Raw genomic sequence first — 60,948 nt, 5'->3', positions numbered from 1 at the left:
CGGGACTGTCTTCCCGCAATACTTGGCCCAACAAAGGGCATAGCAACAATACACATCTGGACCAGCCGGCTACACGTAGCCAGGTCGAGACCATGATCCGGCCACCAGCCGACTCCTCCGACTAGGAAGCCTGGTCGGAAAGAGCCAGTCAGGGGTGGGACCACAGTCCGACCTAGAATGAGTTCTCCTGACTGAGCTCTCCCGACCGGGTACTCCCGACTGAGTCCTCCTAGCTGGGGATACACCGTACCACCCATACCACCCATACCGCTCCCCTCGACCAACTCGGTCGGGGCCAACTAGGACAACCGACCGGGGACGCCCGCTCAGTGTGGACCCAGGGAGCAGGTGGGACGGATAACGAGGAAGCACCCGAGTCAGCTGGCCGTATGCAGAACCGTACCGTGCCACGCCCTGCGTATGCCTGTACAGTACCGCCGTAAACCTACTTGCTATGACGGAGTGGCCTGACGAGGAGAACAGGGACCGAGGATGGAGGCTATACCACACCAGACGACGTGGGCTTCGACAAGACTAGGCAGCGCCTGTACACTCACTCTTTTATCCTTTCCGACCTGTAAGGCCGTTCCCTTGCACTCTTACATTCTTACACTCTTACGCTTTCACACTCTCACACACTTAGCGCACGTCTGAGCTCCTGCCACTCTCTTCCACTGAGATGAGAACAAGGCCAGGACTCAGGCACCCCCTCTCATCCTCCTCTCGTTTGTACCCCCACTGCAAACTTTGAGCACCTGAGCTCAGGAATAAAGTTGTCCCACTGACCCCGACTGGACGTAGGGCACGTTGCCCGAACCAGTATACATCCTGTGTCATTGTGTGCTAGGTCATATCCGATCTAACGCACGGCAAAACAAAAAATATTTACTTGTCGGCCAGATTTCGCACCGCCACGTAGTCTTTTACATGCACTTAGATATATATTATGTTTAGATACGTAGCAAAAGTTATGTATTTAGAAAAACAATTTAGGACGGAGTGAGTACGTAATTTACAATTTTATCATCACAGCCAAGCTAATTAATTATTACTCCTAGCTCCGTAGAAGAAGGTAGTTTTACACAGATGCCATTACAGCGGTAAATAGTGCTTTTATGTAAGTTCATTACAAGCAACAAAATTTTCTGAACTACACGTCTATATTAGTGGTAGATTATCTCTCTGCCTCTTCTTCATTTTACTTCATCCTTTAACTACACCGGCTACGGAGTTCCAGCTTCCAAGTGCTGCAAAATAAAAGTTGAGAAGTGGTAAAAGGATTGAGTGTGTACGTACTACGGAGTACAAACATGGACTATCAATGATGGCAGAACAAAGTCGTCAGAGGGTGCATAGCCCAAAGTACAAGGACAGTAGTTGCTCAAGGATACCATACGAAGGAGCACGTAGTGGTGGCGACTCACGCACCCATGACCATGTTCACGTCAGGGGAGGGACGAGACGATGGAGTGCATAACTGACTCTTGTCTATCACAATACGAGACAACTCTATATTGTCCACATATATGCAAGCGTTAATAATAACGTATTACAATCTTATAGATACATAATTATAAAGTTTAGACATAAACTTATATTAAATAAAAGTTGACTTAAAGCTAGGACTTTATACGACACGACGCTCTAAGAGTTTGAACCACACTTTTAAACACACATACACTGTACACACGACACAAACACATCCATGGCACCATCAACACATTTTGTCTATAAACTGGAAATTGCTTCACATCCGACTGATTTGTTGGACCCATGTACGACCACTGTGTGCATGTGAATTGTACTGGTGGGGCCTAAATGTTTGCTTTGTCTATTGCCAGATGTTTTTATTTTTTAAAAAGTCCTATGATTTTTGTGATTTTTCCCTTATATGTTTGGATCATTTTGCATTTAAGTGTGAATTGCATTGTTTCCATGATATTTTGGTAAGCTAAACTACATAGTAAGATATAATTAAATTACCCATTTTTTACCATGTACAGAATACATGTGCAACTAAAACACCACCAGAAGTGTGGAATATACTCAAATAAGTAGATAAACTGAGATGATGATAGAACTAATACTTCAATATTTCATAAAGAGAACTCAAATGTCAATGCCAAATTGCACCGAAGTTCAGGATGTATAGGAAGAAATTACACATGTAAACAAAGTTCAGGTTGATGGAGAAAGAAATAACAAAGCCAAACTTATACATCGTAATAGCAATCCCATATATACACAAAAAAAATTGTAGCCCCACCACCTCTGATGTGACTCACATTACCACCTTTGCAAAGACATTGAGAGTTATAAGTTCCAAATCTGACTATTCTCCATTTGTATTCCAATACAAGCACCAGACTGCTTTCGATGCCGGTGCCCTACAAGATGGGAATTTAGAAAGGCAGGCTAGTCCATCTGCACCTCTTGATGTCATCTGTTTGATGTATGTTGTGGTAGTCTCTCCGGCCAATTCGGAAAGCAACTAGTAGTCTCCCCCGCGCAGTAGCTCATGATTGCATTTCATTCCCTTGTAAGTTATTTCTTTGAAGAACATTGTTGCTTCAACAATGGCAATGAAGTCCTGACCATGTAGCAGCACAATTTCTCCATGTAATTACCAAACAAGGAAACATGCTGATGGAACAGAACTGTTAGCTGGAGACATGTGGATAAGAGGATGCTTCTGCAGCATCCAGCCATCCACACCGAGTAGATGCGAGAGCAACATTGCATTCAGGGGTATTCAGGGGGTGTGAATTCTCTGCAACCTGCAAAATTTTAACGGACAGAGTAGTTGCAGAAATTCAATTGAAAATTAATTCCCAAAGAGAAACAGTCCCTCATTTTCATATATCACCCGATCAGTTAGTGACGCTTTGTAAAATTAGAGAAATAGACTTTGAAGTTAATCATGCCCCCAAGGCCCCAACCCACTCTTAAAAGATAAAAAAGAAATAAATAAAGAAAGAAAAAAATGGCAACCTTCTGAACGTACAAGATGAATTGATGAACATCGTATTCTTGCAGATTCATTAAATTCATGTAATTCGTAATTCATGTTTACATTGTAGAAATTTACCACATAATATGTGAGGTGGGTAGAGATGAAATAACATAAACAATACAATGAAGCACAAATCTGCAATACAATCATCCTGTTTCAAAATAATAAATAGAAAGACAATCAAGGGACGTTTAGGTGCCGTTGATACCTAATCCATTACTTTGTCTAGTTCAGCATGAAAATATGCTGGATTCAATTGGGACTCCAGATTCCAGATGGAAGCTTTACCCCCAGCACAAGGACCCCATCTTTGAGATTTTTCCTTGAGAGTGATGATAGGAGATGACAGCCCACATGAGAGAATCCTAGCCATGCCATTTATAGGCTACCAATGAACAGCATTGTAATAATGGCCCAAATAGTTTCAAAGACAAGCAAATATAGGAAGCAAAATTTTTACACAAAGAGGAATATGTGCAGCTTATTGCCTTATTTGTGTAGATTTTAGCAAATGGACCGTGATGTCTGGTTATTCCTATGGCTAAATGCTAGTCATATTTAACAGCAGATGAAAATTCTTTAGATCGTAAGTTTTTTCAACCACTGACAAATAATGCATGTGAGTAGGACGAGAAACATATTAGAACAATATATACCTTGAACAAGACAGAAGAATTGAGAACTCTTGGAACAAATCAATACAAATATTATTATGAACGTAAATAATTACATTGTGATACTAATCTGCACAGGTTTGTCCAGATTCCATCTATAAGAAACATCTTAAAAGAACTGAGCAGCAAATCTGCAACTAATACTGAAGCATCTTGAGCCTAGGTCGGGACTTAACAATCTCCTATAAGAAAGAATATGTCGGAATAACTTACGATGTTGCCAATCCTTAGAAACCAAGTAGATTGCAAAGAAAAGTTGCTTCTGCTGCTGCCATCTTCTAAAACACATGGCATGGTCTGACATTCTACTTCAGCTGCTCACATGAAACCGAAAAGCCCTCTTGCAAACAAGCGTGAGCTTCTCCTTCTCCCCTTGTTTGCAGTTCTCGTGCTTCTCATTGGTGTCAGATAAAATCGCAGCATCCCGTTGTCCAAGTTCCCAGGCGATGTATAATGCACGCTCCTGCTTCTGCCAATCTTGCTATTCTTAAGCCAATCGGTCCGGAAATTCTGTACATCCCCATTGGATGCAGCCTGTGAGCTTCGACTTGCGCCTTGGCTTGCTCTGCCCGACACATGGCCATTGCGTCCAGAATGAAATTCACCACTAATATCTGCTGATTCCGCATTTTTACCCCTCCTGATTTCCTTCCTCGACTCGGAGAGGGACCGCTCAAGAACATGCTCCCCCTTCCTCACGAATTCCTTGAGTGGGCTCGTTATGCTGCGATCCCACACCCTGCTCCACCTGTTGGACCTCCGTCTTCCAACGCCAGAGACAGCCATCTCCATCCCAGTGTCACCAGAACCCCTTCCCCTTAAACGCCGCCCATCGCCACCTGCATCAACTGAGTGCCCCCCATTCCTGCTCTCTGCAACCACGGCTCGGGTCTCCGCAGCGCCTTCCTCAGCATTGCTCCTCCTTACCCTCCTCGCCGCATCCGGTGGCTCCTCTAAGCAGGCAAAGGAGCACGCGAAGGCCCTACCCACCATCGACCCGTCCCACGAGTGGCGTGGTGGCTCCAGGGAGCCCCTGCTCGGGTCCCGGCACGCCATCCACTCGCACGAGCGGCGGAAGCTCGGCTTCCGCTCCACCTGCGCATCGCCGCCGCCACCGTTGATGGCGCTCGGATCCGCCGCCTCCCCCCTTGGCGGCGGCGGCGGCGAGGGATCCTTCACAGAGCCCCCACTCCTCCTCCACCGCATCCCTCTCGTCGGCAAAATGGACCTGAGCCACGACCCGGGCCCCTTCCGCTTGCCCCCTCGATCTCCCCCTCCAGAGCCGAACTGAAACTCCGCTGGTTGGGGGTCCTTCCCTTGCGACGGATTCGCGGCACCGCTGCCGGAGTCGTCCAGCTGGAAGAGCAGCATGAGCGTCTTCCGCAGCTTGCCCTGGTCCGCGGCGCCGGAGCCCTCGGCGGGCTCCGCGGCGCCGACCTCGACGATCTCGGCCTCGGGCTGGTCGCGCACGGAGGAGAGGCGCTCCATGAGGCAGGAGGAGCAGATGCCGGTGAGGAGCTGGGATGGGTGCCTCCCGCACCGGGGCGGCTCCGGCTCCGGCTCAGGCTCCTTCTCCTTGTTTCCCTCCTGCGGCGGTGGCGGTGGCGGCGGCGGCGGCGGCTCGACCTGCGCCGCCTGCTCGCCTTCCTCCATTGGGTTGGGACTCGGAAGCTGGCTATGGCAGGCCGCCGCAGCAGCCAGCAGCCCAGCAGGCGAGTGAATCGAGTCAGGCGGGGACAAGCGGGTACGACATGGCCAGAAAATTGCAAAAACAAATAACCCTAGCGAGACACCCGAAAAGCGACTTTTGGGTTCGGGGGCAGAGCGGTCGGGGCCGGAGCGCGTGGGGAAGGGAAACGGGAGGAAAAGGTTCGTGGGCTTTGGGGCGGGGCGGGGGCGGGGGCGGGCGGCGGATGGGATCGAGACGAGGATGAATCGGTGGAGGGGGCAGCGGCCGGCAGAGGGCCTGGCGGGTGAGGGGTTTCTGCTCGGGGGACAAACAGAAACCCCTGTATCGCCGAGCCCGACGCGGCCTGCGGCCAGGCGCCGCCCGCACGCTCGCTGCTCCGGCCCGCGCGGCGTCCGGGAGTGGGAGCGCGGTGGGCGCGGCGCGCGTTCTAGCCTGTGCTGCTGTGCGGCGCGGGGCGGATGGTAACGCCCTGCGCGTGGGGCTCGCTCGCTCCACGGCTCCAGTCAGGTGGGTCACAGGACTCACGGCGCCGGATTAACTGCGGGGGTGGCGGTTGCCGCGCGGCTGGGTTGGCCGACGCGGCTCCGGCACGGGCACCGGCCGGGCGTTGATACCTGATAGGGCGGTTCGGGCCTGTTTGGATGCATAATTTGCCTGGCCGGAAGGTTGCCTGGAAGCTGCCGGGTCACTGTTTGGATGGAGTCCTGCCAATCTGCTTGACGCAGTTGTCCAAAAACGACTGCCGCTTCAACAGCTCAGGTTGCCCCCTCTAATAATATATTAAAAGCTTTTCTATTGCTTGTTGCTACTTAATTAAGTCCAACGTTTGTAACAGTGAGCTGAAGTATGAATTTTTTTTTCCTTTTCCATGGACGCATTTACAGTATATTAAGTGTAAAATGTTGGACACAAAAAATATTTGAAATTTTTCAAACATGTTTTTAAAATTCTTATTATAAAAAAGAATAATGTTAATCATAGTATGATTATAGGTACTTTAACACATTAATGGTATTAGTATTCTCAGGCACAGACTTCCAACCAAACAGACTATCGATCAACTTGCCAGGCAAATCTAAAAAAAAATTTAGCAACTCTCATGCAGCACTATTCACCGGGCTCACCAGGCACGTTGCTCAGACCTCCGACCAAAAAAGTCCTTCGTGCCTGCCGTGCCGTCGTCCTGCGGCGAGATCATGGCGGTAAACGCCGTGACCTGGTGAAAGGTAAAATGCCGAGCCAGTCACAGTCAGTTACCGATGCGCATGAGCAGCAGCATCTATTGCTGGCTCCAGCAGCTCATGATTTCGCAAACGGACAGTCCCAGCTGACGCGGTACGTAACGAACTGACGCCCATTAAATACGGTGCTTTGGACTATGCTCTTGAAGTTACTTCTACCACGGGAGGACGTCCATTTCAAATTTCTTTGTTTTCTACTACTACTGACAGTGAGTGTAGCACTCTCCTGACTGGGAAGAACCACCTGAGGCCTAGCTGAGCCAGTTCTGTTTCTCGGACGATTTGCTATCTGAACAAGGAATACCTCTGAACAAACCTAGCAACTCGTGGTGCAGGCACGCTAGTGGAAGTGGACAGATGCCGAGAGCCGCATTCGATCTCTACGAAGACAGAAGACCCGTGCACACACCAAATCCAGGACGAAGAAGTCACAACCTACGGAATGGATCCAGCACAGGCCTTTCGTTTCTGCAATTGTTCGTGTACCGCTTCGGCTCGCTGCCAATTTGTTTGTTCCTGGTGGCCTACTGGGGGTGTACTGGCCTGTAGGCTGTAGCCCTGTACATTATTTCCTCACACTTGATGGGCCTTATCGCTGGAGCAAAACAGTTCGGCAGCCCTTGTACCAAATATAGCCCTTTACTCCTAGAAGAAAAAAACAAAAGTGGCACCGCGTAGTACGTTGCTAGGCGCAATTGCCCATGTGCATTCGTGCAGTAGAAGATTGCACACTCTATCAATCATGGAGAAATTTGTATTCGTTGCTAGTAGCAATTTACATGGTCCCTGGCTGTGAGACTATATATGGCGTTTGGATAATAAAGGCTAAACTTTAGCCCTATCACATCGGATGTTCGAATACTAATTAGGAGGACTAAACATAAGCTAATTATAAAATTAATTGCAGAACTTCTAGGCTTAATCACGAGATGAATCTATTAAGCCTAATTAATCCATCATTAGCGAATGGTTAATGTAGCACCACATTGTCAAATCATGGACTAATTAGGCTTAATAGATTCGTCTTGCGATTTAGCCTAGAGGTTGTGTAATTAGTTTTGTAATTAGTCTACGTTTAATACTCCTAATTAGTATCCAAACATTCGATGTGGCGGGAGCTAAATTTAACCCCCTCCTCCCAAACACCCCTACAGTAGATGAGAAGGAGAAACACGCAACAAGTGGCCGAGTTCTTGGAGCCAGAAGTTTTGCTGAGGCTGAGCTCTACAAACATAGCGCCTCCAAAAGCTGGAGCTGGAACACGAGTATCGATGAACGATCAAGAGCTTTAGGGTCTAATCAGACCTAATTTTACCAGCGGGAAACGCATGTACAACTACCATCCTCCCTTCCTTTTGCGGCCTTGTTTAGTTACTCCAAAATCCCAACTTTGATACTATGAAAAAGAAGATTCCCCATCACATCAAATTTACGGTACATGCATGGAGTACTGAATGTAGATGAAATCAAAAACTAATTGCACAGTTTGGTTGTACTTTGCGAGACGAATCTTTTAAGCCTAATTAGTCAATACTTGACAATAATTTACAAATACAAACGAAACGCTGCAATATGCTACAGTTCTGACACAGTGATTTTGAACAACCAAAATTGGGCAACTAAACAGGCCCTGCATCAAGTTCGGTCGGCCAGCCCACGCCTACCTGACAGACACTTTCCGTCCCGGCTCCTACGAACATTCTGCAATGAAAGTGACCTCACGTCGTCCATCCGACCTGGGACGTACGAGTGCACCGCAATTACGCGTTGCTGCAAGGAACAGCAAACTCATTCCGTGGAACTGGCTACTTGCTAGCGACGGATTTATGCCGGAGACGACCACTTGTCCTGGATCACCACCGCCAAGCCGTCTCGCTCCGCCTTGTTTCCGGGCGAAAACGCGTGTGCAGTGTGCCAACTGCCACCCGCGCTCGGCGGCGTCGTCCGGCCGCCATGGTCACCCGCGCGCGCTGGCGGTGAGGGGGACACGGAACTTTCGTGCGGTTTCTGCTGCTCGGGCACGGAACGAATTTCCGGTGCCGCGACCGAGTAATTCAGCGAGAGAGAGCGAGGCCTTTCGTTTGTTTCCTTTGCAGTCGCAGTTCGTGCCCAAGCACAAAATGGAGAGGAAAAAGATCGCCTGCCGACCTGCTGTTGACCACTTGCTCACCGGTCGCTGGTTCTCGCCTTCGGCACAACTTGAGGTACTCCAGAGAGGCAGCATTGAATGCCTCCACCTACGCTAGCCTCCTTTCTATCTCGACCATGAGTCCGGCCCACTCGCCATTGAGCGGAACGGGCTCTCCTCGGCTGTGTGTCGCATGTAGGTGCTCCGTGGGCAATCAAGCCAATAGATTGACTTTGACTCCACTCCGACATTTCCAATTCCACACGGCTGGGTCCCACTGGAGTGACGTGGTACAGGTGCGGCACTACTAGTGTCCCATCATTGTTCACCCAAATGACAAAAGTAATCAGGCTACTAAAATAGCACAGCACTAGCCGTAGCCGGGCATGCACTTGAAGATAAAAAGAGTAAAAATAAAAATAAAGGAGTTCTAGCAGTAGGGGTACAAGTTTACATTGCCTCTCCACTGCAATACATCGTGCGTGCCACAAAATTGCAATCCTTTTTCGTACGAAGTGGCTGTCAACATTTTTACCAAAGGAAGTGCTACTAGTAACCATTTCTTCCCCGAGAGAAAAATCTATAATTCCTCTGCCGTTTCAAAGATCCGGGTCCCTTCTCTCCCTGAGCAAGTGTTATTGGTAGTATAAAATCTTGTTTGGAACCCACGGACTAAATTTAGCTGAAGCTAAACTAAACAGCTAAATTTTAGCTGGTCAGATCCAAACAGCCAACAGGGCCTAAATTGCCCACCTCCACTGTTCCTCCGTTCAATCATCATTTTTTCTAATTTGCAGGAAATATAAGAGATAGACCGGTAAAGAAACAAAATGAAGAGGTAAAGGTTAAGACTGCAATGGCTTTAAAAATTAAGAGAACCTTTGTTTTGACAATGTTTCACTAACAATCACTGAACAAAAAATAGAGCACTTTCGGTGAAAGAACATTGCGGGCTGGGCCTACGTGCAGCGTAAAAGTCTGGTCCGGATCCGAACCAGTCCAACTTGACGCGCCGAAAAAGAGCGCAAAACCCTCCGACCCTTCTCGCTCCCGGCTCCTTCCTCCAACCCCGTGTCGTCATCAACCCGCAGCTTTCCAATTCCAAGCCATCAAGGCAGCGAGGGACACCTCCTCCCTTTCCTCTCCGCAGTCCGCACGCGCCGCAGCCTCGCTAGCTCGTGCAGTGCCGACCCGAGGGCCAAGATGAGGAGCGCCAGCGGGGGTGCATCGCCCTGGAGGCGGAGCGACCCCGGCGGCAGCGGCGAGCTGTCCCGCGTCTCCGTCGCAACCACGGCATCCTCCGCCCCCGAGGGTTCCGTGAGCGGTGGCGGGCGCGGGCTCTCCTTCCTCGACGCCTTCCGCTCCTGCTTCGTGCCCCCGGAGGCGCGCTCGCCGGAGACCTCCATGTCCGACGACTTCCACCCCTCCCACCAACGTACGTACGCAAACGCCCTTTTCTGTACCCATTTTCCACTGCTTTTGTACTTTCAGTTTCAGGTGCCCTTTTCAATCCAAGATGATATTTTTGGCAGGAAAGCTAGCCCTTTTTATGCTCTTTTCTGGAGATTATTGCGCAATAATTCTGGGAAAAATGCCCTGGTGCAACGAGCAATTTTCGAGACATTTTCTTCAAGTGGTGCTTAATTAGTACATCCTACTTTTTTTTTGCAGAACGATTTAGTCTTATCTTACCTTTCGTTACATGCATTTTGTAGCATGTCTCCTGCAACAATAATCAATCTCTCCGACTGAACTTTACAACTTTATTCGGACGTGTGCGACACTTCACCTTGTAGTTTACAGTTTTTATTTGTTTGCTGTCCACCTGTCGCCATTTGATCATGGCCCCAGACTCATATTGGTCAACTTTTTTAATATCGGTTACCAAATTAGTATATGCAAACCCTTGCCACAAGGTAGCATTTGTTAATTTGCTCTATGATTGAAGAAGAATTCCAGAGCATGTAAAGAATGGTGAACCGTGCCCTTTCCCGTCTAGTCCAAACTCTTGGCGAAATTAAATATCTTAGTGATGCAGACATAAGTTATCCTTGAATGCTCGCTGTTGAATTCTTTCAGCAATACACGTAAATGCTTTTGACTATTTTTGCAGCACGTGCTGGCGATTATGTTTTCTGCCATGTTCAGGTGCTTACCTTATCTATGTTAAATTTGCAGTTTCACAGTCGGTGAGCTCACAAGGTTCTAACAGTGGGAGCACTTTTGGGAGCAAGCGATCAATTAAAGGAATGTATAGTCCCATGCACAGGAATTCTTTAGAAAGGGAGATGCCTGGCAGCACAAAATTCTCCTTGGCGCAGATCCAGAAAGCAACCAAGAACTTCTCACCAAACTTGAAGATTGGGCAGGGTGGTTCTGGGACTGTATACAAGGGCCAGCTTGCTGATGGTACTCTCGTCGCCGTCAAACGGGCCAAAAAGGTTTGTGCTTATTTTCTTATGACCTGTTTATGTAAGCTAGTTCTTGCTACAAGGCTATATGAGTTTCCGTTCTTTCCAGAATGTTTATGACAAGCATATGGGTCGTGAGTTCTGGAACGAGATTGAGACATTGCAACGCATTGAGCACCTGAATTTGGTTAGGTTTCATGGGTACCTAGAGTTTGGTGGCGAGCAGTTGATAATTGTGGAGTATGTTCCCAATGGGAATCTTCGAGAGCACCTTGACTGTAAGAATGTCGTGGTCCAGTCAATTTCTCTTCTGCAGTACTAGTGCAATGGCTTGTTCTAACTGTCTTACATGAGGTTAGCTATTTGCAGGTGTAAATGGTAAAGTATTAGAATTCTCAATGAGATTGGAAATTGCAATTGATGTGGCTCATGCTATTACATATCTTCATACATACTCAGGTAAATCTTCTTTCAGCTGCATTTTGTTTCTTAAGTTACCATATTAATTGTTCTTGTTGTTCTGGGGTGTAATGTTTCAGCAATAATCCTTGACGTTCTAGTATTTACCTGTGATTTGAGAAAATATCTCTAAAAGTTGCATAATCCATGATTCATCTATTTTACTTCAGAAATGATATAATAGCATTCGTAGTTAAATCAAGTTATCGTCTGCTATGCTTGCCTACTTTTGCTGTAATTAACAGAGTTGATACAACTGAAACCAATATTAGATATCGCTGGAACAGCTGTGCCAAGAATAATCAACACCTCAAAATACAAACATTCAAAATTTATAATTTATAATTTATAATCCTTGTGGGAAAGCAGCCAATATTTAACTGAGATTACTGCAATACACTTCCTACAATGTATGAACCTGTATACACTTCTCTTTCTTATTTTTGTAAGACCTATGCCACACCCACAAGTTATAACAGTAATGTTTGTACTATATCGATTATTTTACATGCTATGAACCCATAATTCTTGTGTATAAAGAATATCTGATGAGGGATCCTCTAGTGAATGACACTGGAAGGCTCGTCTCCACAAATTTATGACTAGCCTTGACCCAGGCCACTAATTACAAGAGACCATCTAAGCTTAATTTCAGGTTTCCATTTGATGCAAGTTTCTATGCTACATGTCCTGAAGCAAAATTTGGATACAATGAACTTGCTTGAACATTGTTGGGCTTGATTGGCAGATGGTAGACTGAAGACTTCTTCTGTCGCATAGCTTTACTTTCATATAAAGAACTGAACTCGAAACAAATCATCTGTGAACATCTAACCACTGGATCATTAGCAATTAAATGCCGTCTCATTTGTTCCATCAACGCAGATCATCCAGTCATCCACAGGGACATCAAATCCTCAAACATTCTTCTAATGAACAATTTTCGAGCAAAGGTTGCTGACTTTGGGTTTGCCAAACTGGCTCCAACTGACTCTAGCCATGTCTCTACTCAAGTCAAAGGTACAGCAGGCTATCTTGATCCAGAATATCTCAGAACATACCAGCTCAATGAGAAGAGTGATGTCTACTCCTTTGGAGTCCTACTGGTGGAGTTGGTTACTGGAAGGCGCCCTATAGAGCCAAAGAGGTCAATCATTGAGCGTGTTACCGCAAAATGGGTTAGTTTCTGTTACTCTAGACATCATACTTATTTGCATCACCATTTGTTTCCATTACCTGATGAAACAGCGCGAACACAGTTATGCAGTACTATACCGTAGCAACCAGTCTACATTGGTCTTAATGTGCTTCCTCCACGTGGTACTATACTGGTTTTCACAGGCAATGGAGAAATTTGTGGAGGGCAATGCTATTCAAACACTGGATTCGAATCTGGAAGCAAACAACGCGATCAATCTGGCAGTCGAGAAGATGTTCGAGCTCGCTCTGCAATGCTTAGCTCCAACAAAGAGGAACCGACCGAGCATGAGGCGATGCGCGGAGATTCTATGGAGCATACGTAAAGATTACAGGGAGTTAGTTGTACCCACCTCGGCCATGCACTGAAGTAGCTCATCTGGAGCAATCAAGTGAACAAAAGATGCGTTCCAGTTTGCTTTGCAGGGATTCTTTCAGTTACCGCGAGTAGTTGTGAACGGGACTGATGGCCTTCCTGGATGTTGTGTCTGTCTACTACTAGTAGCTAGCAAACAGAAAATCCCTTACAAGTCTTCCTACACAGTGTGATAATGTTGCTGAGCAAAGATGTAAGAATACAAGTATATAATGGTGTGTATATCTTGTAGACTTTCTCATAAGGTGGATGCATGAAGAATCTTGTTTTCCCGACTAAGCAAATGCATTGTGTATGATAGAGCAGTTTTGAGAAACTTTAGTTTTTCTTCCCGTCGCGGCGGAGGTGCAGAACTCAGCGTTGTAATTTTGGAACTGGATCGAGACCGAGAGCTTTCCTGACAAGCAGCACAGTATCGGAGTATCTTTTATCTAAGGTCAGTCTTGTTGGAGGTTTCATTAAAAGTTTCATGACCATTAAATAACATATCACATCAGCAATTTTACTGACATGGCAAGGCAAGATCATTTACGAGGAAAGAGGAGAGGGAATGTCATCATATGTACGAGAGTCTTAGTAACTGTTCCATATGAAACTGTTCCTGACGGTTTTTTTAAAAAGCTCGTCAACGAAAAAGTGCTGGAAAGAGAAGCGCAAAGCAAGGCCACATTGTCAGACAGACAGAGACCCCTTGCGCGCACAAGCCGAAGGGTGCTGTGCTCGTCTTCCATCCGTCGATGCCAATGTGAAGTTTCCTCCAACAGGCATAATTAGACCCATTTATTTCTTATCACTGGAAGCCCAAGGGTCAACAGTGCATGAGAAGATGGCAAATAGCTACTGTCTCCGTACCAAAATATAGCTATTTAAATTTTTTAAGTCAAACTTTTTTAACTTTAACCAATAATATCTCTAAAAATAATTTATTTCAAATGAAAAAAATATATATTATAATAGTTGGTTTTATGATAAATCTACTAACATAATCTTTATGTTATTAGTCTTTAGAGTTATTGTAGTCAAAATTGGAAAAGTTTAACTTTGAAAAAATCTGGACGTAGTTATATCTGGGACGGAGGGGGTAGATAAAAACTTTATATAACACTAGAAAAGTTTGTCCCCCAATAAGCATCAGAATTATCTTTCGGTTAGTCCTTTTGGCAACTTCCGTTAAATGAGATGTGTGTTGCACACTTTTTTCAAAGCAAATGTTTTTGAATGGAAGTTTGGGTCATCAGAATTTGTTCCATGTTTAAGCTTTTTAAGTGTTGGATTGTTACGCATGCATAGGAAGTGAACGGTCATCCCGTTAGCGATTTAGAAGGCAAATTGCGAATTAAAAATGACATAGGATGTGGTTTTAACTTTTACGGCCCTAGTGATCATATCTGAAGACAAGTCTCTGCTTGCTTGTACGGGTGCATGGGGTTGCCGGGTTGCTTCAAAGAGATAGCCGTCTATAAAATGCTCCAAAGCCCATGGGAGTACGGGATGTGCTGCAATAGTCTTCAACAAATGTCCACGTTTCTTTAACTAGAAGCAATTTATTATTGTATATCATTTATTTTTTCTCAAAAACACCTGTCATGACCAATAAACACACCATCACTATCATACGGTACGTGGTGCGTGGCAATTTTTGCTTCACACTTGCATGTGAAATGTTTCAGATGGTAAGCGTGATTCAAAAGCATAAGAAATTAAAAATGACTTTTACTATCGTTCTTTCACACGGTCCAACTACTTTTGCCTACAATTAACCCCTAATCACCCTAGGAGCTATCGAGACCCTTTTATTCCTAATAGTCTTGAATGTACATATAACTCTTATATTTTTTTCTTCATTTATAAAGGATTTTTCATATATGTTCGGTCAAAAAATCGCAGGCGCAAACCAAAACACGAACAATGAGAACACGGAACAGATCATATATACGATGAAGAGAGGGGGGGCGGGGGCGAAAAAGACAGCTAGGAAAAAAATAAATTAGGCATGCAGACACGCCACCCACATTCCGTTTCTTCATTTCTTCTTCTTCCTACGCACCGCTTCAGTTCAGCTGCCCTAGTACAGATCCGATCGGACCTCGCTCCACCACTCGCCCCCACTCCGCCGCTCACCGACGACCCGATCCGCCATGCGGATCCGAAGGAATCCTTTGAAGATGCTAGGCTTGTCCTTCTGCGCCAATGCTCCACTGCAGCCTAAGGCGCTGAGGTGCCCGTGCTCCCACCACCCGCGCCCGTGCCTGCACCGCCGGCTTCACACGTCGACACCCACACCGCCCTGGTCCTGCCAGCAGCCGTGCCTACAGAGGTCTACTTGCTGAGCTGTGCATGAACTCTACACCCCACATGCTTAATCCTAAGGTCAGCCTCCGCACCCCTACTCCCCCTCCCTTCCCCGCTTGTGCTATCTCCAATGCGGTTTCTAGGTTTTTGCTGCTAGTTGGGATCTACTCGCGTATCTCCTACTACTGAAAAACTAAGCATTGGTCCTAACCTTTAGTACCGGTTGGTTTTTGACCTGACCTGCTACTAATATGAGCATTAGTACCGGGTCTAACGGCTAGTTCCCCAGAAGCCCCCCGTGACCCCCTTTAGTATCGGTTGGGGACCCATTAGTATCGGGTGGAGCCTCCACCCGGTACTAATGTGCCTGAGGGCCTTTAGTACCAGGTGGAGACTCCACCCGGTACTTATCGCACCTCGGTTCCACTCCCCTCCCCCTCCGTCTCTCCCTCTGCCACAGTCGTATCCTCCCTCACGCATCTCTCTCCCTTGACCACTGCCTCTCCCACCGGCCCTCTTCTCTCCCCCACCTCTCCCACTCTTGCCAGCCCTCTTCTCTCGCCGCCCTGCCCTCTTCTCTCCGCCGCCCCTTACTTCGGCCCTCCTTTCTCTCCGCTAGCCCTCCCTCAGCTTCCCCTCCTCTCCCTCTTCGCTCACTCCTCACTCGCGCGCAGCAGTGAGGAGCGGCGGTAAGGCGAGAGCAGTGGCAGCGCATGGGCGAGAGGAGCTGGATCCGGCGACGGTGGCTACGGGTGAGGAAGGTGGTGGGCGGCAGCGCAACGACAACGGTGACAACAGTGGCTCCGCGAGTACGCCGCCTCCCTCCCTCCCTCCCTGCCTCCCTCTCTCTCCCTCTCTCTCTCTCTCTCTCTCCGGGTCACGGCAGGGCTACGGCGGCGCGTGGCCGGGGCCTGCAGCGGAGGCCGACGGGTTGTGGGGGAGGCGCGGCAGCGGGATGCGGTTGGTATAAATAACTGGTACTAAAAGTCCCCCTTAGTACTGGTTATTTGACCTCTAGTACCGGGGTACCGAAGGCGCTTTCCCCAGCCCACGTCCGTTCCTTTTTTCTTTGCCATTTCGGTTTGGGCTGCCGTCGTGCCCGCGCATGTGCGTACGTGTAGGGTTCCGTTTGCCCATTCGACAGTGCTAGCTCTCACTGCAAAAGTCGCGTTCGAGGCCGGTGGTCGTGGTGTGCTCGGCTGGGGGAGGTAAGGAAATTTTTCTGTGCTTGATCATCTTCTGGCTGTTGGTTTGCTATATATGCATGCAGGAACTGAAGGATGGTCTCGTTGGCGACGCCTGGAGGGAACCCCGCGAGAACCCTGGGTTGGGTTCCAAGAACGTGAAGTTCGTGTTGCATCAGGAGGAGGTAGAGACTGAGGCTGAGGTGGAGGAGGAGGAGGAGATTTTCCTTTTGAAGAAGAAGAAAGTGGAGGACAATATTACGGAGCAGAAGCAGCAGCAGGTTAACCAGAAGCTGAAGCGAGATGGAAGTCAGCAGAAGAAGGGTTGTTCCAACAAGAATATGATAGCGAAGGTGATCAAGAAGGAGGTGGTCACTGCTCATAATAAGCCATTGAAGTGCAAGAAGACCGACGGCAGGAAATGGAGATGTGGCGAGGACGCCGCTGTGCCCCACACACTATGTGAGAAGCACTTGCACCAGAGCCGCTCGTGCTACAACTCCAGAAAGGAAGCGCATGGGGTCAGCTCTAATTCAGCTTCGCAGAAGGCGTCGGCCAGTTCCGACGAAGCAGATCCCTGGAAGGCCTCGTCTAGCTCCAAACGAGCTCGGACAAGTGCGCCGTCGTCCATCACCGGAGCAGCGTTGGCGAGTGATGCGCCGGCGAGCTCAAAAGCAGCGCCGCCGCCATCGCCCACGGGTGCGCGGCCAAGCTCCAAGCAGCCACGAAAGAGGAAGGTAGACGATTACTCGGGCGGAGCGTTCTACTACCCTGAACCGTTCGGCCCCTTCCGTGGAAAGCAACGTGGAAATTACAGCAGTTCCAACCGTGTGGAAGCTTCTATTGCCAGCGGCGTTGAAGATCCACACAAACACAAGTAGGTGGCAGCACATACAGGAGCTCCAGAGGAAGGTGGCTTCGCTTTCCTTAAGCAAACATGGGCTCGAAGGTGGCGACTGGCGAGGAAGCGCTTGAGAATATGGACACACTCGAGTCGTTGCATGCCCTAGTTGCCTTCGTCTTCCATGCGTTCGAGCACCGCGATTCTTCGCTAAAAAGACAGTCGTAAGTGACTTCCGTGTGCTTAGATTGTTAATCATTTTGTGCTTATCTTGCTTCGTAGCACATGCCTGTCGTCGGTTGTGTCGCGGTGTAGTCGTGTTATCCTTTGTATCTGTTGGAGTGGAGACATGCATCCGTTGTATTGTTTTGGATAAAGTTTTAATGTATACTACTATTCTTAGTCGAGCTGTGGGCATTTAGATCATACATCTTCTATTCTATGGATGTTTGGCCGGCCGGGAACCAGATAGCAGGTTGCATTGGTATTGACACGGGATCCTTTCAAATCTTAATAGTGTCCATATGCGAGCTATATGATGTGTACGCGCGTGATATATACAAGCTATTGCCAGGTGCATGTATTTGTGTGTAGTCCATATGCACGATAGTTGTATATATGGCCAACACTTTTACGCGGTCCAACCACTTTTACCTACAATTAACCCCTAATGACCCGAGGGTTATTGGATCCTTCAGTTCCTAATAGTCTTGCATGTACATACAACTCTTTTTTTTCTTTATTTATTAAGGATTTCTCTTATATGTTCGGTCAAAAAATCCAGAACACATAACATATCTTGTATACGGTGAGAAGAGAAAGAGAGGCAAAAAGAACAGCTAGTGGAAAAATCCTAGCCTAGATCTGCTCGGACCCCTCTCCAGCGCTCATTGGCTACCATAATCTACCATGTGGATCCGGAGTAATCTTTCGAGGATGCTGGGTTTGTGCTTTTGCGCCACCGCACAGACATAGCCTAAGGCACCACCGTAAGAGGCGCTTCTGCTCCCATCACCCACGCCTGCGCTGCCGTCTTCGCACATCAACGTCTCCACTGCCCACATCCTCCCAGCGGCCACGCCTTCGGAGGCCTGCTTGTAGAGCTATATGTGGACTCTACACCCCCATATGCTTAATCATGAGATCATCCTCCGCTCCTACTCCTCCTCCCTTCCCACTCTGCCTGTACTACCTCTGCCATGGTTACTGCAAGTTAGGAGATACCCGTATCTTTGGTGACTTGTGTTGTATCATTTTGGAGAAAGTTTTAATGCATATTACAATTTTTTAGTGAGATGTTTGCATTTCGGTTTATATGCCTTATATGGATGTTTGGAACCAGATAGCGGGTCGGTTTTGACATGGGATTCTTCCGTATGTTGTTAGTGTCCATACCATGTGCGAGTCCGTTTAGCGTCAAAATGTCGACGAACAAGCGGCACTAGCAGGTGTATGTGTTCATGTGCGTAGTCCATATACACGCAACAATTGTGTGCATGGAGAACACATATAAGTATTGCTAAAAAATAAACATCCGATTGTGTTGTATAGGCCGATAGTTTAGGGCTTCCAATTTAAAAAGTTCTTTGGCTCTTTTTATATATATGTTATCAAATTCAATCACTATTTGGTCATTTTATGGACGTCGAAGAGACGGCGGATACAATGAACCTGAATCCGCAGCGGTCAGATCAATTTTAACTAAGGCGCCACGTGCTAAGGAGCTGCTTCGTCATGTTCGCTTTAGGTTTCTCATCACGTACACTACCCGATATACGTAGGCACCAGGGCGTGGCCATCAACCACCGGCAAGCGCCGCCGCGCGCGGGGATACCGGCGGTGTGCGCCGGGAAGCGGGTGCTGCAGACGCCGATAGCTGTCTGAGGCACGCTAGGAGCCTGGGACGTGGGACGAGGGGGCATCGGCAAAGCAGAGCAAGTTGCTCGCTCTGCTCCGTGTTCTGCGTCGCGGCCGGCCGGGCAGTCGGTGCATATCGTCGACCGACTCCGTGGCCGCATGGCACTTGCGAAGTCCACGCGTGATCCGCCACATTCATCGAGCGACATGGAGAATGTTAGGGTCCCTTCCTCTGAACTGTACAAGAGCCAAACTGCGTCTCACGGAAGGAGGGTGATAGAGAGAAAAGGAGACCGGGTTTGAGCGAGGCGGCTGTGCAGGACGGATTATTCTCGTAATAAATTAAAAGATGAATGGGAGTAGTATATTTAACTGCAGATATCACACTCTAACTAGACATAGCCACAACTGGGACTCTCTAATCAGCACGCGCTAGGATGACCAAACTTAACATTTTAAAAAAAAATCCCGCAATTTTCCTTTTTGAACATTGTAAATTATATACATAACTTTAATCTTTAATGTATAACTTTGTACTAACAATTTTTATGAGATATAACGCATCTTTGATGGTATACAGAACTTATACGTACAACTTCTAAAAGGATAACATCAAACTTTCATTTTTAGTAATTTACATACAATTTATTCATATAACTTTTTTCTAACAATAAATCAACACTTATGTACAACTTATAAAAGAACATCATCGAACTTTCATTTTTAGTAATTTATAACTTATTATGCACACAATTTATATATATAGTTTTTTGCTAACAACAAGTCAAAAACTTATGTGATAATTTGCAGTACAACTTTCATGATACACAGAACTTATATAAATAACGCTTGCCACAACTTTGAAAATATTGTTGAACAATTTCATGCACAAAACTTACATGCAAACGATATTTACTTAAATACAAATGATATGAAAAAATTGAATAGGAAAAAATGGAAAATAAAAAAAATAACGACACACCCACGTGCGCAGCGTTGCGGTCCGCGCGTGGGGCAGCTGCAGCACCAGCGCCGCAGCGCCTGGGCGATGAGCCCCCGGCCGCTCGCTGCCTCGCCTCGCGCGCGAAGGCAGAATCAGCTTCGCGCAATCGCCATCCACCGAATAACTTGGAATCGAATTTTGGCAAACATTCTACCCATCCATCACGAGGTCTCAAGTATTAGGACCCAGTTCAAGGATACATGCAGAGAACGAAGCAAATAGACTGAAGCGTCACAAAAGATTGGAGGCAGAAAAGCTTGGACCAAAAATCATTGTCCTCAGCTGCAGATCCCAAAGAGCTGATAATCTTTTCAGCATTCTATCCTCAAGTACACAAGTCTGATAGGATTGAATTAAGAAAAAAACAGAGTGGGTTTCTCACGCAAAAACCTTCCTCTTCTTGTCGAAGACCCAATAAAGCAACATATTCATCATTGGCAACCATCACCATGATACTTGAAAAAATAAGTAGCTGTATCCACTTCAGTCATGAAGTTTAACTATGAACCAACTACACACTGGTATAGTCGCTACTCGCTAGTTGCTACTGTATTCACTTCAGTCATGAAATTAACTAGAGCCATCAGGATTTGAAGGCAAAAGTCATTTTAACCTAATACTGCTACCTAAAAACACAGTCATCGTTTATTTTGCGGATGTTTAACAAAGAAGCATACGGGCCAATAAGCATCCCATCTAGCTATTTCAACAACTCATTGCTTGAAATCCTGTATAAGAAGCCAAATGAAGAAGAAGCAACAGCAGATGTACCTTGCAAGCAGGAAATGTCACCCATAGTCCAAAAGTGTCAACTTTCTTTAGCTTGACAGACTTTTTTTTGGTAAAAAATGAAAGATTCAAAACCTTTTTCTTGCCAAAGAACAGCTGCACTTATGTACTGCTATGGCTCAACCATAGTTTTTGCTTTTGCAATCTAGTAGAAATCTATCAATGTGTTTAAAAAAAAAGAAATCTATCAATGCACTAAACTATTACATGTAATTATCTATCTGTAAAAAGTGGGATTGGTCACTAAAATCATACAGGATGCTCCTGACTATTCTATTCATAACACTACAGTATTTATGTTTGAGAACAAGTTCTTATTGTTTCCCTTTCAACGAACAAATTTGCTAGCTTGATAGTGGTTCAGGTAGCAAGAGCATAAAAGCAAATCCGAGTTAGCATGCATATCAGGTAAAAACCATAGCACCAGAGTTCAAAACTTAGTATCTTCTGCAATTTCTGAACTGATAATGTCACATAATCTATAGTGCTTCATCAATAGTTAGGTTGAAATCAACCCAAAAAAATATTTACGGTCCATGCATTCTTCTTGGAAAGCATATAAGCAGCACTCCAAAAATAGAAAGATGTGATATTTATTTTCATGGAGCTCGCATTGAAAATGGACATATCACATTACTTAATGTTTGAGCAGCTCTAAAGTTCATCAGGCATCCAGAAAAAGCAATGGCTTTGTGATTTAGCTTCATTTATATAACCACATGGTACAAAGTTGCAAACAACATCACAAATTTAAGGATATGAGATTGCATCTCCTAAGAGTATAAAGATGATGAGTTGAATGTAGCAGAAATCGTTTATATATATGACAGGTTGAGCAATCAAAATAGACTAACCTCAGATTGTACGTTGTACTTTGGTGCAAACATGTTAACCCAACTACCCAAGTAAATAAATAAGCATGGAATACTATGCTGAAACAAAATCATAAAAAATAAAAAAATAGCTTCTCATTTACAGCTCTAGGTCTCAAGATTCGATACAGCGCTGGTTGTAACCAGTGCGAATATTATCAACTAGCCTCCACAAATGTACACAGATAGTTTGAGATACTCAGGTTTCTAAGCTAAAGATTTTAGCATTTTCCTCAACAAAGAAACGACCAATCCCACTGTAAGTTGTCAGAACAGTTGCGCGAAGATCTCCTAGCAAATGAATAAAGACATCTACAGTAGCAAGCACAAACTTCACTACTATCCTAATTCTGTAGTATCAAGCAAGCTTTTACCTCTGAGGTTTGCACCTCCTCCTGTGCCGGGTGAAGTCTGAAACAAACTTATATATTTTGTTGCACCCAGGAGTCGTGCATTTATAAGGCTTCACCCCAGCATGGACCTTGAAATGCTCAGTCCGATCCCATGACCACTTGAAAGCCATACCACAACCATCCCATGGGCACTTGTAAGGCATATCATCATTGTGAACACTCTGGTGGCGTCTCAGGTACCTGTGGGATCTGAACTGTCTGCTGCATGACTTGACAGTGCACATGTTCTTCTTGTGAACAGAAAGCTCAGTTTTTGTCTTGAATGTCATCTGGCAATAATCAATATTACATTCAAATCTGTTTTTCTTCGTCTTTTTAACCTTGCTTGCAGCTGAATCATCCATAAGTTCCTTCTTTATGTCGGCAAGTTTAACATCTACGGATCCAGCATTGGACAAGACACTCTCACAGCGACCAGTTCTCTCCAGTGTCCCTTCCTCGCATACAACACCGTCTTCCAATTCAATATTTTCCATCTTTACCTTCAGCAACTCCAGCTTCCTCTTACCTCTCCGCCTAGCATAACAAATAATATCTGTTCTGCCTGAAGTACCGATGCTTCGAGCCACTATGTCAAATACATATGAAACTCTGGGTGTAACAGATCTATCATTTGGCATTCCTCCCTCAACAGTTGGACCTTTGGCTCCAACTGGACCATTGCTTGTGGAATTCACAGAACTGCCAACTTTTGCAGCATCACATCCAGAAGGTTGCACTGCACTTGCAACAGTCTCTCCAGCATTTCCAAGCTGCACGTTGCCTATGTTTGGATTACAACTATGCAGCTGTGACTTATCTAAAGCAGCAGTAGCATCTACATTGGAAGAAGCTCTGCTGGAATCTTCAGGTTCTGCAGCAGGTTTGCTAGCAATATAATCCTCCCCTGCAGATTCCAGTTTAGTGGTTTCATGCATGATAGAAGCTGCCCCTGTAACTTCTGGTCCATCGGCACCTTCAGTACTTAGGGAACCTGTCCTGAGCATGGTGACTGTAACTCCTGGATCAGTAACAGCTTTGCGAGAAGGCATCCCTGCAACTTCTGGTGCAATGCTTGTAACAGTGGCAGCTTTAGTCTCAGTAGAAACTTTATCTGTGACTTCTGGATCATGGACCGCTTCATTAGCAAATGGGGCATCCTTCAAAACGTCTAATTCAGTGGTCGATCCATTCACGAGAGAATCTCCCCCTGTAACCTCTGGCTTGGCGGCATCACTCATAAGAGAAAATTTACATTTAACTTCCTGTCCAATAGCAGCATCATTTACAACCAAAGGTCCAGGCTTGACTGCAGGCTCAGCACCAGCTTCACTAACCCCAGAAAAGCCCCTTGGTGCTCGCAGCCCCACAGAAGTTTTATTTACATTGCGTCCATGATCAGTCTTGCATTTCTTAACTGCAATAATTCGTGAAACACCAAAAAGAACACAAATTTGTGCGTTAGCAGTTGCCATGGTGTAAACCCCGCAAACACAGATGATACTTAGAAGGGAAATACATTGCAAACCTTCCGGAGAAGTCAGGTGTTGAGCTTGGCGGACGCGCCCATCGCCCCTGACATCGGATTCCGGCACCCAGCCGGCAATGTGCCCTTTGTGCTTGATGGCGTCCGGACCCTCCTGCGATTCCACCGGACACCCCCCCACTGTTACAACCCCCGCACGAAAGCAAAACAACCCCCTTCACGGCGAAGCGGCCCGAATAATGCAGCGATAGGGAACGGGGGAGAGGAGGGGGGATCGGCTTACCTGCGGGCCGGAGCGGTTGAGGTCGCAGAAGGCGCAGCAGTCGTCGGCGGCGGCGTGGAGCCATGACGCGGCAGGCGGCGGCGGCGGCGAGGAGGGGGCGGCGGTGGTGGCGCCGCCCGTGGAGGAGGAGGAGAGGAGGCGCGCGGCGTAGCGGCGGATGCGCATGGCGCTGGCCCGCCGCGCCGCAGGGGGGGAAGACGGCGGAGACGGTGGTCGGTGGTGGCGCGGTGGGGTAGGGAAGGCAGGCGCACGCGGAAGCGGACGCTGCGCGGAGGGGTTGGGGAATTTCGGCCGGGAGCTCTCGCCTCCTGGCCCTGTGTTGTGCCCTGGCCTGGCCCCTTGGGGGGAATTTTCTGGTAGCGAGGTGGCGTGGTGTGGCTTTCACCTCCCTTTTGTGCGGCTGCGTTCCCTGTGTTCTCCTTCGCTTCGGCTTCTCTTTACGCTCTCTAGCCAGCCTGTGTGTTGTGTTTAGACTAGTGTTAGGGCTTTCCTTTCTCGCATAATTCACTTTGGCATGGCAAAGCAGTGAAAAAATGTTACTAATCATGAAACAACTTACCTTTTCTTTACGAAAAATAGCAAGACAGTGAAAAAATGTTACTTACCTAATAATCATGAAACACTTAATTTTTTTCTTTGATTATCATGTGTCTAGATACCTTTGGAGAATAGTGCATATTTCTTTTGGCCTAGTACAGTCCGTGGTTGAATGGGATTGACAACAAGCACAAAAGACAACTTTTTGGTAGGCAGGTGCTTTTTGTTTGGACAGTATGGCTTAATGTTGTCTTTGATAAGAAAAATGTGTACTATGTTAGTATGTTATGCATGTACTCTGGATTAGATTTTAGGCTATTTTGCAACGAGGGCAGGAACATAGTCTGTTCATCTGTTGCACGTGTTGAGCATTGCAACAACATGGCAATCAAATAAGAGGATTCGCGCCTCCTAAGACTTGTCTCCCTTTTTATTATTTGGCTATAGTGGCAGAGGGCAATGTGTGCTAGCTGTTAAACTAGTGTGTAAGGAAAAGTTGAAATGATGGACGGCCATTTGCATCTAAAAAAAGCTATGCGATTGCACCTGGATCGCAAACCGAGCACTTCTTTCCTCTCCAAACTGGTTGTCCCGATCTTCATGGAAATAAATCTTTTTTTGAAACTTAAACATGGAAATAAATCTTAACCATTATATCCTGGAGTATATGGATCATAAATTGAATTCCACGGTGATCGCTGCAAATCAAGTTTATTCATGAACTCGCCATGGTTATTCAGCACGCGAAAACGCTAGTTATTTTCCCTTCATAGAACAATGGTCTATTTCTTGATCATTTATCACACTCGCTCATACAAGGAGGTAATGAAATACGATGGAAAAATGAGTGCAGAAAAAATCAATAAGAAAATAGCAGATTCTATGCTAATTGCCAGCCTATAGTACATGGATTAGCTGTAAAGGTCATCCTCGGCGTCAGCGTCGGCCGTCGCAGCAGCCTCCGCAGCCTGGGGCTGCTTGGAGAAGCGGAACTCGCTACCGAATCCCCGCGACTGTTGCAACGTCTGCGCGAACGCCTGGTACTTGCGGACGTCCGCATCGCTGACGCTCCTCCGCGCGAACCTCATCGACTCCTCAAAGTGGACGGCCTTGATCTGCGCCGGCTCCTCGTCCTCGGCGCCGTCCACCGCCATGTCCTCCGGCCTGGCCTGCCTCTCCCGCTCGATCTCCTTCTCGATGTCCTCGCGGATGGCGTACTTGCACGCCCTCTGGCAAATCTCCGTGATGTCGGCGCCGCTGAAGCCCGCCGTGAACTTGGCCAGCGCGCCGAGGTCGACGTCCTTGGCGACGGGGGACTTCCTCAGGCACGCCTTGAATATCTGGTGCCGCGATGCCTCGTCCGGCAGCGGGATGTAGATGAGCTGGTCGAGGCGGCCGGGGCGGAGCAGCGCCGGGTCGATGATGTCCGGCCGGTTGGTGGCGCCGATGACGAACACCGTCTTCTTGGCGTTCATGCCGTCCATCTCCGTGAGCATCTGGTTGAGGACCCTGTCCCCGGCGCCGCCGGCGTCGCCCACGCTGCCGCCCCTCTGTGTCGCTATCGAGTCGAGCTCGTCGAAGAAGAGGACGCACGGCGCGGACTGGCGCGCCTTGTCGAAGATCTCGCGCACGTTGGCCTCGCTCTCGCCGAACCACTTGGTCAGCAGCTCGGGGCCCTTGACGCTGATGAAGTTGGCCTGGCACTCGTTGGCGATCGCCTTGGCCAGCAGCGTCTTGCCGCAGCCGGGGGGCCCGTAGAAGAGCACGCCCTTGGAAGGGGACATGCCGAACATCTCGAACTTGTCCGGGTGCTCCACGGGGTACTGCACGGTCTCTTGAAGCTCCCGCTTGACGCCCTCGAGGCCGCCAATGTCCGCCCAGCTGACGTTGGGCACCTCGACCATGGTCTCGCGTAGAGCCGACGGGTTGGTGCCGGCGAGGGCAGTCTTGAGGTGGTCGTTGGTGATGGCCATCGAATTGAGAATCTCCGCGTCGATCGTCTCGTCGTCGAGGTCGATCACGTCCATCTTCTCCCTGATGCACTGCAGGGCGGCCTCGGTGCACAGGGCGGCGAGGTCGGCGCCGACGTAGCCGTGCGTGTCCTTGGCGACGACCTCGAGGTCGACGTTCTCGGTGAGCTTCATGTTCCTGGTGTGGATGCGCAGCACCTCAAGGCGGCCGACCTCGTCCGGCACGCCGATGTCGATCTCGCGGTCGAACCTGCCGAACCGCCTGAGGGCGGGGTCGATGCTGTTGGGGCGGTTGGTGGCGCCCATGACGATGACGTGCGCCCGCGCCTTGAGGCCGTCCATGAGCGTCAGCAGCTGGGAGACGATGCGTCTCTCGACCTCGCCGTGGGTCTTGTCCCTGTTGGGCGCGATGGAGTCGATCTCGTCGATGAAGACGATGGACGGAGCGTTCTTCTCGGCCTCCTCGAACGCCTTCCTGAGGTTGCTCTCGCTCTCGCCGGCCATCTTGGACATGATCTCGGGACCGTTTATGCAGAAGAAGAAGGCCCCGGTCTCGTTCGCCACCACACGGGCGATCAAGGTCTTGCCGGAGCCGGGCGGGCCGTAGAGAAGGATGCCCTTGGGAGGCTTGACGCCGATCGACTTGAACAGCTGCGGGTGACGAAGTGGCAGCTCGACCAGCTCCCTGATCTGCGCCAGCTGCTTCCGCATCCCGCCGACGTCATCGTAGCCGACGTCGTCGAGCCTCTCCTCGTCCTCGCGCTTGACGGGCTCGCCCTCGCAGACGATCTCGGTGTTGTTCGCGACGATGCAGTACTCGGCGGCGGGCTTGATGTCGACGACCTTAAAGTCGACGCTCCTCATGCCGCCGCGCACGAGGAAGAGGTCGCCCTTGCGGACGGGGCGGTACGCGTCGTCGAAGTAGGGCTTGAGGTAGGCCTGGACGAGGTCCCCCGTGATGCCCTCGACGGTATCGTCGAGGGGGAGGACGTGGACGGCCGCCCCGTACCTGGCGTCATGGCACTGGTGCACGGACACGACGTCGGCGAGGCGCACCCGGAGGTTGGAGCGGACCACCTTGTTGATCCTAATCTTGTTCTCGCCGCACTCCTCGTCCGGCACGGCCATGCAGATCGTGTCGCGGCGGCGCTTCCCCTTGAGCAGGATGATGTCGCCGGAGAAGATGGAGAGCTCCTCCATGGTTGCAGGGTGGAGGTTGCAGACGGAGTTTTCGTCGGTGGTGGCCTCCTCTACCACCAGCCGGTTCGCGGCTCTCTTCTTCGTAGCGGTAGGAGTAGGACAGGACGACGCGGCGGCTGCGTCGTCGGCCATGGTGTTGTGTTAGCGAGACAGGCTTTTGTTTCTCGACGCTGCACGCTCTCTTTTGTCAAGCGCGCGCCTCTCGAATCCTTCGATTCTGGCTGCGTTTGGTAGGGAGGGCTGGGGGCTCGGGGCTTTTTATTGCGGCTGGGCCTCCGTTGGCAAGCCGACTCGGAAAGGAAGAGAGAGTAGTAGATCGGGAGACGGCTGGACCGGAGGAGAGGAGATCAAAGACGTTCTCGGACACGGCTGGGCCTCCGTTATGCAATGGAATCTCCGACTGCGTCGGCGTCACACATCGCCCGCGGGCCCCGGGCCAGACTGGCCGATTATTTCCAGGAGAGCCCCACCGCCGAGCCTGACCCGCTCGAGAGCGAACCACACCCCCCCCCCCCCACCCGGGCGTCGCCATCGACCCCGCGGCCAGCCAATGGAGCGCCTCAGATTCTCTTCTGTATATTTCTTCGTGTACGTAATTTAGATTTCTTTTTTTCCTTATTAGATTCATTTTCGTTCTCTATTTCCTTTTCTATTTTTACTTTTCTCTTTTATTTTTTTAAAATATTATATATATTTTTCTCAGTATGTACATTCAAGATCATTACTTAGCTTGGAGTGTAAAATTATGTGTTTAATAGACTCATTCATTCGTGACACCGACTCATTTATTCCCTTTTTATGATTGAACTGGTCATCCATATAGACTCGTGGATTAAAATAGTGTTATATGTCCATAATGTATTTATCCCAAGTGTACAAATTTATATTTGGTAAGTCCATATAATTTATTCTAGGTGTATATATACTTGCTCTATGAGTTCTGGCAATTTGTTCGAGGTATATAGATCTTTTGTTCTGTGAATTCATATAATATTTCAATGTTTACTACTATTTTAGTTCGTATAATTTGTTTCGGGTGTATTTATTTTTGTTCCATGAGATTATATAAATTGTTTGATTCGTATAAAATTTTAGTTCGTATAATTTGTTCTAGCTGTATGATTTTAAAAGAATCTTCTAACTTGACATTCATATTCTACTATCACAGGTCCTAAATGATCTAGTGTTAAGAAACCAAAGTGCATTCATAAGAAAGAAAAGCATGCATGACAACTTCTTGTACACCCAAAACCTGATCAGAGAGCTACACAAACAAAGAAGGCTGACTTTGTTCCTAAAGCTTGACATTGCAAAGGCTTTTGACATAGTAAAATGGGATTATCCGATGGAGTTTATGGAACAGATGGGGTTTGGGAGCAGATGGAGGGAATGGGCCTCTATCCTACTGCATACAGCAACTTCAACTGTGCTAGTAAATGGGTCTTAAACTAGAAAATTCAGGCATCGAACAGGCCTTCGGCAGGGAGATCCATTGTCTCCTATGTTGTTTATCCTAGCATTACAGCCACGGCAAAGGCTGTTAACAATTCCTGAAAATGAGTCCACCTTGTCACCAATCCAAGGAAGAACAGCAAAACTCAGAATAAGCTTATATGCAGATGATGCAGTTGTGTTTGTCAACCCAGTTACAGAGGAAATTGAGATGATAAGAATAATCTTTGATGCATTTGGTAGAGTATCAAGACTGAAAATAAATTTGGACAAAAGTGCTACACATCCCATCAAATGTGAGGGACTTGAGATCAGCTCTATTATGGAAAGGATGCCATGCCAAATTAAAACCTTCCCATGCAAATACCTGGATTTGCCTCCGAGCCTCAGAAAATTAACAAGGATTGAAATTCAACCACTCATTGATAAAGTAGCAGCAAAACTCTCTTGCATGGAAGGGAAAGTGCCTTAAAAAAGCTGGCAGGCTCACACTGGTCAGGTCTGTGCTAACTTCAATGCCAATCTATTTCATCACAACTTTTGCACTAAAGAAATGGATATTGAAGAAAATAGATAAAATCATAAGAAATTTCTTATGGAAAGGGTCAGAGCAAGCAAGTGAAGGACATTGTTTAGTAAAATGGCAGAAAACTACAATGCCAAAGAACCTAGGTGGATTGGGCATCCTTGAACTTGGAGCATTCGGTAGAGCCCTTCGGCTTAGATGGTTGTGGTTTGAGTGGACTGATATTGATAGCCTTGGGTAGGATTTAAAACTTCATGTGATGAAGTGGACAAGCAGCTATTTAGAGCAAGCACGGTGGTTAATGGTAACAAGGCTAGGTTCTAGCAATGCTCCTGGATTAATGGTAGGGCTCCTCGAGATATAGCTCCACCATTATACAAACTGGCATGGCGAAAGAACAGAACAGTTCGGGATGATATGATTGATCATAATTGGACTAGAGGTTTATGAAGAATGCAAATAATGGAGGAAATGGCAGAATTCATAACCCTTTGGGAGTTGGTGCATGACGTGCAATTCAATGAGGACGAGGACCAAATCGAATGGAAATGGATGGCAAGTGGCTCATACACTTTAAAATCTGCTTATGAGGCACAATTCAGAGGATCGTTTACTACTTTTGAAGCAAGCGACATTTGGAGGGCCTACACTGAAGCTAAGCACAAGTTCTTTGCATAGCTGCTAATTCAGAGCAAGACCCTAATAGCTGATAAGATGATAGCTAGAAACTGGGACTGTCACATAATTTTCCCTTTGTGTGATCAGGAAAATGAAACAGCTGTCCACCTATGTCTGAAATGCTGTTATGCCAAAGAAACCTGGGTGCTAGTAAGCATCTAGTCGGGAGGAACTATCTGCATGCCTGCAATTGATGAGGATGAAATGGAAACATGGTGGACACGATCACTAGAGCCTTTCAGCAAGAAGCAAAGAAGATCAGTGGCTGCATACTTGATCATGACAAACATGAAATATATGGAAGGAACGTAATCGTCAAGTTTTTGAAGGAAAATCTCTAAGGCCAATACAAGTGTTTGACTTGATTCAAGAGGAGGTGACAATGCATCAGTGAGCGCGTGGTTCCCCCGAGTTGGGGTAGTGTATCTTATTTTCTTATGAGTTATCTTAGAGAACTTATCCATTTATGTAATATCGAACTACATGTGACTTTGAACTTTTATCTCCTTAAATGAAGTAGCAGTGCTCTTGCTTTGTTTCAAAAAAAATTCTACTACCTTATCTTACACAATCAAATTTTCAATCTTTTATTTACTATACATCTATTTTATTTGTATCATGCAATCTTCATGATGTTTAGTATTTCATTCGCTGTTTATAATCATTTGTTCACCCTGTTAACTTTTTTTCATATTAGACAATTATTTGTTCTGGTTATTCAAGTATTTGTTCGCTGTAATCAAATTTAATATTTCATATTTAAAAAATATATTTTTAAAAAATCATCCAAATATAGTCAGAGTGTGATCTTGTTTTAAAGATCTTATCGTAAAAAATAGTGGTGCAATCGAAATTTAATTTCGATGCTCAGTTTATGATTTATTATTTTTTAAATTTCAAAACTGCACGCATGTGGATGATATTATCAATATTGTCTTTGTTCGCATGCATACAAAATCTTTTCTTTTTTGCCATAGGTGCATATGCGCTCTATTCTTGAAGGGACAAGTGGCGAATTCGCCTTCGAGTAGCCACACCAAAGAGAGGGATCGGAGGGAGACGCGAACGGAAGAAGTCCGATCGGGGATAGGGGAGACGGGAGAGGAGAGATCGGAGACGGCTTGGTGGAAGCGGTTATGCATCGCAAAAAAAAAAAAAAAATCGGAAGCGACCAAGCGGTCATACACGGCTTGGTGGGTTGGTTGGTTTGCTGGGAGGGTCGAAAAGAAACAATAACGGCCCAGCAACAGTCCACACGAGCTCATACGTTGTGTGATGAGACTATTGGGCTCAAGATTATACAGCCCATTGTGTGCTGGGGCCTTGCAGAAGTACGGTTTGTCAGACCATACAAACGCAACTTGCCCGTAGTATGTTTTTTTCTCTCTCGAAATTTACAGCACAACAGTATCTCCCTATTTATCTGGCGCGAACCACTGCAGGCTGCCAGAGATGGCGCGAAAGCAGTCACATCGCCTCGTCGGACTGCACTGTTGACTCCACTCTCATCGACGGCGAAGCTTGGCATCTGGCGTCGGCAAGCAGTCGACACGAATACACGAGTGAACTGCTGTGTTGTTAACTGCCGACGTGCATGCCTAATAGTCAGCCTATGGTGACAGCAATGATATCCAAGTCCACCGTCTCTTGACTCATAAGGCAACGGTGTTCCTCGGAGGGAACAGAATAATGAAATCAATAGGATATGACGTGTGCAAGACTAGTGAATCCCATTATAACATCTCCAGAATTCAGAGATATGAATTGCTCGAATCTGAATGCTCAGAATGCTCGCACCAACATGGCTCATCAGCAGAATTTAGCATGCACATACTGTACCAGGATGAGAAATTAGAATTTAGCATGTAGAAACTATACCAGGATGAGAAATTGGAGTTGCTGAACATAAATGTTAGCCAGATCAAAATATTTAGGATATTCAAAGGCAGTTTTTCCTGAATGCAACTTGAGATGATGGACGTCAAAGCACATGTGGAGATTCTTTTCTTCACAAGGAGTAATGTCTAAGTTCCTGGAATTTCAACTAATTCATTTGTATCCCATGGAAGTGAGAATATAATTACATGTCACACACGTGACACACCCCAACGATTGAACAATTCATATTGGTAAAGCATCATGTTAATTGTGTAAAATCTGGATAACTGTGTGCATGGTGGGAGAAAATACAGTCTGATAATGCAAATAATATCGCCTAGTATACCAGACAGAATCTAGGACATGAGAGGTACTTCAGAGGAGAAGGCCAACACAACCCTATTCTTAGATGAATACAAAATTGTTGCGATCAGATGGAGTGCATTGTCTTAGAAGAAACAGTTTCACCATACTTTCATACCCCAGAGGCTTAAGCTATTAAGCTAACAAAACCTGAAGAACTTCAGAATAAACCCTGAGAGACCAAAATGTTATAGCATCCTGGAACATAATTGCTAGGAGATCTTGCTACTGATACAACAGTTTTTAACCTTTGACAAACGGTATGGTTCTTCCAGCATATTACAATTGACTAAGCCAGTTTATCATTGCTTTGAATATCCACCTGTCTTCAATGCAGAACATTGTCATTGCCAGTCCACCATTTAACAAGCAGAGACTATCAACGGTAACCTTATACTTTTACCCTGGTCCTCGTCTTATTGACCTTTCCATCCGATCTCACCCCCTTGCTCTTCTTATCTTCTAGTCCATCCACAAGGACTTCACCATCATCTCCTCCACACATCACGCTCTTCTTTTTCTTCTTCCCCTCCTCAATCTTACCCTTCTTGCTCTTCTTAATGTCTATACTTGCTTCTTCCATCTCACTTTCAAAGTCACGCTTGCCCTTCACTTTACCCTTCCTGCCAACCTTCCGCCCCTCATCAACAGGAATGACAATACTCTTCCTCCTCTTTTTCTTGATCTCTGCCTGGACTTCTTCCTGCATCACAATCTGCTCCTTCTTGTTCCTCTTCCTCTTGCCACTCTCCTCACTGGCAACTCCTGCTCCATCATTGGCATCAGCATACCTCAATGTCCTTTTCTTCTTGTCAATCTTCTTCCCAAGAGTCTCCACTTCTGCAGCATCAATGACCTCACCAGAACCAAGTTCCCCCTCCAATCTCGCTACAGGCACCTCAATCTTCATACCCAACTCCGGCACAATCTGGTAAATTGGCAGCGCAACTGAATCCACAGCCTTCAGATGCAGTGCCCTTACGTTGGCCCACATCTTTGGCACCCTTTCCACAGCCGCCACCACTGCGGCCATCACATTCTCCACGATCTCCTCTTCCTCCATGTCCAGCCTCCCCACCTTGATCCCCGAGCAGGTCCCTGACCGCAGGTACAGAAAAGCGGAGCCGAGCACCTTGCGGACCTGCTCCGGCCACCCGACGCGGGTGAAATCGACTCCGATCGGAGCCTTCTTGGTGGAGTAGAAAGCCTTCCCGAGAACGCGCGGCAGCAGCGGGAGGATGGCGCGGTCGGCGATGAAGAGGTCGTGGGAGGCCGCGAGGCGGCGCCGCGACTCGTACGGGCGGTAATCTGTGCGGAGCGTGGAGAGCGGGATGACCTCTGAGACGGGGAGGCGGTGGAGCGACTTGGACGCATCGAGGAGGCCGGAGGCGGACGGGGACCGCGAGTTGGGGCGGTCGTCGGATATGAAGCAGACGGAGGCGCCGTCGTGCGCGACGACGGGGTGCGGCAGCGGGAGCAGGCGTGGCCTGGTCGTGGGCGACGCGGGGACGCGGCGGAGGGAGAGCTGGAGGACGACGAGGTCGTCGCGCTCGTCGGCGAGGAGATTCGGGGTTCCCTCCGCGGCGCGCTTCTTCATCCACTTGGTCAGGGAGGCGACGGCGCCGGCCACCGTCTCGCGGGGCACCGGGTGTGGCAGCTGCGGCGGCGGCGGCGACATGGTGGCGGCGCGAGAAGTGAGAAAAGGGATTTAGGGCTTTGATGATGCGCGATGGGAAGTGGGCCCTTCAAAACGTGGTAAGGGATTGCTCCCGATATTTAACTATTTGCTATTCTTACCAGCGTCACTTCTCTAATTACATATTTACCATTCGACCGTATATGAACGAAGCAACGTAATTGTCACTTTCGCTGATGTGGCGAGCCAAGTCATCAAGCCAGCGTGGATGAGCGATGCCAATGACCACGGTGTCCCTGCCTTTATCTGCGCAGCACTGGTTTCCCCTTCTCATCCCCTCTCCTCGTCTCCCTGACAGTGGGACCCACCTGTCATCTACCTCCAGCCACAAAGACTAGTCCCAACCCCAACAGCAAAACTCCCCCATTCGCTCAATCCCCATGTCGGTTCTCGTCGGTGAGGTAGGGAGATCACCGGCGCCGGAGACCTTACGGCGCCAGACTCCGAGGCAACCTCGGCCATGGTGTGGAGCGTCACGCTGGCCTCGCAGTTGAGGACAGTAAGTCCCGCGAGCAGGGCTGAGAGCCGCCAGCAGAAAACTCAAGGCAGCCGCCTAATGCAAGCTGTGGATGTTGATGCCGTCGGCGTGCTCCTACACGATGTACTGCTGCTAGCATCTTCTACGGATTTGGCCATGTTCTTGTAATTTATTCAGCTTGCTTTGGATGAATATGCGTCCGTCCAATCAAAAGTTGCAGGGGAAGAAAAAAAAATGGACCCAAGATCCACTCGCGTGCGGTTGAGAACCGAGGCCGGCAGCGGGAGGAGCGAGGCCTGCAGGTGGGCGGCGGGCAGTGGAGACAGCGCGCGGGGGGCCAGGCTGGAGGGCGGTGACGGCAGCGGACGCGGACGCGCGGGGGCCGACCGGAGCGCGGCGGGCGAGGATGCGTGGGGCTGGCCGGAGCGCAGCGGGTGAGGGCGCGCGGGGGCCGTGCTGGAGCGCAGCAGCGGCGGACGCACGTGAGGCTGTAGAGAGAGGTTGAAGATAACCCGCACGACAGTGGCAGGAGAGATGTAAAGGGATAGCTAATGTGAGCAAAAGCAGGGGTATCACAGTCATTTAGCATGCTTAATCCACGCTGGCTCGATGCGTTGTCTTGCCACGTGGGGCAAAAGTGGCATTTTTTGCATCGTTCGTAGAAGGATGAAAAACATGTAGGTGCCATTCTATGGATCGGCAAGGATGGCAATGCATTTGGGCCAAATTGGACTTCCGCCGCAAAAAATCGAGTAAACTCCAAGTCTTCAAGAGGCCCATGAACTTGGAAGGCTCAGCCCACACAGATACTCCTCGCCATCACTCCCAAGTCCCAAGTCCCAACCCCTTCTCCTCCCTCCTCACGGTGGCAGCAAGTACCGAGCGCGAGCGGCGACGGCCGACGGCGTCGAGGCGTGGCGGGCGGCTTTGGCGTAGCGCATCAGCCCTCGCGCTCAGCTACGCGTGGGCGTGACGGCGCGGGAGTCTCTCGAAGCTGGGCGAGCTTCGTCCTCCCCGACCTGCGTGCGGAGTCCCTACTCCCTACTGCCTCGCCGCCGCGCATTCTCACGGGCCACAGGCGCTGCCGTGAGGTCTTGTTCTGTTCTCAATTTCTCAAAGATCGTAGATTAGGCTTCTTCCCAGTTTAGGATCGATTTGAAATAGAAACAATTTCTTGTCGATTTGTGAATATTAGACCAATATCATATGAAGCTTCGAATTAGTTGTATTGAACCTGTATGCTTAATTTTGAATCTGTTATATGGGTAACAATTGGTTTGCCTAAGATTTATCTTCGCATTCAGCTTCCGAACAAGGCAACCCAGCTGCCAAAGGGAGTGGGGTTGCCATAACCATAATGCAAGCGTACTGTACATCATAATAGTTGATTCCTATTTGCTAGATTACAGAACTCGTTCACCCACACTATTAGTTTTCTGGATCCACAGCTGGATGCATATGTATGTCCTGATCTCTTGCTACTCTGAAGTTTGGTCCAATCTCCATGGTTAGTTTAAGTGCTTAACACTCTTATTTAAATGCATCTTCAGAGCTTCATGCATCCGGTGATGGTTGTTTGTTGTGCAGCTTGCAGATTATTTCAGTACGAAATACATGTACTGGATATTCATTTTTTTTAGCCTAGGTATTGGGTTTTTATGGTTTTGACCTGTGGTTCAATATTTTTATAACGAAGGAAAGGTTTCCTATCATCCGACAATTTGTATTAACTGTCGGATTTAGTGACCGGCGGTCCACCTAGGGGTACCCAGATGGTTGATTTGTAGGCAGAGAGGATTGCAAGACCATGAACTTGATGGTAACGCAAGGCACAAGACACAGAGATTTATACAGATTCGGGCCGCCAGTGTAGCATAATACCCTACGTCCTGTTTTGGGGGATTGTATTGCACCCTGCGTTCGGGTGTTGGTTGTTGTGTTGAGGGATTGAATCGGTTCCCCTCCTAGGGTACTCCTACCTCCTCTTATATACTCCGAGGGGTAGAGTTACATGGCAGGATCCCTAGTCGGTTACTATAGATGAGATCTAGTCGAATTACAATACGTGGGGAGCCCTAACTGGACTCTATCTTCTGCCTTCTTCATCAAGTCAGGCTGGCCCATTAGTGGTCGGCTGGGCCCTCCGTGAGGGTACCCGGATATCTATAACCGTCAATGGTATTCACTGATACAAAACTGAAGTTTCAGTCGACAAATTTTGTATACTGCATTTACCGGCTATACTGTCCTTGCCAAATGCACCATACGAATGACACGCACGCTACTACAATGTTTGACTTGTGTCTTTGCTGTATTTTTGCAGTGTTGAGCATTTGCCGCACGATTGCTATAGTTCTTTATTCTTGGAAGCCTTTCTTCTTGAGTCTTGACTATTCCTGATTGAAGCCCCAACCTTTTTGCAAATGAGTGCCGGTAAGGAGTACTGATCCAGGGTTGACCTCCTAAGCACAACCTTTTTTGTGAATTTTAGGCATCTGTTACAAGTTACAAGATTTAGAGCTGCCATTCCTAAGTTGCAGGATTATATTAATATGAAGATCTGAATATCAATATGAATTGTCACAGGTGGTGCTTTTGGTGGAAATAGGGGGGTGAGGCCTGTACCTCCCGAGAAAGGTGTATTCCCATTGGATCACTTGCATGAGTGTGACTTCGTAAGGCTGCAGTCTTTCTTCGTATATTACCACTGTCATTGTATATTTCTATACTTGTTATATGAATGGTGACTGTTCTAACAGGAGAAGAAAGACTATCTTGCCTGCCTGAAATCTACAGGATTCCAGTCTGAAAAATGCCGGCAGTTCTCAAAGAAGTATCTGGAATGTCGGATGGAGAGGTTACTATGCTCAGTGTCTTATTGTCTTATTGTTTTTGGCATATATCAATAATTTGCTAAACCTAGTTCTGCGCTTAGCATGCATATACTGTAAAATTAATGTCCCTGTGAAGGCATGCAACATATTAATATGTATGAATTGGTGTTGAAGTGTCGGTAAATGTACAAGTTTCTGTATAGTTGCCCTATTGGTTGTAATTAATTATTTGTCCTGCACTCATAAATGCTTTCAATATATTTTTTTTTTCAAAAAATATTTCAATAAGATTGCCAAATATGTTCTCTTTTGGGCACTTATGCAAGCTACATCATGTTCTGATCTATTTCCAGTTGTTGAGTAAAATAATTGCTATGTCTACATTAGCCTATGGCAGCTAGTTTGGCCTCCCAGCATGTTGTTTGCATCCTCAGGTGCAACACATGTGCCGTTTGCCATATCGGTGTTGGGTCGGGTCGGGTTAGTGTTTGGCAACCGAGTGAAGCAACCAGTATGCCAACCAAAAGTGGGCAGTTAGTTCTCAGGACACATTTTTGTGCAGTAGTGATTATTTTGAGATATGACATTTCACTTTTTAAATTGGGAATGCGTACTGGCACTGGGGTGAGCTCTTACCAATTTTGATCTCTGAAGTTCAGCATCTGAGCTCATAACAAGGTGCAGTTTGCACCAAAATGTTTGCATTTTTTGCTTCTTTTTCTGTTTGCTGCTGCTCTTTCCGATAAGATTCCAAACCATTGTTCCCATGTGTGGTGTTATAATTTCTGAATTTATTATGTTCCTCAGAAACTTGATGGCGAAGCAAGATATGTCAGAGCTTGGGTTCAGAAATGTGTACGAAGTGGACACAGCTCCTGACAAGAACGACAAACTGGAGAGCCCTCCTAATGAGCCAAAGGAGAAAAAAATAGCTGCTTGATTTTGATGTAACTTTTGTACGATTCTGATGCAAGTTATTCATCCAGGAGAACTGTTGAGATCTGTAAAAAACAAAGAAGGGTATACTAAAAATTTAGGAACCAATACTGAAACTTATGCATTTGCTGCTTTGACGTTCCTAAGAAGATATTAGGGGCATTTGTGTTCATACCCCTGCTTTGAAGTGTAATTGTGATATTATGATCCATGTACGATTAAGGGCTGAAGATTATATTAAACATACATTTCTGAATACAGCTTTTGCCTTTCTCCCATTCAACTAGTTGAATGCCTCTTTTTCTTCCTATTTATAGGAAAAGACGCATTATCAGCATGTTAAGTTCTTAAGTAAATTGTTTAGGGGTGTCACATGGGGCCTTAGTTATTAATTTGCAGTTTCATATCCCTAATCGCTACATGAATTTCGCCAAAAAAAAAAGAAGCTACTTGAGATCAAAACATTGCTAATCAGTGTACAATGCAGTTGAGGCCACCCACAAACGGTGGACTAGCTGTCCAGACAAATGCCTCTCAGGTTACTTTTGGTTACCTGGCAGTCCAGCTACCAACACTTGAAACGAGCTCTTCATGGGCTTTTGGTGCTCAACCTCAGTGTCTTCTTTTACTGCAAAAGACAAAGCTGAGCAAACGGGGACCAAGCAAGCTGATGATGGCAAGGGACACCAAAAGGTTAGTGATTGTGCCATGGGTATTCTAATATTTTACCAGCTGATCTCATGGGCCATCGAGTTTTGATTTGTTTGCTCTTTTCTTTCTTTCACAATCTGCAGAGGCAGGTGCTTCTTCATCTGCTCACGCAGAACGGCAGAAGTTGAGAAGGCTGATTGGGCGCTCCTCTTATGGGTTCTGCTATAAGGCCAGGCATCGCACCAATTGTCAAATTTGGAGGGTCTGGACCAAAAGGCAGAACCATATCTGATGTATAACATACTAGTTTGGTACAAATGAGGTGAAGATATTATGTGCCTGCCATGGCACTCACATGTCCCTGGAGAAAGTTCATGAGGCATGCAAGTGATTAGATGCCCCAGCCCAAGAAAATTGTGCAACTTTGTCAGCATTCCCTGTTGTTGACAAGGCAGCGTCAGCTGAAAACTAATTTGCCGGTCTCAGAGAGCATGCTTTACTTATAGTCGCTGCCCTTTCGTGCCTATATCACCAATTCAGTGTAATACTGTGTTCATCACATATTGACATAGAACTATGCAAAGTTTAGACGCTTGATATTGAGCTTTGTTTGAGGACAAAAATTGTGTACCTTTAGATTTCTATATTACGAGCACGATTCAACTAGTTCTGAGTTCCCTTGAACCATCTAGAAAAATGAGATGCTTAGCCAATTGGTGATAAAGCAAAATATTCAGCACATTATTTGAACTAGATAGATAATTACTTTGGAAGTTTATCAGGTTTTCAGAGGTTGGGTTCTATAATTCCAACTGTGTCCCCCATGGTAGTGCATTTTTTCTGCATCTGGAGTCAGAACTCCATATTCTAAATTCCTATTCCCATCAGCATGTATATGGTGATAGACTGGTAGTATTTTAAAGACAATTAGGGCTCCAAAAATTTTCAGCAAACACCTGTAGGTCTTAAGCATTATCTGATCTTGGAGCAGACGGGTGCAATATGAACGGGCGAGTGCTGAGACAACCAGCACAGCACATAATCATCATACAATGTCACGTTCACCTAACCTACTTCAAAGTCACATATTCCGTTGGAAGTACAAGAAGCTCAGCAATTTCCTGTCCACTGCACTGCACTGCACCAAAGCCATTCATCCTCAACTAACAAGCCTTTTACACGATGTGTGATGTCCATTTATGGGTCAGCAATCTTCAACATATTCAGGCCACTAATCTTCCAACTCTGCTGAGTAAGCAGATAAATGTCAGTGTTACTACACAGATCAGTCCAGACTTCAAGTGATACACAAGCTGGGTAGATGGGATCACCTCTTAACTCTTTAATGTTAACCACACTGACACTCCACCCGCTTTGTGTTCTCTAATAGCACCTGTTTCAGTACAATGGTGTGATGATCACCAATCACCATGTATATCAGAATGGGGCACTCAAGGGGCATTGAGAAGTTTCAATGTGTCAAAGTCAAGTAAACGGGAAACAACCTAAATCATTTTCAAGTGTACGGTGTACCTCTAGGATGTAAGTTGCAATTGCTTTGCACCCTTCTGTGGCAAGTCCCATTACATTTTCAAATGTATCCATCGGTAATTTTGCATCCATCTGCCAAAAAAAAAATGACTCTGAGCTGCTTCCATTTGGTGATAATCGTTATGCAGCAAACCATCGTAAAAGAAGTATTTCACAAGGGAAAAGTTGAAATGTATAATTTTTGTTGCACATAGAGAGACTTTCAGGAGTTAACAATTTGGAACAAGAAGAATTCTTGATCTTTTTACCTGCAGAAGAGTTACTTTGTCCATCTTTGAAAGAATACCAACGGTGACATCTGGACCCCCAGCACTGTCTTCTATGTAATTCAGATCTGACATAGCACATTAGAATCATTTGAGTTTGTTTGTACCATACGATTATTAGCTTATCAAAGATATGACAAAAATAGTGAGGTGTCTTAGTGTCTTACCAAGCAAAGGAGTAGAACACAGATACCCATCACTACAAGATGTGACGATGTCTCGCATTGGAATCCCAGCATCTGAAAGAGCTAGTGTTGCAGCATTGATGCATGCTGACCTTGTTCCTGATATACACATGGTCATGCCCCAGCATGACAATCATTTTTAAGCACAAAATATGATTAAATCATTTTAAGCAAGTAAAAGAATAATATGCCATAGCATGACTGAGCAATATAGCAGTAAAGAATAATATGCTATAGCATGACCGAGTAATATAGCTAAGGGGACATCAGAATAGGTATGTTCTCCAGCATACCTCATATGCAGAGCATAATCTAGATTTACTCAGTCTATGGAAAATAAATAGCCTTGCTTGGCTTCCTTTTACGACAGAACCCAAAAGAAGTACATTCCAGAATAAATAATAGAGGGCAGCACGCTTGAATGAGGTATGCTCATATGTAGAGCATAAATCTAGATTCTCCAGTACATTCCAGAATGACCGATTCTCCAGCATACCTCATATTCTGGAGAATCTAGATTTCTGGAAGCCGATTCCAGCATGACCGAGTAATATAGCTAAGGGGACATCAGAGTCTGGGAGCCTGGAGACAACTTCAACAATCTGAAAGTAGGAAGGCAGCACGCTTACCACCATCAGCTTGAAGAACTTGGACAGATATATCAATCTGCAAACAAGTAATAAGCATTGAAAGTTAGCGATGGTATCATTCAAAACTGAAGTTTTTTAAAGGATGTGGACTAAATAGAACTGACCTGTGAGCATGGCATTAAATGTGTTAATATGCTTGCCCTCCATTGTCTGTCGAATAACAAGAGAAATTTCTGTTGATCGCCTGCCAGATGATTGTAGCTTTAGTTCACTACTATAGTGATATGGGAAATCAGACACCATGTAAATTCATGCAACCTGAATTCACTTTGCACACTGGGTGTTCACCTCAGAAGCACTAAAGTGAATAACTAAATTATACTGAAGCATTATTTGCCTATGTTACACCAGATGCTACTATTGAAATTTCTGATATTAATTATGACTTTGCTCCTGATATGGCATGGAAGTGGGGAATTTGTAGAACTGAATTTACATAAATGAATACCAATCTAAAGGAACAGTAGCCTAGACATGATCACTACATCTAGAAATTGCAGAATTTAATGAAAAATCATCATACCAGAGCTTGAAAATCCCATGCGCGCGTGAGAATATGTTTATTACTTTTCCATCAAAAATTTAATTAATGTTTTATTGCATAATTAGCTGAAAAGTATAAATTTTCCACCACTGTACAACTAAGATGCACTCTGATTAAATGGAACAAACTAGAAGTTCAATTAGAGATTTTCTCATGATTAATTTCTGACCAACATTGATTTTAATTACGAGTTATTTAATTTAAGTTTCTTTGTTTTCTGCCCAATGATGATGCAAACTGAAACTTATGTGCATGTTATTAATGAGGCCAATGTAATTTCATGCTTATTATGTGTATTTTGTTATACTATGATTACTGCTGAGAATGTTTTTTTTTTTGAAAAAGCTACTGCTGAGAATGTTGCAGCCCCTCAATTGCACTATCCTTCATGGAAGGAGAATGTGCAAATGGTTCTTGGGTTCTTAGACCTTGATTACTCACTAGGTGAGGATAAACATGTTGCTCCTGCTAGTGGCTCTCAGGACTATGATGTTAAACTTAAGGAGCATGATGACAACTCTGGCCAACATAATCATTAAGCAGTCGATCTCAGTTCCGATAAGGATGGTAGGAGCTTGATGCTAAGAAGTTCCTAAACTCAATTGGGGAGAATTTCACAAGCTCCTCTAAGATTTATACCAACATTCTTATCAGGAAAATGCTTACCTCAAAGTGATGGACAAAGTGGAACCAGGAAGGGTCCGTGTAGATATAGTGATGGTAATGACATTGACATTGCCACAACTACACCAACCCTTTCCTTAGCTAATCAGATAGACGACGCTCTAGGTCTCCTTTTGAGTAACCTTGAAAGGAGCATACTAAGCTGGTAGAGATGACATAATGGAACTCAGGAGGAAACCATCAAAGATGGATATCCCAAGTGCTTCCAGCTCAACTACCATGTCACATATTCACATAATATGTTCCCTGATTCCACTTTGCCAATCATAGCATGAAGTGAGCATTTTTTTTGTTTAAGGGTATTAGCATAAGTCTTAGAGGAGCTTTTGAAATTCGCCTAAACTAATTTCAAGAACACCTTAGCTCAAGTTCCCTACCATCCTTCTTATCAATAATTGCTCCTCTTGTGCCAACTGACATTGACTGCTTAAATACCATTTTGGCCATCCTGTTGGACATCTCCCACTTCTTAGAGTCGCCATTATACTCCTTAAACATACCATTATAGTCTTGAGTGCCGGCAACAAGAGCAACAAGCTTATCCACACGCAGTGCACGAGTTCTGCACTCTCCTTCCATGCAGGATAGTTAGTGCTATTGAGGGGCTTGATGGCACTTGGGGGTAGAGGGGCTACATCTTTAGCTGAAAAGAGTAATGATGTACAAAAAATACAAAAAATAAGCTTGAAATTAACCCTATGCTGGTCTGATTAATATCATGTACATAAGTTTCAATTTGCATCAACGTTGGGAAAAATAAATTAATTAAATATTCCATCATAATTAAAATCAACGTCGGCTAGAAATTAATTACGAACAAAACTATAATTAAACTTCTCTTGGTTGCATTTAATCAGAGACCATCTTAGTTGTACATTGGTGGAAAACTATGATTTTTTTAATTGATTATGCAATAAAACAGTAATTAAATTTGTTGATGGAAAACAAATAAACATAAAACATTCAATAAATAAAAGTAAACTCAAGTTAGCCTGAAAAACAAAAGCGGCCCATAACTCACATGCACAGACACGGTCCAGCACCGCTGAAACACGCCGTGCTGCTTTCCCGATGGCCAAGAGGCAGCACATGCAAGTTGGGCGACCAGGGGAACCCTGCCGCTGAGTCTAATAATTCAATCCAGTCGAGCAAAACCCTAGCTTATTCAGTCTCTCCCTCTCTCCCCCCGATCCACTCAAGCGGCACTAGCCGGTAATGCGCAGTCATGGCCAATGGCGCCACTGCGGTTCCTCTCGTAAATATACTTGTAAGTTCGCCCTCTCGAGGAGGCTCTGAACTGCTGGTTTACATTAATTAGGGATAAATCTTTGCTTGCCAAACTCAATATCCGATGCCCTTGATGTAGAACTCGGTGCCTAACAAACAAGCTAACTTTCTTTTGAAGAACAAAAACAAACCAACTGATTAATCTCGTTGCTAATCCTCTGCTACAGATGTGGGCACCTGGCCATGTCACGCTTCTTGCAACATTGGCGTCCGCAACAGTTACACTGTTACAAACACAGTGGTCCTGATCTGACACCCATATTTTGATTGAGCATCCTAGGAAAGTCAATCGTATTTTGAAAATAGTACCCTCAAATTAGAAGGCAGAAACAACACAAAGACATGTCAAAAACACGAGAAGTAGGGGAAAAGAAGCTTGCTAGTAAGGTAAATAGAAAAATAATACAGATTTGCTATGTCAGAACTCAGAAGTTTGTTTTGACAGTAAATGAACCTATTATTGCGATCCCCAAGGACTGGAACAACCAACCATTTTAATCAGATTTTACTGTTCAAATTGGAACATACCTGTCACCTTTCGGCTTTCTCCTCCAATCTCCTGTACTGAATTCTGCCATCCTATACTCACAATGAACCTGCAAAAACTTGCTCAGGAACAAATCATAAAGGAAAAGCTCTAACTGAGGAATGCACTTGGAGTGAAACTTTACCAAAGCCTCTTTGCTGTTTACTTGCTGACCTTTGTTCTGGACCTACACGAACAAACCAAGAGCATGAAATTTAATTAGACAGTGTTCAATTTCACTGAAAAGTGAACAGCTCTTCCTGGTAGCACAACACAGGGTTCCCTGATTTAGTGTGTAGTCTAACAGGAAAGAACGCAAGTGATTCAAATTTACAATTTCCATGATTCCAAGTTCTCCAGTATATCTTACTGTGGATGAACATTGCATGTTCTACAGCCCATAGGCAATCATGGATCTTAATGGTTTTCAAACATATTTCCAAAACAGTAAACCAGTTTTCCCAAATAATCCCCACATTCACTCAAAAGGACTCCTGAAGATGAATGTTGACTAAAGATGACCCTGGTAGGGGGTCTATGGAATTGGAATCACCTCTCGAGGGCCGTAGACAGCGGCGATGACCCTGGTGTTGCCCATCTCGAATAGCGCGGACCTGCCCCGACCAAAAACACCAGCAAAATCAGATCAAAAGCGAGCACCACACATGACATCTCTAAAGCAGAATACCTTCACAGGCAAATACCACCACCGTAGCCCTAGTCGACAGCTGCTCCCTTTTCCCCCCGCCTATAAGCGTCGGAGCCTTACTCACCCGTCGGCCCGCTCGACGACGCCGACCTCGCCCTTGAGCAGCCACATCTGCGCGAAATCCAGCAGCAGCACCGAGTGAGATTGGGTTACGCGTGAACCGTGCGAGGTAGGGCGGTAGGAAGAGGGCAAGTGTGCGTCACCTCGTTGGGGCGGCGCCCGTCGACGCGGAAGCCGGTGAGGGGGGTTCACGTACTCCATCGCCGGGTTCGCCGCTCTCTCTTTGACTCTTTGTGCTCCGGCGACGGCGGACGCGCTGCAGCGGCCGCGGGCGAGGGGTTTATGAGGGGGTTTTCCTTTTTTTTTTTTTTTGAGATTCGGTTTTTTTCCTTCTGTTCGGCTGTGTGCCTGTGTCTCTCCTGGCTGGCCCTGGAGCTAACAATTCCGGCCCGCCTCTTTATCGAGCCAGGCTTGAAAGCTCAGATAGCCCAAGTCCGATCAGGCTCTTCCCAAGCAAGCCCGGAGACGATCCCTACGTAAAACCAGACAACGCAAAGCCCAAATACAAATCGTGTGTTTCGAAATTGCAGAGAAAAAAATTCGCCCCATATGTTGGGCTGCCTCTGCTTGAGGATGTGGCTCCAGAAAATGATGCCACTCTCCTCTTCAAAAAAAAAAGAAAAAAGAAAAATGATGCCACTCACTGCATGTGAACGTCGCAACCTGCAAGGGCAAAATGTCAGGTGTGTCGTTCAACTTCCACGCGCACACGTTATTCCAACAGTGATCCAACATTTCACATGCATTGTATTGCATTACAACACAAACAGAATCCAAAGTCTTGCATGAGGGAAAATGAAGTACTCCTTCTTGCTCTACTGATCAGAAAACATTTATTAATCCACAGAAGCAACATTGTTGATCAAAACCAAGCATCAAGATCACATGATGCCACACGCACGTCTAAAATGTTGGAACCACCCTCCTTATTCATGACAACTTTGAAGGATCACAGCTTCAGGTCCAGGTCCAGGTCCTGTGGATCATCGGAGTTCTTGCAAGTGGGCTCCACCGATAGGTTGCGGTCGCCCTCTCTCTTCGAATCAACATATACATCTTCCTACAAATATTAGAGTGCCGTAGTCAGTGAATTTGATAACCTATGCAGTTGAATAGCAAGCACATACTGATGAGCTCCTTCCCTACAACGCTTAAGTAATTCAATGTTCGGATGAGCATTTAGCATATCATTGCTTCACCAAAAAAAAAAAACATGCACATTGTATTTCATGCTGCTATCCAAGAAGGACAATGAACCTGTGCTTTAATTTGTATGAAGCAGGTCAGTAATGCATTTAGTCTAGAAAAATAAGAACAACAATCTGGTTATGTACCATATGATCAGGAAAGAGCTGCAGTGTTGCTTGGATTGTCATAAGATGCAGCTCCAGATGTGCTTGGAGGCCTGGTTGCATATTTTACATTGGTCAGACAAGAAATATTTCATCATGAATCTACGACAGTCGAAAAAATGGGTAATTTATTCCGTGAACATGTGTAAAGATCGGAAACTAATCATGTGTACCTGGTGAAGGGAAGATTGAACTGTTCATTCATGTATCCTCTTGTTCCATATGCCATCTGAAATAAACCATGAGGTCAGCCATCATCCATACTTGAGAAGACAACATATATAATGCTAAGGGCATACGGTGCAAGGGAGAAATATTATTATCATTACACATGAGAAGTATGTACAAACAAGCATTGGAAACAAAAACAAAAGAAAGGCAAAGATGCTTTCAGTTTTGAACAACTATCAAAGATATAAAGGCGCATATACCGCAAAAGTCTGGAAGGACTGGACTGGGTAGGGCATTGAATTGAATTGTAGCACCAAACTAAGGCTAGTAAGATGTAAGCCGGGTTTGAGCGTTCGAGGACATCCCGGTTCCCTACTTCCAATTTTGAAAATACAATCACAAAGATCTTCTGAGTTTTAAAATACCATCTGTATCTCTATGACATGAGCTCTAAGATATACACATGTCCTCCTCACATCAGTTCCAATAATATGAGTATGTATGTGACAGTAAAAGAAATCCTTGGAAACTATCTCAGAATCTGGAAGGTGTTGGTAGGGCAACAAGGACCAGCATATAAGCCATACAATAGGTTAGAGGCTATTCTGGTTCCATGCTCTACTTGATATAGATCAGTTCCCGTAAAGCACGTCAGTAAGCAGAGAAGGCAATCAAAGAAATGGTAATATAAAAACACAACCATGCGTGAACCACACCTAAATGGATAATACAAGTGTTTCGGGAAAAAAAATAGGTATGCTTACCAAGCCTTGGATACCAGCACCAGAAATGTGTGCCTGGCTAAAGGGACTTTTTAAGTACTTCTCTTTCATTTCCTCCTCTGCCCTCATTCTCTCTAGCTTGGCAATCCCCAACCCTTGTCTTGGCTCCTTCACCTTGTTGATGAAGCTTTGATCGGCGGCCCTTTTGCCGTTCCTACGGTTGCCATCTCTTGAACTGCTTTCATCCATGGGTGCCTACAAGGAAGCGAAAAACATCAGTAAGTTAGCGTGAACTATTCAAAACAGATCTAGAAACAGAGGGGAAAGTTTCCTAGGTACGTACAAAATCAATTTTTTTTTCTAATACAGTAAGGATAGAACACACAAAGTTTGCTCCCCAATCTTTTTTAACTAGGGCACCTCAAGCCCATGTATATATATTGTGGCACCGTGTATATACATGACCTCAAGCCCAACCTTCATAATTTGATTTGCTGCAATCTTTTTCTCTTGTAATAAATGCGTATATTCATGTGTGATATTTTCTTTCATGCTTGGTAGATTTGCTGTGTAGTTTTATAGTACAATAATTTAATAAAGACCAGCATTAATACAAAATCTGGATATACTCCTATCTAGTACAAAAAATGTGTATATATACTTTAGATATCTCATGGAGATCAAGAGTATATAGACACGGCAAAAGAATGATGAAGTATTGCATTCCCACTTTGATATGTCAAGCAATTAAAGGTTAGAAAGACAGCATCTTAAATACTATGTGTCTGGGAAATTACACGCACAATAATTGATCCATTACAACTAACGGATTCTAAGGCCATTCTCAGTGTAGGGGAGCATTTAGTTTGTGGATGAAATAGGTCACACAATGCATTGTTTCATTTTTCGTTATTTCCAAGACTACATGCAAGACACAAGTTGTGTTGGAAACAGTGTATATATGATTTCATCACCATGAAACTAGTTTCTTCTCCCACTTCATAAATAGTGTGCCATGTCATCAAAATTGCCTACATGGCAGCTCATTTATTGCTTATAAAATCCCCACTGACAATGGTTTAAACAGTTGTAGCAAATATATGCCACTTCAATAACTTTTTTGAGAGAGTAAGTACGTTGAGAATGCAGGCGACCCAAGTACCCCACAAACACAACACATGCACACACACGCGCCTGCTCAATAAGTTTTGATTAGGCATAATTTTGTGGTTTATTATTAAGGGAACCATTTTGTCATATGTATATAGTTAATTCATTACATTCCTGTGAATGTACAAGTTATATCTTTTTTTCACAATCTCGAGTGAGATTTAATAACCCACGAACATGTATATCCAGCGCGCTAACAAGAATACAAGATGAGATGTCAAAGCCAAACGGCTGACGACAACCCCTCACACACGCTCTGTGCTAGCGCCAAGTAGATCGGAAAGCAATTATATTATGTATATACTAAATCCAACTCGGAATCTCAAATTACAAAATCATGCTTCCAACCTCTAACTCATCCAAATATCCCAGCCTTTGCAATCCATCAATCCAAATTGTGAACAGCAAAGGCCAAAATAACATTTTTGCCTTTAAGTGACAGTTACCCCAAATGCTATTGACCAGGAGAACCTGCTCCCTAGCCTCGCCACCGGTGTCCCCTACCAAGAACTCCCTCGCTGACGTTGAACGCGAAAGGACACTACTACAAAACCTACTGCCACTACCAGTATCGACCAGTTCTAAAAACCTCATCAGTACGAAGAGGTTATCAATACTGATTTTTTACACAAACCAGTATTGGTAGTAGGTCTTAAGAACCGTGCAGAAGGGCGGAGCTTGAGCACGATAGCCGGGGGAAAGTTAAGAAATCAACCCAAACACACTAAAATTCATGGTTTTATTACCATTTTTCTTAAGAAAGTTCCTGGCGGGGCGTGGTTCTTTGTACGACTTGGTAGTGATAGCTCACTATCAGTACCAAAACTGGTATTGCTGAGCACATCATCAGTACCCGTTTATGGCTTAAACCGACACATATTGTCTGGTACGTTAGCCTAAAGCTAGTCATGAACTCATGATCATGTGCACCCTAAACGTATGTAGCACTTCACCATGGGGCAACATTGGAGTTGCAGCTGCAATGGTGTAGGCATTACACATTTGTTTGATCGGTTCAGTCTTCTGACCTTATTAACATAAGAAAAAAGAAATATTCTGCATCCGAAATCTTGGTATCTTACTATTACTAATTCTATTACTAATTGAAGGTTCTTTTGAAGCCTCTAGGTGAAGCCACCTATGATTCCTATGTGGACACTCTAGAAACAAAAAGAAATCTTAGAAATTCTAAAAAAAGCAAAACATCTAGCCATCAATCGGTAGACTCAAATCGTCATAGCCATTGGATCTATTATACTTTCTAAAATTTATCCACCTATGCCATTATAAAAATAGCTTAAAGTAACCCCCTAAGTATATATCTAAATTACCCACCTCTGTCATTATATAAAATTAACTAAAATAACCCATAATCTTCATCAAAATTACCCACACATGCCATTATAAACAATATTTAAAATAACCTCCTAAATTTGCAGCTAAATTTTCCACCACTAATACTTAAAAAACTTAAAGTAACCCTTAAAATTTGCATCAATATTATCCACATATGCCATTATTAAAAATAATATGAGGTAATCCTACATTTGAATGCAATCACCTTAATTAAAAATCGTAACACCCTAGGTGTTTAAATTGTAATTAGATTTAATCATCTGCATAAACATGAGCCTCATATCATTGCATTAGTTTAAACTCCTGAATTGTCATTTATTGATCAAATGAAACTTTGTGAAGCAGCTCAAAATTTTGCTATGTAGCTATGCCTCCGGTTATTTTATTTAAATAATTGATGCAAAATGATGAATTTACAGAATTTTCCCTTATTTTTGGGTGATGTGTGCTAGTGATAAAAATTCAGTGAAGTTTTAATTTTAACTATTTTACTTTTCAAATTATGTGCAATCTTTTTTTAGCTTTGCAATTGGTTCAAGCTTCATTGTGTTCTTTGTGATTTTGTGTTTCCAATGGGTATTTTTGGGAGATTTTTGGGTAGTAGTAGCTTGCTCTTTTGAAGGAGGAAAGATCTTTTAAAAAATGTGCAGGCCCCACTCGTCACCCTTCATCTTCTCCCTCCTCCCATCCCTCTATTCCCTGTCGCGAGAGACTGAGCAGAGCAGAGCGCACGCCGCCGCCTACATCACGCCAACGCCGTCGGGCCCTCTACCCCACGTTTTCGCAGTCAACCCCGCCATCCCGTCGCCAACACCCATGCCGCGCCCATGCTCCGCCATGCCGCTTACGCCTTGCCACCGTCGCCTCGCTCCTGCTCACCACTGTTGCACCTGCGCCGCGCCACGGCTTGCTAGGGCCGAACCGAGACCAGCGACCGCGCCCTCGGTTTATCTCCTTCCCACCCAGCCGGTCTCATCTCCCTCTCCCTCCCATTCTCCTTTCTTCTTCCTCCTCCCGCCAAACTAAAAACAAAAGCGAAACAGAGCCGAGCAGGAGCAGGGTGCCTTCGCCAGCCAAATCCCCCACCCCTGCCTCGCCAAAATCAAATCACCACCACCCCAAGCTGGATAGCCTCCCCATCTACCTCCGCCACCTCTTGTCGCCCGCCACCATGCACCCTAGCGTTGGGGATTGAAGTCCCCGCGCAAACCATTGCCGCCGGCCACAAGACTCCACCCCACCGTCAAACCCCACCTTCCCGGCCTTCTCTTGCCCCACCTACCCCAAAAATGAAACCTAGGTGAGCCCTGGACCTCAAGCTCTCGCCAAACCGCCATCTCAACAAAGTTTCCACGCGCGTTCTCGTGCATGCCACCGGGCGTGTGCCACCGCTCACTGCCGGAATAGCTAGGGTTTAGGTTCTGAGGTAAAAACTAGGGGAGTGGGTGCGCCTCGGTGTCGGGAGGCTCTCGGGGTAGTCACCGGGGTGGGGCGCCGCCGCCACCGCGCAGGTGTGCGTGACCGAGGTAGAAGAAGGAGGCGGGGTGTTGGGTGTGAAGGAAATAGAACTCCAGGGAGTTTTCCGTTAAATGTCTAGGTTTAAGTGTGAGGTGGGAAATCTTTGAGGGACTTAAGTGTAAGAGTCAGGGCTGGTTCATAAAAGGAAGGGCGGATCTACTGGAAAAAGGTATTTCGGAGGGCTTTCTTGCAAAAGCATTTTTTTTCGGGTTTAATTTTTTTTAAAATTGCTGAAACTTTGGAAATCCGTACAAAATCATAGGAAAATTATAAAAATACAAAATAATTTTTGTTAGGTTTCTTATGAACTGTTTACTTAGGAAAAATTACTTGTTGCAGTGCACCATATGTTTCTAATACTGAATAAAATGCATGTTGCTAATCTCCTTCTAGTTGGAAGGCATAGCTATCTTGTTCATAAAATCTTGTTAAATTTTCAGTAGTATAGATTAGTGATATAAAATATTCTGAGAGGTTTTTGGCACCAAATCACTGACATAACTCCAATTATAATTTATTATTTATAATCTACCATGTCACCATGTTTGATTTTTAGTAATTTCTATGTTAATCCAATCATGCTCAAATTTTTACAGCAAATTTTAGGTGTGGTGAGAAAGCTCCCGTAAATAATTTATGTTCATATACCAACAGATGCTTTCTGGACATTTATTCATGTTAAAAGTTAGTTTAGTTATTAAAGATACTTGCTGCTAGGTTTTGTAGGCCCCACAAATTATTATTTATGCTCTTTATAAGTAGCGTGATCATTCCTGAAAATGTTGCTAGTAGAATCTCTCTGGTTGCTTGTATGTGTCATTTATTTGGCCTCTAGTATGTTATTGCTATAGTTCACTCATAAGCATGTTTTACCTAGATCTTGTTACCATCATGACATGCCAAATCACTTATTTAGGACCTGGTATTCATGTCATTCTGTAACCAAAGTTACTGAAATATTATTGGTTTAGTTGATAAGGTTATGTCTCACATGAAAACTCTAGTATTCCTTGTGTAGATAATGATATGCTTGTATGCTCTTCTTTGATCTTTAAATGTTGTATGATTGAGTTGTTGCACTCTCTAAATTTGACTTCATGCATGTGTCATCACCTTTAAATCAACTCATACATATGCATTTTCATGTAGATAACCCGCTAGTCGACAGTCTTTATGAATTGATCGCCGCGCCCAAGAGTGAGCAGCGTGAAGCCTCTCCAGTTGAAGCATCCCAAGACCTGAACCAAAGTTTAGAAGAGCCCAAGGCTAGTCTCGAAGGCAAGCCCTGGAGCATAACTCCTAAATTCAAAACTATGCAATTATCTTAAATATGTGTTTACTTTTATGCATTAAGTTCCTGGGAGTTGAATGAAACCTTAGTTGCATGATCCCTAGGACTCCCAGGTTCAAAATACTAGTATGTGTAGCTCGATAGAAATGCCATGCTTAATTAAGAACGGTAGAAGTTGAGTGATTGTCTGTCGCTCGCGAGACATCGGACCTTTCAATATTTATGGCAAGTTACTTGATAATGAATCACTGATGAAAGAAAAGTTGGAGACCGGGTGGAGACAGAAAATAAAGTTGAAGTTAGTATTGTGGTTGCGCTCCGCCTGTGTCGATTAAGGTCCGTTCGTTGTGGCCCTACTGATCGAGTTTGAATAGTACTCTGGAAGTAAGAGGTAGTTGAAATTGGTAAAACCTATCACCTTAAGGTGTGATTGCAGATTGAGTTGGTCATGTTTCCTATTCGTGTACTAGTTAGTAACTCACGGCAGACCCGGGGAGTTATCGGTGGGGATTAGCACTCAAGGGTCGCAGGAGTTTGCAACTACCATTGTTCTCTAAGGGGACCGTTTGCCATGTGCGGCTCGACGGGGCATGCACATGTCGTGTGTATAGGTCCGCCTTGCAATGATATAAATCGAATCGATTCGCCACCACTCTCGGTTAAGAGAACCTTAATCACCGTGTCACATCGTAGTAAGAAGTGGAATGAAAGGAAATGTGAAATGATGTTGATATTGTTATCTAATCAATTGTTTTTTTCCACACTGACAAGTTTGAAAATGTTGCTCACTTAGAATGGTTTGACAAGTTTGAAAATGTTGCTCACTTAGAATGGTTAGCTCAACCTTAAATTGGATGCTAAAGCTTGACAGTAAGGATCCACTCTTAGTTGCTTTTGTCAAAACAAACCCCTCAGCCAAAAGCCTTTCATACTAGGAGTCGGCTAAGTATATACTATAGTCGTTTAAGTCTTGCTGAGTATTAGTATACTCAACCTTACTTTGTTGTTACTTTCAGGTACTAGTGATGAAATGATAGAGTTGGTTGCCAGTGAACCTTGGATGGCCATCCTTTACCTGCAGGGTGGTCGGTTGAGTGGTCTCCGACCTTGCCTTGAGGTGGTCTCATGTTGGATGACATGTGTCGGGCTACTCATGTTGTCATGTATCTTTATTCGCGTTTTATCATTTAGACTTCCACTGTATTTATTTCAAGAACTCTGGCTTGTAATATTATATGAATTTCAAACTCAGTTTGTAAATTAATTATAAACTCTATGTTGTAAATTGAAATACCATGTTGTATCATCTGCGCTCACCTTTGTGTGAGACTTGTTGCATGTTGTTTCGATCAAGATATTCAGTGGTTGGATCGGGCTTGACCCGACAGACTGTCGGATTACACCATTTTAAGTGTGTGTGACCGGATTGACCATTAAGGTGATGGTTAGCACACTTAAGTTAGTTTAATTTCGGTGGTTCCGCCACAAAAATATACAACAATAGATGAGTCTAAATCGTCTATTTCTTACAATATTAGTATATGATATAATAAGTAAGGTATATACGCATGATGTGCATCACCATTTATAAAGATATAGAGTAAGTGATGAGAATATAGGTCTCTATGTTAAAATTATAGTTCAAACTTAGGGTCCATTAAACAAATTCAAGCACATACCTGCGATGCAAAGTGAAAAGTGAAAGATTATAAATGTAGATGAGCATATTATACAGTAATTACTATATAAAATCTATCAAAATCGGATGAAGATAATAACTTTATATCTATATATAAGTATTGTGTTTGAATATTTAACAATTGAATGTAACTCATGGTAATAGTTTTGTAGCAATGTGGTCTTATTTTTTTATTAGAAACTCCGCATTAGTTCCTACGAGACACGCTAGAAAAAAAAAAGATAAATCCCAAAAATTCTTTAAAAAATCAAAAACACCAAATACCAATCTTGTAAACTCTAATAATCATAGTTATTGATCTATTATATTTTTTTAAAAAGTTATACACCACTATCATTATGAAAATATTCAAAATAAACTCTAAACCTATATCTAAATTACTAACGTCGGCCTTTATAAAAAATAATCTAAAGTAATCTCATAATCTTCATCCAATTTACTCATATGTATCATTATAAACTATAATTTAAAATATTATTCTAAATTTGTATCTAAGTTACCCATGTATGTTATTATTAAAAATAATATAAAGTAAATACCTAAATCTTAATCTAATAGTCTTCATGTGCGTCATATAGAAATATCCAAAAGTTAACTAATATATAATTCTAAATTACCTATTTCTGTCATTGTTAATATAGAAACACTAAGTTAAAGTGTATACACATGATGAGTGTCACCATTTAGACCATTTATACATGTATGTGAGGAATTGATGAAAAATATTGGTTTTTATGCTAAATACAATGTATGTAAGTGCGATACAAAATGAAAAAAGTGTAAATGTTGATCAAAAAGTTTATAGAGTAATTACTAATTAAAAATCAATCATAACTGGATAAAGATAAGTACATACATGAGTATTATGTTGAAGTATTGAAAAAATGAGATAGTAGCTAGAAGTTTAATTTCTAGATAATTTTTAGATTCAACAGTGTTTAAAAACAATAGCTCGTGCAGGAGCACGGGTTGATGGACTAGTTTGTATTAGAAGATCGTCTTTTCCATCCCCAAACCTACACCATAGATCATTCTTCCTCAACCCCTCCCCACTTGTTTAACTAATCTCCTAGAACACTCATGCACTAGCCCCCGTGTCCCCTGTGTTCTTATCATGGCGAACATGTACACGTACGCACTAGCTAGCTTCGCACAATAATGCAAATACACACCACTGGCGCGGACTTGCACGCACACACAAATGAAAAAGAAATCAGATGAAGCAAGCAGACAAGCTGCATTGGCGCGCACATTATCCTAATCATGCCTTGATGCAAAAGCTTGCACGGAGACACCCGCATAATTGCATGATAAACTATGGTGATCAGGTTACGTGCGCAGTTATTTGTATTCGGCTGGATGGGCTTTGTTTATCGGTAGAGGGCGGTAGCTGTGTCTGCAGAGCTGGCGCACTTGAGGTGAGCATTGCAACAACCCCCAATTGTTAAGATTAATCAAGGACAATCTAGTGTCCTTAATCATGAGTCATCATCACCACCTAGCTGACCTGCAGTTGAGCAGACACATATCGAACTGCTGCAGTATGTGTTCCATTCATTGTAAAATTCGTATAAATTTATTCAGAACCAAAAGATCCTAAACCTAAATTATAGTAACATAATTAATTAAGCATATCTCTTGATACAAAGATACAAGTGGAGTATTAGAGAAAATAAAACATAATTAAGCTTCGTGCAAGCATGCAACAGGAATCTAGAGATGGATTAATAAGCATCCTGCAGCCGTGTTGATTTTATCGCTTCAAAAACAGAGCACAAAATCTTCAAAAAAAAAAACAGTAGTGCACAAGTACTAGTGTGCCAACCAAACTGTACTCCCATCTTATAATTTTGTTCTCTCCAGCCGATGCATAATTGACACCGATGTATCTTAGCTCCTGTCCGGAACGGTCGACCGTGCGATGTGACGTGCAGGTAAGCGCAGACCCCGGAATTTTGCGCAACAAACAGGGCCATCGGTGTACCAAACGCAAGGTGCAGCGACAAAACAAACGGAGCAACCGGACACGAGAACGCAAGGCAGGGAAAGGGAAAAGGCAGCAAAAACCACGTACTCCTACGTAGGAGCGGCAGCGCCCGAGCAAGCTCAGCTCAGCTCGTCACATAAAGCTGGCGGCGTTCGGCGGACAAAAGCTGCCGTGGCTGCGTGCCTTTTTCTCCGACGTCCGGCGGCGGCGGCGGCCAGCACACGACCGCCGGAACCACTTTGGCCGGACGAACTAATTCACCACACGTACACCACCTTCTCCTCTTCAGGAATTCTTTAGCTCGTCTATCAAAGGCCTGCTGGGTTTTCCTTACATTACATCTTGTTGAAACTTTTGCCCTAGTCCTCGACAAGGTCACATGCACGAGTGATCCAATTATGTGAGTCTACTCAAAGTGTGATGAATTGAAGCTACGTGTGCTAGGTGACAAAATTTGGGGCATTGACATTTGGCAGTTTACTTGATGCCGACAGTCTTATGTGAAGTTCGGCATATGCACAGGCCAACATGTCAGTGTCACAATGTCGGCTGCGCAAGCTAGTAGTCCATGTGTGACCTCTAGCCAGTAGAGTAGTTTTGCATGAATTGCGAGCGTGCCCATCCCTGCCTCTCTCGTGAAACGCATGGCCCATAACTTGTGCGAATCAGCGATGTTGGAGAGGTTGATACGCAAGACGATGCCCCACAGGTCGCTTGCTCTCCTCTACATCGTGCGGGTTTCTCTCTAGCCTTGTCCCCTCGCGACCTTGCAGCCCTTGTCGTGTCTCTCCTCTATAAAACTCGAGCTCGAGCTTAGCCTCCCCCGTGCGGCGGCTGCTAGCAAGTTGCGGTGGTTGTCTTAGCTAGCAGAGCTTGTAGCTAGGTGGACCGGAGGGGAGACGCGTACGTGCGGACCGGGTGCGAGCGATCAGCAGGCGTTGACGGAGGCGGCGACGACGGCCATGGCGTCCTCGGGCAGCGGCGGCGGCACGCCGGGGTCGCCGTGCGGGGCGTGCAAGTTCCTCCGGCGCAAGTGCGCGGCTGAGTGCGTGTTCGCGCCCCACTTCTGCGCCGAGGACGGGGCGGCGCAGTTCGCGGCCATCCACAAGGTGTTCGGCGCCAGCAACGCCGCCAAGCTGCTGCAGCAGGTGGCCCCCGCCGACCGGAGCGAGGCGGCGGCCACCGTCACCTACGAGGCGCAGGCCAGGCTGCGCGACCCCATCTACGGCTGCGTCGCCCACATCTTCGCGCTGCAGCAGCAGGTACGCTGTGCCCCACTACCTCCATGTACGCGCGCGCCCTTGCCGCCGGCCGGCCGGCCGGCGCATGCATTAACTCCTGCCTGTGCAGAAGATTACTAGCTTCTCGATCTCTCGCGCGTGACGCCGCTGAAATCCCAAATTCATGCACACAATCAACCTGCGCAGGTGGCGAGCTTGCAGATGCAGGTGTTGCAGGCGAAGGCGCAGGTGGCGCAGACGATGACGGCGGGCGGCCCGCAGGCGGCGGGGAGCCCTCTCCTGCAGAGGTGGCCGATGGAGCCCGAGTCCCTGTCGACGCAGAGCTCCGGGTGCTACAGCGCGCCGAGCTGCGACGGGTCGGCGTCGCTGCAGGAGATGTACTGCGGCTTCGGCGAGCAGGAAGAAGGCAGCTACACGAGATGAATCCTTAGCATCAAACTCTGTCAAGAAACCGCGCGCGAAAAAAAAAAGAACTTGTTGATTTGCAGCTAGCGTGCGTTTGATTTTGTTTAGTTCAGCTCCGCTTTCGGGAGCTTGATTTGGTGCGAGGCTGTAGTACTGTACTGCTTGCCGGTTTCAGGTCAGCTGTAATGGGTGAAGCTCATGAGCATGCATGTGGTTTAAACGGAAGAACACATCAGAAATCACGTATGGTTTCATATTGCCTAAGTGGATTAGTCACTCGTTAGATACGCAAAAGTTTGATGCATAGTGCATAGGGATTGGAGAACAGACAGGGAAATGAAAGGTAGAATTGGAGCCTTCAGACGTCAATTCACAAGGATGGCAAAAGCCCCAAAAGGACAGCCTATAGAAGACGAGTGCAAGGATTGGACTGCCACCGATGACTGATTCGTGCGGCTAGATTCGAGCACGCTTTGCTTGATTACTTCAGGATGCAGTGGACTCGGGGCATGAATGACACATTACCTAGCTTGGCCCTAGCTGATGTGGTGCATGGTCGGGCCGCTTGATCTGCTTATGGGCCTGTCAGGCTTCAGTCCTGTCGTGTTTAAAGCCTTAAAGGAAGTTTGGAACTCAAGAATTTATTTTACAGGATTCAATTAAAAACAGCTCTTTTTATTTCAGGACCATTCATAGCAAACTGCTCCCATTCCTAGAAAAAAAAAATGAATAAGCTTGGTGCCTGATCCATTTTTGGCTATTTTGGACGTGGTATAGACTGTCCTTGAACTTCAGAACACCCTAAACTAGGGTTACTGCTGCTAAAGTAGGATCAATGCATCAAGATCCCTCCCACCGATAAACAAACAAACGAGCCAAAATATTGGTGCTTCGTCAATTTGCAAAATGTACCATAAACAATGTCCGGAAGCAAGAAGGGATGTTTTCATTTCGTTTTTAATTTGCATCGCGCTTCCAATAACATTTCTCACAAGATTTCTAAGGCTCACAAGAAATTGGTTCCGTTAGGAACTTCCATATGCATTTTACATTCGACCATTTGAGGATTCAAGTCCAGCACTACTCCATGTAGTTTTTATGTATATTACCTTCTTAATTTGATGGTACACACTCATCCCAATCGCTCACTCCAATATATACCAAGTTGCTTAAACTGAGTGTAGATGTCAAGTTAATTTACATTCAGGATGAATCAAGATATGCATATGGGAATTCATTTTCTTCGTAAGAGTCAATAACTTGGATTTTGGTTGGGAATTCATTTTCCTAGAAATGGACTCATAATGTTGTTGTTATTATATCATACATATTAGGTCGATTTTATTAAGTCATATATAAAAATATATTGAGAAGAGGCAAGCATATGGAAAAAGCTCGCCTTGTTAGCTCTTCACTGTAAAGACAGCAATGATTGATGCTTCCATCTCCTGCATTGTATGATATGGTATTATGTTTCCTGTGATGTGTACGTCTGTGTTGATTAGGATGCAAAGTGACATCCTTTTTATTATGTTTTACTTTCCATGTTGTAGCATTAATTCATTATGTGTGGATCCTGTATCCATTTATAAAATACACAGTTAGTGTGTGGAATATAAACTTTAGTAATTCTGGAAACAACTTTTGCCACACACTTAATTGACCTGTTTCAGATTTAATTTAAACCACCAAAAGGAAAATACACTTTATGGTTATTCTCGCTTTCAACTAGTACTCTATTAGTAGTCTTGATACATATATACTACTCCTCACACCACAAATAAAAGGACATATGAGATTTTTAGGACATGTTAAGGAGGAAGAAAAAAGACTCACCATTATTTTAGTACGCTCATTCCTCAAAAGATAAAGTGGGTTCTAGTTGTATTTGAGTGAGTAATGACTAAGGCCACACTACACTTGCTTCTGGCTTGATAAATAAAAACTAAACATGATTAGTTCTGAAGCTATTCCACAAATCAAGGAATTTACGGATAATACAGTTGAAGTTCTCGATCTGGTAATCCATGCAAATATATAGATTAGCTATACATGTACTTATTGTTTTTCTTCCATATGATAAAAACTGTGAGCTAGATAATCACTTTAAGAGTTCATGAACCTAGATGAGAATATATTAATAGTTTACAGACCTATGATGCATTTCACTTCAAAATCTAATAGATA

At 45.2% G+C, this 60,948-nt stretch overlaps 6 protein-coding genes and 1 pseudogene across 9 annotated transcripts; 3 read left to right on the top strand and 4 right to left on the bottom strand.

Annotated features, from left to right (window-relative positions):
- Positions 1-2,183: 2,183 nt before the first annotated feature.
- On the bottom strand, positions 2,184-5,828 carry LOC101760140 (capping protein, Arp2/3 and myosin-I linker protein 3). Of its 3 annotated transcripts, XM_022823562.1 has the most exons (3): positions 3,901-5,828; positions 3,222-3,398; positions 2,184-2,777 (listed from the first exon to the last, which is right to left on the bottom strand). In XM_022823562.1, exon 1 carries the CDS (start codon positions 5,338-5,340, stop codon positions 4,006-4,008), a length of 1,335 nt encoding a protein of 444 aa, XP_022679297.1. In that variant the 5' UTR covers positions 5,341-5,828; the 3' UTR covers positions 2,184-2,777; positions 3,222-3,398; positions 3,901-4,005. The 3 variants fall into 3 exon arrangements, with proteins under 3 accessions (XP_022679297.1, XP_022679295.1, XP_022679296.1); XM_022823560.1 differs by lacking the exon at positions 3,222-3,398; XM_022823561.1 differs by lacking the exon at positions 2,184-2,777 and having other exon boundaries at positions 3,038-3,398.
- A 3,963-nt stretch (positions 5,829-9,791) lies between these two features.
- On the top strand, positions 9,792-13,473 carry LOC101759732 (calmodulin-binding receptor-like cytoplasmic kinase 2). The gene is made up of 6 exons (XM_004985641.3): positions 9,792-10,181; positions 10,925-11,187; positions 11,267-11,435; positions 11,527-11,616; positions 12,502-12,794; positions 12,958-13,473. Exons 1-6 carry the CDS (start codon positions 9,950-9,952, stop codon positions 13,180-13,182), a joined length of 1,272 nt encoding a protein of 423 aa, XP_004985698.1. The 5' UTR covers positions 9,792-9,949; the 3' UTR covers positions 13,183-13,473.
- An 8,628-nt stretch (positions 13,474-22,101) lies between these two features.
- LOC101759068 (zinc finger protein GLI1) lies at positions 22,102-24,538 on the bottom strand. Of its 2 annotated transcripts, none has more exons than XM_004985639.3 (3): positions 24,189-24,538; positions 23,939-24,059; positions 22,102-23,836 (listed from the first exon to the last, which is right to left on the bottom strand). In XM_004985639.3, the coding sequence occupies exons 1-3, from the start codon at positions 24,351-24,353 to the stop codon at positions 22,398-22,400; spliced, it is 1,725 nt and encodes a 574-aa protein (XP_004985696.1). In that variant the 5' UTR covers positions 24,354-24,538; the 3' UTR covers positions 22,102-22,397. The 2 variants fall into 2 exon arrangements, with proteins under 2 accessions (XP_004985696.1, XP_004985697.1); XM_004985640.3 differs by having other exon boundaries at positions 23,948-24,059.
- A 1,030-nt stretch (positions 24,539-25,568) lies between these two features.
- LOC101756101 (cell division cycle protein 48 homolog) lies at positions 25,569-35,676 on the bottom strand. The gene is made up of 2 exons (XM_022822850.1): positions 33,805-35,676; positions 25,569-27,973 (listed from the first exon to the last, which is right to left on the bottom strand). Exons 1-2 carry the CDS (start codon positions 34,468-34,470, stop codon positions 25,637-25,639), a joined length of 3,003 nt encoding a protein of 1,000 aa, XP_022678585.1. The 5' UTR covers positions 34,471-35,676; the 3' UTR covers positions 25,569-25,636.
- Positions 35,677-35,819: 143 nt separating this feature from the next.
- On the top strand, positions 35,820-38,994 carry LOC101758252 (cytochrome c oxidase assembly protein COX19). The gene is made up of 5 exons (XM_004985637.3): positions 35,820-36,057; positions 37,290-37,399; positions 37,553-37,641; positions 37,726-37,823; positions 38,608-38,994. Exons 2-5 carry the CDS (start codon positions 37,390-37,392, stop codon positions 38,738-38,740), a joined length of 330 nt encoding a protein of 109 aa, XP_004985694.1. The 5' UTR covers positions 35,820-36,057; positions 37,290-37,389; the 3' UTR covers positions 38,741-38,994.
- A 1,335-nt stretch (positions 38,995-40,329) lies between these two features.
- On the bottom strand, positions 40,330-46,129 carry LOC101757838 (annotated as a pseudogene).
- An 11,745-nt stretch (positions 46,130-57,874) lies between these two features.
- Positions 57,875-59,025, top strand: LOC101757440 (LOB domain-containing protein 16). Its single transcript, XM_004985636.3, has 2 exons — positions 57,875-58,377; positions 58,543-59,025. Exons 1-2 carry the CDS (start codon positions 58,078-58,080, stop codon positions 58,777-58,779), a joined length of 537 nt encoding a protein of 178 aa, XP_004985693.1. The 5' UTR covers positions 57,875-58,077; the 3' UTR covers positions 58,780-59,025.
- Positions 59,026-60,948: the final 1,923 nt, after the last annotated feature.

This window comes from Setaria italica, chromosome IX (genome assembly GCF_000263155.2).
Source record: "Setaria italica strain Yugu1 chromosome IX, Setaria_italica_v2.0, whole genome shotgun sequence".
Lineage (NCBI taxonomy): Eukaryota > Viridiplantae > Streptophyta > Magnoliopsida > Poales > Poaceae > Setaria > Setaria italica.
The sequence above is the reverse complement of the archived record's forward strand: the minus strand, read 5'-3'. Positions and strand labels throughout refer to the sequence as shown.

What these genes read in the sequence shown, in the direction of transcription:
- LOC101760140 (XM_022823562.1), bottom strand. Translation starts at nt 5,340, where the DNA reads ATGGAGGAAGGCGAGCAGGCGGCGCAGGTCGAGCCGCCGCCGCCGCCG.
- LOC101759732 (XM_004985641.3), top strand. Translation starts at nt 9,950, where the DNA reads ATGAGGAGCGCCAGCGGGGGTGCATCGCCCTGGAGGCGGAGCGACCCC. An exon ending in CCGTCAAACGGGCCAAAAAG is followed by an intron (nt 11,188 to 11,266) that starts GTTTGTGCTTAT and finishes CGTTCTTTCCAG; the next exon opens with AATGTTTATGACAAGCATAT. An exon ending in ATATCTTCATACATACTCAG is followed by an intron (nt 11,617 to 12,501) that starts GTAAATCTTCTT and finishes CCATCAACGCAG; the next exon opens with ATCATCCAGTCATCCACAGG.
- LOC101759068 (XM_004985639.3), bottom strand. Translation starts at nt 24,353, where the DNA reads ATGCGCATCCGCCGCTACGCCGCGCGCCTCCTCTCCTCCTCCTCCACG. An exon ending in TCAACCGCTCCGGCCCGCAG is followed by an intron (nt 24,060 to 24,188) that starts GTAAGCCGATCC and finishes GTGGAATCGCAG; the next exon opens with GAGGGTCCGGACGCCATCAA. An exon ending in TTCTCCGGAAGGTTTGCAAT is followed by an intron (nt 23,837 to 23,938) that starts GTATTTCCCTTC and finishes GAATTATTGCAG; the next exon opens with TTAAGAAATGCAAGACTGAT.
- LOC101756101 (XM_022822850.1), bottom strand. Translation starts at nt 34,470, where the DNA reads ATGTCGCCGCCGCCGCCGCAGCTGCCACACCCGGTGCCCCGCGAGACG. An exon ending in TGGCCGCAGTGGTGGCGGCT is followed by an intron (nt 27,974 to 33,804) that starts GTGGAAAGGGTG and finishes ACCGCTACGAAG; the next exon opens with AAGAGAGCCGCGAACCGGCT.
- LOC101758252 (XM_004985637.3), top strand. An exon ending in ACTTGCATGAGTGTGACTTC is followed by an intron (nt 37,642 to 37,725) that starts GTAAGGCTGCAG and finishes CTGTTCTAACAG; the next exon opens with GAGAAGAAAGACTATCTTGC. An exon ending in CTGGAATGTCGGATGGAGAG is followed by an intron (nt 37,824 to 38,607) that starts GTTACTATGCTC and finishes TATGTTCCTCAG; the next exon opens with AAACTTGATGGCGAAGCAAG.
- LOC101757440 (XM_004985636.3), top strand. Translation starts at nt 58,078, where the DNA reads ATGGCGTCCTCGGGCAGCGGCGGCGGCACGCCGGGGTCGCCGTGCGGG. An exon ending in TCTTCGCGCTGCAGCAGCAG is followed by an intron (nt 58,378 to 58,542) that starts GTACGCTGTGCC and finishes CAACCTGCGCAG; the next exon opens with GTGGCGAGCTTGCAGATGCA.